Genomic DNA, 72,089 nt, shown 5'->3' on the forward strand with positions numbered 1-72,089 from the left:
CTGTGGCTTTGCAGGGTACAGTCCCCCTCCTGGCTGCTTTCATAGGCTGGCATTGAGTGTCTGTGACTTCTCCTGGTGCACAGTGTAAGCTGTTGGTGGGTATACCATTCTAGGGTCTGGAAGACAGTGACCCTTTTTTTCACAGCTCCAGTAGGCAGTGCCCCCAAGTAGGGCTCTGTGTGGGGGTTCACAACCCACATTTTTCTTCCACTCTTCCCTAGCAGAAGTTCTCCATGAGGGCTCTGCCCCTGCAGCACACATCTGCATGGACATTCAGGCATTTCCACACACCCTCTGATATCTAGGTGGAGGTTCCCAAACCTCAATTCTTGACTTGTGTGCACCCACAGACCCAACACCACCTGTAAGCTGCCAAGGCTTGGGGCTTGCACTCTGAAGCAAAGAACTGTGCTCTATGTTGGCCCCTGTTAGCCATGGCTAGGACGCAGGACACCAAGTCCTGAGACTGCACAAAGCAGCAAGGCCCTGGGCCTGGCCCAGGAAACCATTTTTTCCTCCTAGGCCTCCAGACTTGTGATGGGAGAGGCTGCCATGAAGACCTCTGATATGTCCCGGAGACGTTGTCCCCATTTTCTTGATGATTAACACTTAGTTCCTAGTTACTTATGCAAATTTCTGCAGCTGGCTTGAATTTTTCCTCAGAAAATTGGTTTCTCTTTTCTATTGCATTGTCAGGCTGAAAATTTTCTGAAAGTTTATTCTCTGCTTCCCTTTTAAAAATAAGTTCCAATTCCAAACCATATATATGTGAATACATAAAACTGAATGCCTTTAACTATACCCAAATCACCTCTTGAATGCTTTGCTGCTTAGAAATTTCTTCAGCCAGATGCGTTTAAACTATCTCTTTCAAGTCCAAAGTTCCACAAATCTTTAGGCAGGGGCAAAAAACCACCAGTCTCTTTGCTAAAACATAGCAAGTTACCTTTGCTCCAGTTCCCAACAAGTTCCTCATCTCCATCTGAGTTCACCTCAGCCCAGATTTTACTGTCCATATCACTATCAGCATTTTTGTCAAAGCTATTCAAGAAGTCTCTAGGAAGTTCCAAGCTTTCTCACATCTTCCTTTCTTCTTCTGAGCCCTCCAACCTGTTCCAACCTCTGCCTGTTACCCAGTTCCAAAGTCACATTTTCAGATATCATTTCAGCAGCACCCCACTACCTGGCACCAATTTACTGTATTAATTTCTTTTCATGCTGCTAATAGAGACATAATTGAAACTGGGTAATTTATAAAGGAAAGAAGTTTAATGGACTCACAGTTCTGCATGGCTGGGGAGGCCTCAAAATCATGGTGGAAGATAAAGGAGGAGCAAAGGCACGTTTTGCATGGCAACGGGCAAGTGGGCTTATACAGGAAAACTTCCCTTTTAAAAACCATCAGATATCTTGAGACTTATTCAATAGCATGAGAACAACATGGGAAAGACCAGCACTCATGATTCAATTACCTCCCACCTGGTCCCTCCCAGGACATGTGGGAATTATGGGGGTTACAATTCAAGATGAGATTTGGGTAGGAACACAGCCAAACCATATCAACCTCTTTTTATTTTAATTGAATAACTAAGCTCATTTTACTTTTGCAACTTGCTGTTTTTCTATTTGTCACTTATTTTATATTTGTGTGTGTTCCTCTGTGTGTGAGATAACAACAGGAAAAATGTGGCTGGTTTAATAGTATACTTCAGCTTCAAATAAAAGATTGAATCTAATACCAATTGTGCAGACAGAAAATATAGCTTTGACGGGGATTATATACCTTAGGGAAGAAACTAGACGAGATTTTTATGGACTAGCCAAAAACTAAAATGCTTTTAATGTCCTAGGCAAGTCACATAAATGTGAGAGAGACTGAGAAGGATAGTGGTGCTTATATTGAACTGGAGATTATATGCCCCCAGGTAAAGATATTCAAATTCTTAAAAAAGTAAAGGTTAAACAAATACCTTAGTACCAACAACAACATTGAAAATTCTACTGGCCAAATAGAATACTTCCAAAGCCAAATTCCAGTGAACAAATTCTAGCTTGCCTTTTCACTGCAGATAATAATCAACACCTCATTTTCAAAAGCTAGCTATTATATTAGAAATCCAAAGTAAGTAACAGACACTTTTTATGTATTTTGTACATAAAGTTTTCAAAGTAGAGAGAAACACCAATTTGTTAAGGGGAGAGTGAGGAATTCCCAGTATTCCAGGGAAGAGAGGTGCAAAAGCAGCTAATGTGCCCAGATGAATTCATGAGAAGAGACTGAGGTCTAGGAGAAGGCAGGAGAGCACAGTGGTTAAGACTATGCTCAGGTATTACACTACCTGGTGTCAAATCCCAGCTCCATTACCTCACAACTGAAATAAAATAATTTTTTTTTTTTAAAAGAAAACCTAGATGGAGTGCAATATGTAACTCAAATGAATGAATGAACTGATGGAATCAGGTAGGTCATCAGAGATGAGTTTATTGAGGAAAGATTTCTAGCCAAGAGTTTCAGGATGAGCTGTTGTTGTACCTAACTCCTGTCTACTCCAGTAAGGATGGCACCAGGTTCAAGAAGCCAAAGAAGAGACCAGAGTCAGCAAATGACACATTGGGTTTTATTGGGGACTTACATACAGGCCTAAAAATCTAGTATTAGTGGGCTGGACAGGAGAACCAACCACATAGCCCAGTGGTGGCGGGCTGGGCAGAAGACTGAAACCACTTGCAAAAAGAATGCAGTTTGTAGAGCATTTTCACGTAGCACCCTTTCCCTAACAATTTCCATCTTACAACGTTTATGCAACCCAAAACTCACTCCCCTGTATGTCCCATGTTCCATAGGAGAAGCCAGGGTCTCAGAAGTTCCTCATAGGCAAGAAACAAATCTCTGGATGGCTACTCCAAAATTCTCTAGCTCTAGATCGTAACACACATTCAGGTGCATGTGCCTTGCAGGATCATTCTCAGAATATGCTTAATTATTGCTATCAGGTGCATTTACCATACACCTGTGCCTCATCTCAGAGTGGTCAAATCCTACTCCTCCACCTCCCTGATATGGTTTGGCTCCGTGTCCCCACCCAAACCTCATCTTGAATTGTAATCCCCACGTGTTGAGGGGTGTACCTGGTAGGAGGTGATTGTCTTATGGGTATGATTTTCCCCATGCTGTTCTCTTGATAGTGAGTGAGTTCTCAGGAGATCTGGTTGTGTGATAAGCATCTGGTATTTTCTCTGCTTGCTTGCTTGCTCTCTTTCCCTGCCCCCTTGTGAAGAAGGTGCCTGCTTTTCCTTCACCTTCCACCAAGATTGTAAGTTTCCTGAGGTCTTGCCACTCATGTGAAACTGTGAGTCAATTAAACCTCTTTTATTTATAACTACCCAGTCTCATGTAGTATCTTTATAGCAGTGCGAAAATGGACTAATACACATCCCTACCTCCTTGGGTCATATGTTGGTAGGCAGATGAGCCTTCTTCTAAGAAAAGGAGGAGAAAGAGGTCTTTATTAAGCCCTTCTCAAGGACCAGATTCAGCTGAGATTTTATCATCTAATTTAATCCTCATAATACTATGATCCTATGACCTATCCTTGATAGAGGTATTGTTTGTCCTGGTGTTCACGCAATTGAGGAAACTGAGATTCGGCAACAGTCATAACTTGCGTAAGACGAAAGAACTAGTATGTGGCAGAGATGGGATCCAAACTCTGGTATGTTAGACAGGAAGCCCTGTGCTTTTCCTCTACACTACACCATCTCCCTCTGCCACTTCATTTTACCAAACGACACTGCTGCAACCCTGGCTCTTGGCTCTAACCGTGAGGTTATTTTCTATTCTGCTCAGAACCCTGGTAGAAGAACCTCCTGTAGGCTCTGGAAAGCTGCAGGGACACGGTGATCCTCTCCATTAACAGCATCAACTTTTTCTCCAAGGTATAGGGAACTTAATTCACCAGGTGCCACACAGGAAACAAATGGCCAAGGGGAAAAAGGTGGGTCATAAGTAAAAACTGGTAAGTATGCAGAGGGGTCACACAGGAACATGATTCAACTTGCTGTCCTCAAAAGACGGTGCTACCTTGGATAAAATTTTCCCTAACAAATATAAGAAAATAGTTTGGGGCCCATAAAGAGAAATTAAAACTTAGTTACTCAAGCTATTTGCTTGTACATTTATGTGATCAACCTGTTAAAAGAGCCTGGATATTTCTCTATTTCATTTCTCTTCACCTGACCTCTGGGACACTTGTTTCTATAGGTGAAAGGGATGGGAAAATGCCCTTACTAAGGTCCAGACAATGATTTCAGAAAATAACCTCCAAAGCAATGTGAGCAGGCAATGGTGGATGGGTTCCATGAGACAGAAAGGGCTACGAGATGCCCAGGAGCTGAAGCCTGAAGCCTGGAATCCTGCTCTCTGATTCTATGTAAAAATACAATTGATTAACAAATGAAAATTGTATACATTCAAGGGGTACAAAGTGATGATTTGATAATCATGCAGTGAGCATCAGCTGTGGTCATCATTACACAATAATCATGTAGCTAGTGTCAGTTGTGTAATAACTTGTGTAATGATTACCATAGCTGATGCTCACTGCATGCCTGCTTGCCTGCTCTTATTACAATGTCACAGCAACAGAATATCTCACTTTCCAGCATGCAGAAAGCCCCTGTATGAACAGCACTGTCCCTATAAACAGTGGAGCTGAATTTGACGCTGATTCTGAGGTATCAGCTCTAATTTTGTGAAGGTTACTTAACCCACTGAGCTTCAGTATTCTCACCTTTAAATAGGATAATATAAGACAGGAAATAAAATAAATTTTTGAATTAAATGCTAATACAACCTGGCACTTCAAAAGTTGTAATGTGGCAAGCCACAGTGACTCATACCTGTAATCCCTGCACTTTGAAGGCTGAGGAGAGAGAATCACTTGAGGCCAGGAGTTTGAGACCGGTCTGGGTAACATATCAAGATCTGTGTCACTACAAAAAATGTAAAAGTTAGCTGATCATGGTAATACACATCTGTAATCCCAGCTACATGGTTGGCTGAGGTGAAAAGATCACTTGAGCCCAGGAGTTCCAGGCTGCAATGAGCCATGACTGAGCCACTGCACGACAGCCTGGGTGACAGAGCGAGACCCTGTCTCAAAAAAACAAAGACAAAGAAGTTGAAGAGTGAGGATAAAAAAATGTTTCAAGTGAATTATATTGATATGCACATATTAGAAAATTTAAATCTTGAAATTAGGAGAAATATGTTCTGGTGTTCAGCACAGGAGGGTGACTGTGGTTATGAATATTTTACTGTATATTTTAAAATGGCTGGAAGAGAAAATTTAGAATGTTCTTAACACAATAAATGAGGTGATGGAAATCTCAATAACCCTTATTTGATCATTACACATTATATGCATATATCAAAATATCACATGTACTCCATACATATGTACAATTCTTATGTATTAACTTTTTTTTTTTTTGAGATGGAGTCTTGCTCTGTCACCCAAGCTGGAGCGCAGTGGCACGATCCTGGCTCACTGCAACCTCCGCCTCCTGGGTTCAAGCAATTTTCCTGCCTCAGCCTCCCAAGTAGCTGAGATTACAGGCACCCACCACCATGCCCGGCTAATTTTTGTATTTTTAGTAGAGATGGGTTTTCACCATGTTGGCCAGGTTACTCTCAAACTCCTGACCTCAGATGATCTGCCCGCCTTGGCCACCCAAAGTGTTGGGATTACAGGTGTGAGCCACTGCACCCGGTCGTATCAACTTTAAAAGCTGAAAATTAATGATCAAAGCTTCTATCTCTAGAAACTTGAAAACAACACAAAACAAGCCTCAATTAAGAAAAATATAAAGACGGAATTTAATGAAATCCTAGATGTAATATCAAAAAAGCCAAGTAAGTTTGGTATTTTTTAAGAGTAATAATATTGACAACTACCTGGCAAAACATTAAAAAATAGAGAACAATCATCAATATTAGGGATGAAAAAGTGGACATCACTAATATTTCCATAGAAAATATAAAGATAAAATAATAAAGAGTAAATTAAAATTTTGAAAGAAATGGAAAAATGATTCAAAAAGCACAAGTTGTCAAAACTGACAGAGAAATAGAAAATTACAATATTTTTGTATACATTAAAGAGCTGAAAGTATTATTAAGAACTTTTCCACAAAGAAAATCCCAGTCACTAATGGCTTCAACAAAGCTTAAAAGAGAAATATCATCAATCTTATTCACACATTTCATAGGCTAGGAGTAGAGCAAGCACTTTCCAATTCTCTTTATGAGACTCCCATAAATTGATATAAAATCTAACACAGGAAATATAAGAAAAAATATTATGTATTAGCCTCATGAATATAAATAAAAATATCTCAAAGATTTGTAAATTGAATGTAGGAATAGATAAACAGGATAATCCACAAAAACCAGGTGGGTTCATTTCAAAAATGCAATATTGATTTTATGTTATTTTACAAAAAATACTCATTCACCTCTATTAAAAATTATAAAAGAGAATTAAATAATCTCAATATGTGCATAAAGATACAATTCTAGCAACACATAATTAAAGAAAATTTTCTTAACAAATTGAAGAATTTCAATTTAAGAAATACAAAAAATAGAATTAGTAATAAAATATTAAAAGCTTTACTTCTGAGACTGAAAACAAAAGCCTAAGTGCTCAATTCACTATTTTTTAAGTATTTTATTAAATGTGCTAGGCAGCACAAGAAGAACTAAAAAAAAGTACAAAGTTTTAAAGGAAGAATTATAAACTGTCATTGATAACTGACATTATATTGTATGTAAAAAGACTTGATAGAATCTGTAGACTATTAAAATTAACAGGTGAAATTAATAAGGTCTTTGGATAAAAGGTTAAAGTAAAAATCAATTGCATTTCTACATACCAGCAACAAAAAATTATAAAATGGCCTTTAAAGAAAATATCATTTAAAATGATCAAGATAGGTCAAATATAGAGAACTGAATCTAACAAAAATATACGATTTCTACACTGAAACAACAAATTATTAGAGGTAAGCAAATAATTCCCAAATAAAAGCATAGTTTTTTGTAATCGTGTAATTACTTGACTAATTGATCAATAGATTAAATGCAATCCTAATACAGATCATAGCAGGTTTTTTTTTTAAAGGGAAATTGGTAAGGTTCTTCTAAAATGTATATGGAAAAGCAAAAGGCCAATACTTGACCAGGCATTCTTGAGGAAAAATGAAGTTGAGTTCTACTGTCAGTCATTCAGTTACATTGTTAAGCTATATTAATTAAAGCAATATGATGTTAGTGTAAACATTTATAAAAGATCAGTGGAATAAAATAGTCTAGATACAGACCCACATTTATAAGGACAACTGATGTATTACAAATGTGCCTGCAGTAAAGTGAGGAATAAACAGCCTTTTTAGTAAATTGTGCTAAGTCAACTGGATATCTCTAGGTGGGGAAAGCCACTGGAGTCCTACCATATAAATATTCATTCCAGATATATTTTAGATTTACATGTGAAAGGCAAACAAATCCTGTAGAAAAAAAGAGCATCTTTATTACCTCATTGCAAACAAATATTTCTTATGTGGGATACAAAATGCTTACTCTGCAGAAAAAATTATAAATTGAACAATATTAAGACTAATAATACCAAAAGACACTGTTAAGTGACTAAAAACTCAAGTCATAGAATAAGCAGATGAAATAGCAGATGTAATATCAAAAAAGCCAACAGCTTTGTGTTTCTTAAGAGTAATAAAATTGACGACCACCTGGCAAGACATATTAAAAAAGAGAGAGAGAATAATCATCATATTGAGGTTGAAATAGGGATATCACTAATATTTCTATAGACAATATGAAAATAAGAAAGGTTTTGAAAAGAGCAAAGATATAAAAAATCTTAAGGAAAGATAGATATATATATATATACCTACATAAAAATATGTACATATGTGTAAGCAAACATATGCACACTCATAAATATATATGCATATTCTTCAAATCAGTGAAAAAATAGGTCAACACATAAAAAAATAGACAAAAGATTTGAATGGGTACTTCACAAAAGAGGTATAACGAATAATCAATATGATGAATTAATGTGAAAACTTACTCAAAATTTATCAGCAGTGAAATGTCAATTATAACCAGAACATAATACACATTTACCAAGATGGTTAAAATGAAAATTACATAAAATAATAGGTGATGAGTATAAAATCTGGGACTGGAATGCTTTTGTACAGCTGGTGTAATTGTAAATCAATATAACCACGTTGGAAAAGTATATGGTGGTATATCTTAAATGTATGCACATCACATTATTTAGTAAATCAATACCTAGGCTACACTCAAGGAAAATGCACATAAAATATATATACCAAAAATGTAAATAATATGTTCACTGTAGTACTATTTGTAGTAAACCAAACTGAAAATTTTGAAATGCATATCAAAAGCAAATAAATATTGGTATAGTCTCACAATGGAATGCTATATAATAATAAAAATAAAAACTACAACAACATGCAATAACATGGATAAATCAGTAAAATACAATGTTGAGTGAAAAAAGTCACAAAGTCCACAGAGTCCATCTGTACCATTCCATTAATATAACTTTCAAAATAAAAGGCAAAAGTAATCCATGGTGTTAGAAATCAGACTTGTGGTTTCCACTGGGAGTAACATTGACTGGAAGGGTGAGGCTCCGGTATGCTGGTAATGTTCTATTTCTTAAACATTAACCAAATTAACCAGAGACATGAAATCTAGTAACTCAGATTTCATGGAAGGTTTCTCTGTATATCTATGATTTTTGGAGTTTTCTATCTGTATGTTATACTTAAAAAAAAGGTAAAACTTCAACGATCATGAAAAATTCAGATATTGCGATGAAATTTTGGTACCCCTAAAATATTCCTTGACCACTAGGCTGCTTTGAACAGACTTTATATCTATTTATTTTTATTGTATGTTACTATCCCTTTCTGGTTTGCTTCCCTTGCATTTTGGCTTTGTTGAAGAGGCCCAGTGTGGTTCAAGCTCAAGACCCCAAAATACAACAATAAGAACAACTCAGGCAAAACAATGGGAGAGTATATAGTTTTATCACATACTAATCTATTCAGAAACTTAGCTTTCAAAAAATGGAAGAAATAATTACCCAGGGAATAAGAAAAAATGTTCTCAATGAAACCCAATTTATACTCATTGTTTAAGCGAATGAATAGTTTACACACTAAGCAAACTGTACTGGGAAAGTTACCCATTTATTTTATTTTAAAACACACTGCATATTTGGCTAAAGGCCAGTTTTAAGTTATGTGATTCGCTTAACTTCCTCTTTCCCTTCAAATTATATTTAGCCACTGGCTTTAAGTTTTATGTTTTCATTATTTCATTTTTCTGCATTTCTAAATATGAATTTCATTCATACAAAAGGGCTACTTTGTAGCTGTTAAATCTGTCTATCTATTACTTGCAAAATGAGTAGTTCATCTTCATCACTTGGAAATTGCAATATATAATACAGCTATTGAGTCACCTCTGGTGTTTTATAAAATGTGTAAATTAGAGTCCCACTCCAGGCTTTCTTAATCAGAATCTCTAGAGAGATCTACAAGAATCTTTCTTTTACAAAAACTTCTAATATGCACAACAATGTTGATACTCTTGCCAATAGTTCTAGAGGAAGGGAGGGAGGGGGTATAGAGGATGCAAGTTGTGAGAAAATAGTTTGTTCCCTCTCCTTTTTTCCCATATTCAAAGTTACAGGAGAAGCTTTTTCATAAGATTTGTGACATCTTGTTCTCTTTCTCTCAATAGAAGAGAACAGGACAGGGTACATTTAGTGCCCTTCTTATGAATAGGCTGCATTATCTTATTAATCATTTGTTGGGACTCTATGCATTTTACCAGAGACATTCCTTTTTAATGAGTAAGTTTTAAAATCAACACTTGAAACTCAAATTAACCTAGATGAGTTTGAATTATGGTATTGCCGTCATTATTTAAGACTATAAACAAGCACCAATTATAATACAGTTTATAGAAAAAAAGCACTCATAAACCAAATTTTCATAATTTCTCAGGGAGTATCCTTGCCATATGAGGTCTCTAAGAGAGAATAGAACTTGTAAATTTAACATTGTCAGTTTAGGCACCATTACTTAATTATTTCCATGACATGTTTGAGAGGTAATCTAATATCTGAAGGTGATTATTTACATATAATTCTACAAAGTATCATGTAATGTTGAATGACATTTTGAAGACAAACAGACTTATATTTGAATCCCAGTTCTAAGTCTCAGTTTGCTTGCTTTAAAATGGAATATATTGATACTTCTACAGTATTGTCTCATATCTAATAAATTACCAATTAAAATGGTAATAAAATATAAAATATACTAATTATATATCATTCTACATATCATATTAATGTTGAATTGTTACCCAATTGCATATATCCAATTCTATTATCATATTCTATAATTATTAAGAAAATTATTTCTTCTTGTAGACTAATGAGAAAAGGCTGTGATCAGCCTTAGGTAAGATGATAAAGTAAGAGATAGAGCCCATTTGTGTTTAGCCATTTCCCAATTCCTGACCAATAAATTTATGATTATAATAGGGCCAAGAAAATTTGCATTTAAGATTTTCAAACACATTTGAAAGTCATTTTCTACGTGTCCGCTGGCATTTTCTAAAGATGCTGAGACACAGCATTTCCCAATTGCTACCAAAATGATTACAAAGCATTACTGAGAGAATATATATGTGAATTTACATGACACCCAAATGCTAAGTTTGACAATGTGGACTTTGTGGCTGGGCATGGTGGCTTATGCCTATAATCCCAGTGCTTTGGGAGGCCGAGACTGGAGGATCACTTTAGGCCTGAGTTTGAGAGCAGCCTGGGCGACATGGCAAGAACCTGCTCTACAAAAATACATAAATAAAAATTTAAAATTTAAAAAATAGGCTTCCCCATGTAATCAAATTCCCACTGAGAAATTTCAATCCACCTGTCACAGTATCTAACTTATCTTTTTTTTTCAATAGCTGGATTATTACAACCTATATATCATTTGCAGTGTTATTCCAATCTTTATAGCCCTGCTGTGTTTTTTGTTGAATGATGATCATTGACACACATTGAAAATATTAAGTACTTGAGAGTAATGCCTTAAGCAGGAGTACTTGACACACGTGAAAAATTTAACTTGGTAGCAAACAACAAAAGAACAATGGTAACAGTAATGAAGCCAGAAACCTCCTTGCCTCCCAGTAATTTGCAAAATATTTGTACATTTTGAAGCCAGCTAGCAGTGTGGAACAAGAAATCCGATGCCTCAATCCCATTTAGATAAATAAAATTTCAAGATTTTCACGATGATTACCTTCATGGCAGCTAATACTAAATGAGCATACTGAAGTATGCTAGGCACTGTTTTAATTGTTTTATATATTATTTCATCTTTGCAAGAAATACTCATTGTTTACATTGTACAGATAAGGAATTGAGCGCAGAAAAGTTGTAACTTGCTCAAGTTTTCATGGTTAGAAAGTGGCAAAGACCTAATTCTAAAAAGGCTTTATAATTACAGATTTTGTGCTCTTATCTTTTGTTCTATACTGCTTGGTCTTCAATGTTGCCTCAAATCCCCTCCTGATTTAGCCCCTGCTCCATGCACAAAAACAATATGCAGAGTTATTAACTAAGGAAGAAGCTGTTAATTTTTATGATTTTCCTACTACAAAGATACTCGTTTATATTTTGAGGGTGGAAAATTAAAATAGCCACAAAAAAACAGAAATGAGATTTCAAAATATAAGCCAGTTAAATGTCATAATGGCACGCAGTCATCAAATAGTCATCAATAGTTTATTATAGCAAAATACAATAAATTATATTTTATTCAATTCATTAAGTGGCAGTTAAAAAAGGATTACTTCACTGCTGAAAGTAATGTCTCGATAATGTGGAAATTTTACATATATATAAAAAACAGTTCTAATGATCATACATAAGAAGACATTTGTGAAGACAGCTTACATAATAAAAACAATTTATATATGGGTCATTGATAACCACCACTATCTCTCTTTTTCCCCTGGCCTTTCCCAGTTATCTGAAGATCGCTGCACAAAATAATTGTTTTCCCATATATCATTAACATCAAGCATTTTGAACAAATTATAGTATCTTTTTTTCTGTATATGAAAGGAATTACAAAATAATTTTTTTGTAGAGAAGAGTTGTATGTTGATTAATGGTGAAATGGGGCATAATACTTAACCTTCAAAAGCCTCCAATGACGCAATTTTTATCATAAAGAACATAGGGTCAATGGGAAAGGGAATGAAGAACGTAGATAGAAAACAATTTAGGAAGATAACACAATAGAATAGGGTGGAGTGAAAGGGAATACATGACACTTCCCTTTCAATGTATGAATCTGAGTGTCTATCCATGTCATGATGAAAAGTTCTTGTAAGCAATGCTTTGGCTTTTTAGAAAATAGCCCTTTAGTTTATTAAGGAGAATTTCCATGGATGAGGAAATAATCATATCATTGTCAGATATTTGTTATCACTGTCCTTACATCATGGTTCTGTTAGAAAAAGATAGTAATATGAGATTATTTTAAGTGTTTTCATTTGGAAATTGTACTGATGATTCAATACGAGAAATAATGATAAAAGCATTGTTTTAGAAAAATTAATTTTGCAGTATTCTGATTGATTTCAAAGGGTATCAAATGTATTTGAATCATAGAAGTGCCACTGTGTGGTGTTAAACATAAACTGAGGAATTAGGATAGTGACATTTGCATCATAGAATAAATATATAAGAGGCAACAACCTATTAAAAAAGTAAAGGAAAATCTAAATTCTATTTTTATCTCCACTCTTCATTCAGTGCACAGAAACATACCTGAGGCATAATTACAACTTACTAAGTTTTTGTTGAATACAGTCCAATTACAGAGAGTTATTTCTACAAAGTCAAAACTAGAAAAAGTGGAAATTATTTTATCTTGCTAGTGAAGAAAGTGTGGCTAATCTATTACACAGATTAGAGGATAGTTTAGTGGTGTTTTTTCCCTCAGTAATAGACCATAGTGTCAGAAATCCGTATATATTCAGGCCACATTAACTTATTATTTAATAAAGATAATAGAGGAAATAGATACATGATTTTAGTTTACTTCTTGCGGACAAGGGTATTGGAGAAAGCTGGAACTAGTTCACCATACCTTTAGATAGTCAAGATTAACTCCTATAAAATGTGTTTCTGTGGAACATAAACACAAATTATATACTCTAAAATACTTTATAAAACATATTGTAATAAATCTATAGAAGCAACTATCTCCAGAATAATAGGTGTACTACTTCTATGAGGTTTGTTGTTACCATTAGACCAATCCTTTGCTGGGGTTGGAAAAGAGAAATGTTACAGCTTAAGGAGCTATTTTAGCTATTCCTAGCTATTCCTGGCTGACAGCAGAGATTCACCTGTGAAGTCAAAATACCATAAGCCATAGCTACCTCAGTTGTGGCTGAGAAAGTCTAACAATATGTCCAAAACCACCACTCCCACCCCTTTCAGAACAAGTAAGGGCCCAGGGTACTGTACCTTCAGCTTGAGAACCATGGCTTGGCATGTAACTTGGCACATGTGATATGATCTCAGGAAAAGGACTTTGCTGCACATGGGGATATAAACAACTACTTCTAATGCAAAGCTGGTGTTAAGATCTGAGCAGAACTGAAGGAGATAAAGACACAAAAACCCCTTCAAAAAATCAGTGAATCCAGGAGCTGGTTTTTTGAAACGATCAACAAAATTGATAGACCACCAGCAAGACTAATAAAGAAGAAAAGAGAGAAGGATCAAATAGATGCAATAAAAAATGATAAAGGGGATATCACCACCTATCCCACAGAAATACAAACTACCATCAGAGAATACTAAAAACACCTCTATGCAAATAGACTAGAAAATCTAGAAGAAATGGATAAATTCCTCGACACATACACCCTCCCAAGAATAAACCAGGAAGAAGTTGAATCTCTGAATAGAAGAATAACATGCTCTGAAATAGAGGCAATAATTAATAGCTTACCAACCAAAAGAAGTCCAGGACCAGATAGATTCACAGCTGAATTCTACCAGAGGTACAAGGAGGAGCTGGTACCATTCCTTCTGAAACTATTCCAATCAATAGAAAAAGATGGAATCCTCCCTAACCCATTTTATGAGGCCAGCATCATCCTGACACCAAAGCCTGGCAGAGACACAACAAAAAAAGAGAATTTTAGACCAATAACCCTGATGAACATTGATGCAAAAATCCTCAATAAAATACTGGCAAACCGAATCCAGCAGCACATCGAAAAGCTTATCCACCATGATTAAGTGGGCTTCACCCCTGGGATTCAAGGCTGGTTCAACATATGCAAATCAATAAACGTAATCCAGCATATAAACAGAACCAAAGACAAAAAGCACATGATTATCTCAATAGATGCAGAAAAGGCCTTTGACAAAATTCAACAGCCTTCATGCTAAAAACTCTCAATAAATTAGGTATTGATGGAACATATCTCAAAATAAGAAGAGCCATCTATGACAGACCCACAGCCAATATCATACTGAATGGGCAAAACCTGGAAGCATTCTCTTTGAAAACTGGCACAAGACAGGGATGCCCTCTCTCACCACTCCTATTCAACATAGTGTTGGAAGTTCTGGCCAGGGCAATCAGGCAGGAGAAAGAAATAAAGGGTATTCAATTAGGAAAAGAGGAAGTCAAGTTCTCCCTGTTTGCAGATGACATGGTTGTAGATCTAGAAAACCCCACTGTCTCAGCCCAAAATCTCCTTAAGCTGACAAGCAACTTCAGCAAAGTCTCAGGATACAAAATCAATGTGCAAAAATCACAAGCATTCTTATACACCAATAACAGACAGAGAGCCAAATCATGAGTGAACTCCCATTCACAATTGCTTCAAAGAGAATAAAATACCTAGGAATCCAACTTACAAGGGATGTGAAGGACCTCTTCAAGGACAACTACAAACCACTGCTCAATGAAATAAAAGAGGATACAAACAAATAGAAGAACATTCCATGCTCATGGATAGGAAGAATCAATATCGTGAAAACGGCCATACTGCCCAAGGTCATTTATAGATTCAGTGCCATCCTCATTAAGCTACCAATGACTTTCTTCACAGAATTGGAAAAAACTACTTTAAAGTTCATAAGGAACCAAAAAAGAGCCCGCATTGCCAAGTCAATCCTAAGCCAAAAGAACAAAGCTGGAGGCATCACACTACCTGACTTCAAACTATACTACAAGGCTACAGTAACCAAAACAGCATGGTACTGGTACCAAAACAGAGATATAGACCAATGGAACAGAACAGAGTCCTCAGAAATAATAATACACATCTACAATTATCTGATCTTTGACAAACCTGACAAAAACAAGAAATGGGGAAAGGATTCCCTACTTAATAAATGGTGCTGGGAAAACTGGCTGGGCATATGTAGAAAGCTGAAACTGGATCCCTTCCTTACACCTTATACAAAAATTAATTCAAGACAGATTAAGGACTTAAACGTTAGACCTAAAACCATAAAAACCCTAGAAGAAAACCTAGGCAATACCATTCAGGACTTAGGCATGGGCAAGGACTTCATGTCTAAAACACCAAAAGCAATGGCAACAAAAGCCAAAATTGACAAATGGGATCTAACTAAACTCAAGAGCTACTGCACAGCAAAAGAAACTACCATCAGAGTGAACAGGCAACCTACAGAATGGGAGAAAATTTTTGCAATCTACTCATCTGACAAAGGGCTAATATCCAGAATCTACAAAGAACTCAAACTAATTTACAAGAAAAAAACAAACAACCCCATCAACAAGTGGGCAAAGAATATGAACAGATACTTCTCAAAAGAAGACATTTATGCAGCCAAAAGACACATGAAAAAAATTCTCATCGTCACTGACCATCAGGGAAATGCAAGTCAAAACCACAATGAGATACCATCTCACACCAGTTAGAACGGCGATCATTAAAAAGTCAGGAAACAACAGGTGCTGGAGAGGATGTGGAGAAATAGGAACACTTTTACACTTTTGGTGGGAGTGTAAACTAGTTCAACCATTGTGGAAGACAGTGTGGTGATTCCTCAGAGATCTAGAACTAGAAATACCATTTGACCTAGCTATCCCATTACTGGGTATATACCCAAAGGATTATAAATCGTGCTGCTATAAAGCCACATGCACACGTGTGTTTATTGTGGCACTATTCACAATAGCAAAGACTTGGAACCAACCCAAAAGTCCATCAATGATAGATTGGATTAAGAAAATGTGGCACATATACACCATAGAACGCTCTGCAGCCATAAAAAATGATGAGTTTGTGTCCTTTGTAGGGACATAGATGAAGCTGGAAACCATCATTCTCAGCAAACTATTGCAAGGATAAAAAAACCAAACACCTCATTTTCTCACTCATAGGTAGGAATTGAACAATGATAACATATGGACACAGGAAGGGGAATATCACACACCGGGACCTGTTGTGGGGTGGAGGGAGCGGGGAGGGATAGCATTAGGAGGCATACCTAATGTAAATGACGAGTTAATGGGTGCAGCACACCAACATGGCACATGTATACATATGTAACAAACCTGCATGTTGTGCACATGTACCCTAAAACTTAAAGTATAATAAATATATATATATGTAAATGTTCCAAGAAAACATAGATCAGAGACCACACAAATAGATATAAGCATGTAATAATAAGTAGAAGGAACATTGGGTCAGGAGGGCAGAGTGGAGATTCAGCCTAGAGAGTCTTCCTTGGGCACCAGATTGGGAAATATTTTGCAGCGGTTATGATCATGTCTAGGATATTAAAGGTGCTATTAAGGTATCAAAATCTATTCAAACATAAGATTAAGTAACTGAAGTTCCCAAGTGGTGACCAGAACACAGCAGTAGGTGTTTTCTCTGAAGTTCAAACAGGTCTGTTGGGAAAAAGAGGACTCCCCATAAGAAGTAGGTCACAGCCCTCAGGGTTGCTTTTCAGAACAGAGCTCCAGTTCCCAGGTAAGAATCCTACAGAGACTATTGTAGGCGTTTGCCTTTCGGAGACTTAGACATTAGGTATGATATAGAAAAAACATTTCCAAAATCTGAACTACATGATCGGGGACATGAACTATGTTATCCAAATAGAGGCACTGCAGGAAGATGAGCTATGACTCAGAGAACAACTTGAAACTCGGTAGACAGCAGTGGAACACAGTGTCCTGGGTCAAATTTTCAGCAAAGGGAAATTGGGGCAGAGTTAGGAAATACAGTCTCATTATGAAAACAGCATTTCTTGGACCATGGTACTAGGGAGGGGAACTTAATTCTAAATCATAATATATGGGAGATTAAGTAAAATAAATCCCTTCTTTCTTATCAGTACTAGTGTAGAAAAAGGCAGGAAGAGCCTGTGGTTACATTGTTCCTTTGTTGCAAAAAGTTAACAATGAACTTTAGCCTTAGAGAATTTGGAACCTCAGAATCAAAGGAACAAAACTGGGATCTGATTAATAACATTGAAAAGAATCAACATATTAAAAGCATATTATTCTCCTTTATAAATTCATTTGATTGCCCAAATCAATTTGTAACTACCCTCTTTTCAATCAACTGCAGACAATCTCTTATTTCTTCAGATTTGTGATTTAGACACTTTAAATCTCTGTGCGGAATTGAAGTACAGTTTTGGACATTTCTGTCTTATAAATAGCATCAAATTTCTCATTTTGGGCCACGGTGAAGTAATTCTTCCAGTCACCAGCCATCCCTAAAGATAAATAAAAAAACATAGGAAAGAATAAAATATTTCCATAAGAAGAAATCAGTATATACCAAAGGAAAAGGTTAGAAGGCCTAAAGAAAGACCTTCCTTTTATTTGAATGAATTCCAACAGCCTTTAAATTGTATTAACCTTTAAATTTTTAAGCCTTTTAAAAATTGAATAATTTTTTCCATCTGGAAAGGTGGTTTATAACTAAATAGAGTCTGACATTTGAAGAGGCATTCTGAGAAAGACTAGTTTTCTTGTTTAAATTCCTGGGCTTTACAATAGTTTCCCAAGAGTGATAATTTTACTGTTTCTAATGGTCGTGGGTCATGAGATTATCACTGAGCACTTGGATCAATAGTCAGGCATATTTTATTTCATAAAGTAACTTTTGGAAACTAGACAAAAAATTAGTCATCAGCACAGCAAAACTGTGAAATAAAAAGTTGATAAGTATCATTTCCTAGAATTTATAAACAAGGATGCTATGATATGGAGATGATAGTTGTTTTTCCTAAATTCACTAGGCTTGTTCTTTATTTGTAATTTAGGTGGGAATAATAACATTAATATCAAATATATAACATCCTGGAACCGTGTTCTTTAAAGTAAATCTTTGAGGATAAAAATTTAAATTTAATCTCTCATACTTGGGTATTTATAAATAAGTTTTTGGAAAATGAATAAACTTTTAATGTACTGCCAGTATTTTTAGAGAAAAACATCTCACTATTTTATGAAATAGTAATACATCATATTAAATTACAAGCTATATTAATCCACAGTGGTTTGATAAAACTTCCCAGTCTTTTAAAAGAAAAACATTCCTATAGATATGCTTGTTTCCCTAGTTGTTACATTTTGTTCTATGTTCACCAGACGTCAATAGCTCTGGAATTCAACATAGGGTTGAATAAGGGTTCAACATAAACATATTGGGGCTAATGCATCCGTAAGGATGTCAATAAAAACAGAGGAGAACACAGATTTAAGCAATTAAAAGTTATATATAAATCATTCCAGTGATCTGATCTGCATGTAAATTTTATAATATACACAAACACATTTACTTCACAAAAGAACTTTTGATAAATGCTGGCCAAAGGCCAGGTTTTTCTGTTTGTTATAATTTAGGACATATGAATAAACATTGGACATAATCTATCCCACCCTCATAATAATAACATTGATTTATCTAATAAGGCATCTTTTAAGATTCAGTGTGCCTGGCACATTTGTTCATACTTAACTTCTTTCAGCATTCATTCATGCACATGCCCCTTGCACTACATTGTGAGCTTCTTGAGTCAAAGATATGTATCATTTACCTTAGAATCTTTTAAAGAATATGTGCTGTATATAGTTATTCATGAAGAAGTTTTTCTATATGCAAATTAATGAATGAGTACTCTAAATGTTTACTGGATACATCAGGGAAGGAAGGAAGGAAGGAAGGTCAAACTATTTAGACTAATAATACCTTTTACTTCTGTATTGTGAGAAATATCCTAAATGCTTACATATCATTTACCATAATCCTCCCCAGAAACTTTTGCCACAGGTTTTATTATATTATCTATTTTGCCAGTGATGTAATCAGAGCTTTGGCAGGTTAATTCATGTATTCAGCGTAATAGGTTCAGGGAATAGCATAGCCTGGATAAACCTCAGATCAATCTGACCACAAAAGTATGTTCTTAACCGCCTAGAGAGGGGATGTAAAGACTGCCTTCAATATTAGAACAGCAAGTGCATTTTTTCTGTTGAGGTTGGAGAAGCCATAGAATCCAAATACTGAGCTTGTCTTCTTTATGTCTACATCATAATTAGATGTCATGAAATGCCATCAATTTCCATATGATTTGAGATAAAATTGCTGGGAAATTATATTCAGGTATCTATCACAGTGAGAATTCACCATGTTTCATAAAGATTTATTTTCTGATTCTTCTACCAGGAAAAAGAATATATATGTACATGTACACAATTGACCCTTGAACAATACATACTTGCGCTGGCCAGGTTCACTTCTATGCAGTTTTTTTTCAACTAAAAGCAATAAAAAATACAGTATTTGTATGAGAAACCCACCCACATATTTGGAGTGCCAATTTTCATATAGGCAGGTTCTAGTATATTCAGAGGCAGAGTTCCTGGAACCAATCCCCCACATGTAATAAGGGATGACTGTCCATACACATACATTTACATCTGTGTATAAGCATACAGATAAGATATATATAAATCAGTCTTCTTTGCTCAAACTTATAATGCATACAATTTTTGATGAAAAATATACTTGCTTTCTTACTCTAGAAGTTATTTTTAATAGGTTAAATATATTGTTTTTAGAAAAGAAAGAGCATAATTTGAAAACACAAGGACTATTTGCTACCTTAATAAGCTAACAAACAACTTTTCAAAAAATTAATCATATTACTCAAAATTGGTGGTTTTGTTTCATATGTTAATATGCACAATACATTCCTAAGGTTATGCTTACTTCCTAGCATATAAATTGAAATTCCACCCCTCTCCCTCCAATTCAATCAAAGATATTGAAAACAGACCGTGGCATTATTAAGTGGATATACTAAGTGGATAACTTCTCGAAGTTATTTAAGTTAGTAATTTGTTAAATGTATTGTTATTATTAACACATTTTTGACATATATTATGTGTAATAAGCCACAATAAACAGACTACTTAAATGGAAGTAACGTATTTTAACAGTAAATGCCATATTCTTCTAAGTTAAATTTAGATTCTATGTTACTAATAGTTTAGACAGTATTTGCAGAGGGCTAAAACGTCTTATAAGGTCAAATAACAGTTTCTCCGTTTGGTGAATTATTTTTAATGCAGTTACCATGGTTTTCTAAGTGATATGGGGACTTTAAAGACTATGGTACTGTACTAAGTGAAATTAGTATTTCACTGAGGAGCAGAAGGAAGGAAGCTTATCTATGCCATCTTAGACAAAGATTTAAGGGAGTAAGAATGAGAAATTTGGAATTGCTCACATCAGAATTGCCAAAACCACTCTCATTTAGCACAGTAGTAAACAGAAGAGTAAATATTTATCATATATTCAAGGTATTCCAGTAATGGCTTTACATGCATTGTTTCATTTAATAACTTTGAATCTCAGCAACTTTTGGTGGTAGGCATTTCCTATAAAGCTTAAACAGGCTAAGAAACTTAGTAGAGACCACAGAACTAATCCTTAGCTCATGATAATTCATAAGAAAGTACAAAAGGGAAATTAAATCCAGCAAAATATTTACCTTTACGCATAAAAGGGGATTTGCTATGATCCATCACTGTAGTTGGTAGATGTGTATAATTTACCAAAGGATTGTCCTTCATCACTTCAAATGAGGTGTGATGGATGATCCTATCCAAGATCTCATCATTCAGGTTCTTCTCTAGAAATCTAATGATCTTCTTGATTTCCTCCTTTGGATTCTATTAGTGGGTAAAACCCAAGACAATAAACAAGTAACTCACACAATGTGAATATTTATGAAACATTTATAATCTGTTTTTTTAAATGTTGACTCTGAATAGTATACGAAATCCATATTTGTTTGGGTTTATTTTTCTCAATTTTTAAATAAACTAATCATAAAACATTAAAAATCAAGAATATCTGTTATATTTTCTGTGTCAGTCCTCTCTGACAGAAGAATAAGATCAGAACTTAAGGTGTGTCAGTGGTTAGAATGAGTAAAAGAGCAGACATGATGATAGTAGAGAGAAGCCCAAAATTAAAGATAGTAGTTGTGCTAGGAAAACACATAGATGGACAGGCAAATAGAGAACATTTTCTTTTTGGGGTCAAAAATATTTGGAGAATAATTTGGCTAATCCTAAAATATTAATGATGACAGTAGTCCAGGGGTCCCCAACCCACTGGCCGCAGATCAGTACCAATCAGTGGCCTGTTAGGAACTGGGCCACACAGGAAGATATGAGTGGTGAAAGAGCAACCACTACTGCCTGAGCTCTGCCTCCTGTTAGATCAGTGGTGCCATTAGATTCTCATAGGAGAATGAACCTTATTGTGAATTGAGTATGTGAGGGATCTAAGTTGCACACTCCTTATGAGAATCTAACTAATGCCCAATGATCTAATGAAACAGTTTCATCTGGAAACCATCCATATACAGCCCCCTTGCACCCTATTCATAGAAAAATTGTCTTCCACAAATCCGGTCCCTGGTGCCAAAAAGGCTGGGAACCTCTGTGTTGCTCTATAGACCAGTAGAAGTTAAAGCAGAGTCCTGGCTCTGGCTGAATCTTCCCCTGATCTGTTATTCTTTTACCTCACTTATTAGGAATTTATGTAGATACTCATAAACATGATGTAAATTACTGGACTTTTTTTCAAATTTTATTATTGATGTGTATTCTATAATTTTCTTCCATTATTGTTGTTTCATTAAACTTCTCTATAATATTATCTACAAATGATTGTATGGTAGAAAAAAATATTGTCTGTTAATGCAATGTATGTTGCAAGTTTGAAGGAAATTGTAAATATATGGATATGCTTAAAAAGGTAACCGGTTAGACTATAAATCAAAATGAATAAGTTTATTTGAATAAAGCATTTTAGCTAAATAAAGACAGAAATGGTCTCAAATGTTATGTGGGAAACAGTGGAATGGTTGATTTGGAATTTGAATAACAGCCAAACAGAGAGAATGTATTTCTTAGTCTTATGGAGAAAAGGGACTATTGCCAGAAGCTAAAATTATTATTTTCATAAAGCTTTTAAGTGCTGCTCTGCTGTCCAAAACATGAAGAGAGATATTTGTTAGAGAGCTGGAATAATTTTCTCTCTTATGAAGAATTTATAACTTATCTCTGGCTAAACAAGCTCTCAAGAGACATATCACTTTGTTACAGTAGTTTCATAAACCATGCAAGGTTTTGCAGCTGTGTGGTATGAGCAAATTAACATTAATACTCTCAAACCCTGTGTAAAGGGACAATGATAAGACATAGATCACAGATTCTTTATGGGATGTGGACAACTGTGATGGAGAATGAAAACTTGGGCAGTGAATAAAATCTCAGAGGATTCTTTGTGCTAAGGTACGAGAAACCCCTGGGAGTTTCTCAAAACTACCTAAAGCAAGTAATATTTCACATGGGGCCAAATTTCTGTGTTATGTAAAGTAGGATTAATGCCATTAAAGTTTTGGATATTACCACTCACTCATTTATTTATTGAAACAATCAATGATCCATGCAAGTAACCTTGAGCCCCTGTTTATGTTGTATGCACTGTATTAAGTACTGGGATGTAGTTACAAAGAAGACAAACTTTGGAATTTTCATTGTAGATCTGAAAGTATTCTAATTTGTATGTTCGGGCTTTTATAAGTAAGGAACTAATTTCAACATGTTTTCCTGTTGTGTGTATGTCTGTGCGTATTTGGCCAATTGAAGTAGAAGAGTTCCATAATGTGGCATGAAAATTTGTAGTTGTATTTAATTAATACTACTTCATACTAGATAGATGATTACAAGTTTCCACACTAAGAGTGAGGTAGTAAGGAAGTAAAGGAGGGAATCCTTTGAAAGATACAATAGGTACACTATCTGAACCAATTGAATGTGCAAAATATAGGAAACAAAGACAGTAAGAATGACTTTTATTGTTGAGAGAGAACAAAATAGTAAAAGTATTACATGTTGGAGAGAAAGAAAATAAGTTTAGTTTTGAGCATGTTAAATTTAATACAAGCATGGGCTAGAAAACCGAGGTAGAAGTGAAAATGCAGGAACAGATAAGGGATGATTAGCACATAAATAGTTGTGAAAACAATAAGCGTGGAAGGGGTAACTCAAATATAGCAAACAATTTTTAAAAACAATGTTAAAATATTAATGAGTAGATATCTAAGGATAACCATAAGCATGTGATATCCTGGTAAATATAGGAAATAATTGCAGAAGAAAGAGTGGTCAGATATAATGCAGTGGCTAAGAAATAAGAGGAATAAAAATAAATAATTGTTTTCACAATTAGAAACTCATTAATTATAGCAAGATTTGGGTAAAAACACATGGTGGATGGGCAAAGCAATCATCATTTTGGACTCGATAGACTAAGTTGGAAAGCAAATATCAATCTGTTTACAGCATGATGCAGTGGGGAAATTATCCAGAATCCATAACTACCGTTTTACCTCTTTCATATCTTCATAGTACAAAAAAAGTATTGGGTGTTCTTCCTTTTTCTTCCACCAGTTTTTAACATGAGTAAACCAGGAACCATAGGCCACTAAAACCAGATAAAAGTCTATTTTCATAAACATTCATTAAATTAAATATTTCTGTCTGAATAGTAAATCAAATTGTGAAAACATTTTGTGGAATTTAGTAACCAAAGGAACTGAGAATATGAGGACAATCTTAAAAAGTAAAATTAGCTATTTATGGATATATAAACATCAGATATTTTTTAATGTCAAGTACAAAGAAAGCATTTCAGACAAAAATACCTCTAAAAAGTTATACTTAGTCTCATAAAGAAGAAAACTATTATCTTACAAAGTACTCATATCAACTATTTACCTAAGTACTATAAATATGACATATGCATTAACAGATCTAACTAATTGCTTAAGCAAGTTAAACAATGTCTGTTGCGAGGAGAGACTAAAATGGATTTCTAGCAACCGAGAACAGATTATAGAATACTTTTCTATGCCAATGATTAATACTAGTTTTATAAATTGAAGGTCATAGTAAAAATATTAGATGCATTAGATTTAGTTTTTTAGATAATATTTGAACATACTTTTCACTAGATTGGAAAAATAAGTATTTTGAAAGTCATAAAAGTTATTGTTAATAGTATTATTAAAATAAAAAATACTTATCAATTTTAAGATAAAGTCCACATACCTTTTCCAGTTAAGAATTTCTCCAGATATTCTTCCCAGGTACCAGGAAAAGGTTGTAAATTATTCATTAAGTCGAAATGGTAATATGAGACTGAAACATCCTTGGCATTACGAGCCAGATAAATCATCTGCAGTGGGGGGCGGGGGTAGGAGAAAAAAATAAGATAAAGACACTTTGTTTAGGAAAAAATTAACCTATATGCATGTAAGATAGCAGAGTACTTTTTCAAATAGAAATTGTGGGCCAAGGAGGCCCTTCTATTAACAGCTAAAATATAGAATCAATTTAAGTGATTTTCAATACAGCAATGCATTTTTGAGATTAGAACCATTGAGCTATAGAGGTTTTGAAACAAAGATTTCAGTTTCTGGTCACTTGACACTGTGAAGCACAAATAGACCACTGTGGCTTCTGGAAGATCTGCAAGGTCCTAGAACACACATTATCAAGAAAATGACACTGTGACTAAAGAGGATACCAGCAAATTGAAAATAACAAAATTGTGGGAAAAAAAATAAAAGGTTTTCACTTTTCACTTCTACCAGTGAAATACCTAGAAAAATATTAAGTGCTGATAAAAATATATAGAAAGGAAAAGAAGATAAAGATATTAAAAGGCATTAAAATAAGTTTGGGGGCATCCAGTTCAGAAACTAGAAGGTATAAACTCACTATTTTCTACTTCCCTACTCTTTTTTTTTTTTTTTTTTTTTTTTGAGATGGAGCTTTGCTCTGTCGCCCAGGCTGGAGTGCAGTGGTGCGATCTCAGCTCACTGCAAGCTCTGCCTCCCAGGTTCAGGCCATCCTCCTGCCTCAGCCTCTGGGGTAGCTGTGACTACAGGCGCCCGCCACCACGCCTGGCTAATTTTTTGTATTTTTAGTAGAGACGGGGTTTCACCATGTTAGCCAGGATGGTCTTCATCTCCTGAGCTCATGATCCGCCCTCCTCTGCCTCCCAAAGTGCTGGGATTACAGGCATGAGCCACCGTGCTCAGCCTTTTCTATTCTTAATGTCACTAAAGCCCTGGAAATTATTCAACATACAATGATACAAGAACTCTAAAAGCATACTGGATAAAGAGCTGAGTAATGCCAATGTGGTGAGTTCCTCCTAGGTGTCCTTTTTATCTCCTATGCACTCTTGGATTGGGCAGCAAAAAAGACTGTTACCTGGAACCATTTACAGGCATACACGAAACAAAAAAAATATCTAGAAAAACCTACTCTTCCTGGTCAAAGGATTAGGAAAGAGGAAGCCCAACAGAAACATAGTGGAGAATTCCAAACTCTGCTCCACACCCGGTTCTCTGTAGGTGAACTAACTCACTGCCAGTAATGGCAATGAAGTACTGGGCCATTCAAACTCCTGCGATATAAATGGGGCTTCATGGGCAGTCCCACCCATTCACAGTGATGACATCAGAGAAGCCCTGTTTCTCCCAGGCCCCAAGGCTTCTCTCCAGTTTTCAAAAAGTCAGCTAACAAGAGCAGGAAGTCCAGGAAAGTACCTTATACCCCTTTTATGTGGCATCAGCAGGGATGGTACAGTATGTCCAGCAGCCCCAGAAATCAAGCAAGAAAAACAAAACAGGTGAATCAAATGTTAAATTATCTGACAAAGATTTAAAGTAGCTATCATAAAACAGCATCAACATTCCATTAAAAGTTGTCTTGGAGGGTGGACCAATCATCCCCCACACCTCAAAAGGAATATCAAATTTGCCAACTACCTACACAGAGAAAGTACCTTCATAAGAACCAAAAATCAGGTGAGCACTCACAGTACCTAGTTTTAACTTCATATCACTAAAACAGCCACTGAAGATGATAGGAAAGACAGTCTTAGAATTGCTATTTCCATGCCTCCCCCATCCCTTGGTAGCAGCTGTGTGGCATGGTGAGAACCTGTGCACTTGGGAGAGGGAGAGCACAGCAATTATGAGACATTGCATTGAACTCAGTGCTGCCCTGTCACAGTGGAAAGCAAAACTAGACTGAACTCAGCTGACAGCCTTCCATGAAGGAAGCATATAGACCAGTCCTATCTAGAGGGGAATCACACATCCCAGTGGTAGAAATATGAGTTCCAGCAAGCCTCACCACCATAGGCTAAAGTGCTCTGCACCTGTAAATAAACTTGAAAGACAGTCTAGACCACATGCTTCTAGACATGTTCTAGTGCTGAGATGGCCTCAGAGCCAGTGGACTTGGAGGTTACAAGACACACTGAGACATACAAGACTAAGGGACTGCTTGTGCCACCCTTCCCCAAACTCCAGGCTGCACAGTTGGTGGATTCAAAAGAGATCCCTACTTTCCACTTGAGCAGAGGAGAGGGAAGAGCAAAGAGGACTTCGTCTTACATCTTGGATACCAGCTCAGCCACAGTGGGATAAGGTACCAGTATGAGTTATGAGGCTCCTATTCACACAAATATATATACATATGGTACACCCACAAAAGTTAAAAATTGAAAAAAAATTTAAAACAAATGAAAAAATAGAAAAGAAATTTGAGTTATATTTGTAAAGTTAAATATATGGAAATTATAGATCTGCAATGTATAATAACTGAAATAAATAAATAAATCACTAGATGGACCGAATAGTGTAATGGCAATGTTAGAGGACAGAATCAGCGAATATAAAGGTATATCAATAGAATTTACTTAATGTTAACAACACAGAGAAAATAGAATAAAGACAATAAAGAGAACCTTAGGAACCTGTGGGACAATAACAAAAGGCCTAACATTTGTATATTTAGAGTTACGCAATGATAGGTGGACGAGTAAGGAACTGAAACAGTATTTGGAGAATTGGTGACCCAAAACTTCCCATAAATGTTGAAATAAAAAAATCAATATATCTAAGAAGTTGTGTGAACTCAAAAAAAGGAAACAAAAAACTATGTCAAGAAACATCATAAAAATACTTCTAAAATTTAAAGATGAATAAAACTCTTAGAAAAAAAGCCAGATATACAGCACATTGCATAATAAAGATCACCAATTCAAATGACAAGTTTCTCATCTAAAACCATGAAGGCCAAAGGGAAATAGCACAGTAGTTTTTCAAGTGCAGAAAGTAATATATTGTCAATTCCAAATCCTGTATCCAGTAAAACTGTTCTCAGTCAAGAAGGGGAAAAAGACATTCTCAGAAAAAGGAAAACTAAGAGAATCAATTGCTAGCAGACCTATCTTATGAAATAGCTAAGGGAAGTTCTCCAAACAGAAAGAAAATGACAGTAGAAAGATGAAAACTTTAGAAAGGAAAAAGAAAAAGAGAATGGGTAAAAATAGAAGTAAACATAATAGCTAATCACTCACCCAATGCATTTCTTAAGTCATATTTTACAATTGAGGCAAAAGTTACATTATCTGATGTGGTGTTCAGTTTATGTACAGGATCACTTGGGACCATTGTGTTGAAAATACGGAGATAGTAAAGGGGCCTAAATGGAAGTAAGGTACTTACACTTCACTTAAAGTGAGAAAATGTTGACACCATTAGACTGTGATGAGTTATGTATATTTATGGCAACAGCTAAAGCAGTCACTAAGAAAACTATACAAAAATATATTCAAAAATATTATAAATAAACAAAAATGAACTCCAAAATGTTTAGGTACAACAAAGGAAAGGAAGAAAAAGAAAAGAAATGAGATACAAAAAGAATAAACAAATAACGTGGTACATATAAGTCCTAAAATGCCAATAATGTCTTTATTTATTTATTTATTTATTTATTTATTATTTTTAACTTTTAGGTCCAGTGGGTGCATGTACAGATTTGTTGCATATTTGTCTGTCACTGGGGTTTTGTGTACAAATGATTTCGTCACCCAGGTAGTGAGCATATTACCTGATAGGCAGTTTTTTGACTTGTACCCTCCTACCACCCTTCACGCTCAATTATACCCTGGTGTCTATTGCTCCCATCTTTGTGTCCACGTATACTCAAGGTTTACCTTCCATGCGTAAGTGAGAATATACGGTATTTGATTTTCTGCTCCTAAATTAATTTGCTTAGAATAATGGCCTCCAGCTGCATCATGTTGCTGCAGAAAACATGATTTCCTTTTCCTTATGGCTGTGTAGTATTCCGTGGTATATACACACCACATTTTCTTTATGTGCTCCACCATTAATGGGGATTGTATTAATAAGTTTTCACTCTGCTATAAAGAACTGTGTGAGACTAGATAATTTATAAAGGAAAGAGATTTAATTGACTCACAGTTCTGCATTGCTGGAGAAGCCTCAGGAAACTTACAATCATGGCAGAAGCAAAAGAGAAGCAGGCACCTTCTTCACAGGGTGACAGGATGGAGTCAGTCCAAGCAGGGGAAAAACCAGACACTTATAAAACCATCAGGTCTTCTGAGAACTCACTCACTATCGTGAGAACATCATGAGGGAAACTGCCCTCATGATCCAATTACCTCCACCTGTTCCCTCCCATGACACATGGGGATTATTACAATTCAAGATGAGATTTGGGTGGGAACACAGAGCCAAACCATATCATTCTGCCCTGGTGCCTCCCATATCTCATGTCCTCACATTTCAAAACACAATTATGTGCTTCCAACAGTCCCCCAAAGTCTTAAATTAATCCAGCATTAACCCAAAAGTCCAAGTCCAAAGTGTTATCTGAAATAAGGCAAGTCCCTTCTGCCTATGAGCATATAAAATTGAAAGTCAGTTATTACTTACTAGATACAATGGGGGTACAGGCATTGGGTATAGACACCCATTCCAAATGGGAAAAAAATGGTTGAAACAAAAGGGGCTAGAGGATCCATTCAAGACAAATCCAATGGGGCAGTCATTAAACCTTAAAGTTCCAAAATGATCTCCTTTGACTCCATGTCTCACATCCAGATTAGGCTGATGTAAGAGGTAGGCTCCCATGACCTTGGTCAGCTCCACCCCTATGGCTTTGCAAGGTACAGCCCCTCTCCTGGCTGCTTTCACAGATGGTGTTGAGTATGTACAGCTTTTCCAAGTGCACAGTGCAACTCTCAGTGGATCCACTATTCTAGGGTCTGGGGGATGGTTGCCCTCTTCTCACAGCTCCACTAGGTGATGCCCCAGTAGGGACTCTGTGTGGGGGCTACACTCCCACATTTCCCTTCTGCACTGCCCTACCAGAGGTTCTCCATGAGAGCTCCACCCATGAAGCACACCTCTGCCTGGACATCCAGGTGTTTCCACATATGGTTTGAAATCTAGGCAGAGGTTCCCAAACCTCAATTCTTGACTTCAGTGCACCCGCAAGCTCAACACCATGTGGAAGCCGCCAAAGCTTGGGGCTTGCACCCTCAGAATCCACATGGCCCAAGCTGTACATTGGCCCCTTTTAGCCACAGTTGGAAGGTCTGGGACACAGGTCACCAAGTCCCTAGGCTGCACATAGCAGGAGGGCCCTGGGTCTAGCCTGTGAAAACATTTTTTCTTCCTAGGCCTCTGGGCCTGTGATGGGAGGGGCTACTGCAAAGGTCTCTGACATGCCTTGGAGACCTTTACCACATTGTCCAGGTGATTAGCATTTGGCTTCTTGTTACTTATGCAAATTTCTGCGTCAACTGGCTTGAATTTCTCCCCAGAAAATAGGTTTTTCTTTTCTACTGCATCATCAGGCTGCAAATTTTTCAAACTTTTATGCTCTGCTTTCTGTTGAATGCTTTGCCACTTAGAAATTTCAAAGTTCCACTGATCTCTAGGGCAGAGGCAAAATGCTGCCAGTCTCTTTGATAAAGCATAGCAAGAGTGACCTTTACTCCAGTTCCCAACAAGTTCCTCTTCTCCATCTAAGACCACCTCAGCCTGGACTTCATTGTACATATCACTATCAGCATTTTGGTCAAAACCATTCACTAATTTTCTAGGAAGTTCCAAACTTTTCCACATCTTCCAGTGTTCTGAGCCCTCCAAGTCTCTAGGAAGTTCCAAACTTTCCCACATTTTCCTGTCATCTTCTGAGTCCTTCAAACTGTTCCAACCTCAGCCTATTACCCAGTTCCAAAGTCACTTCCAGATTTTCTGGTATGTTTAATAGTAGTGGCCCACTACCTCAGTACCAATTTACTGTAGTAGTTCATTCTCACACTGCTATAAAGAACTGCCTGAGAATGGATTATTTATAAAGGAAAGAAGTTTAGTTGACTCACAGTTTCCTATTGCTTGCGAGGCCCCAGGAAACTTACAATCATGGTGGAAAGCAAAGGAGAAGCAGGTATCTTCTTTATTGGGTGGCAGCACAGAGGGAGTTTTAGCAAGGGAAATGCCAGGCACTTATAAAACTATCAGATCTTGTGAGAACTCACTCACTATCATGATAACAGCACAGGGAAACCAACCCAATGATTCAATTACCTCCACCTGGTCCTGCCCTTGTCACATGAGGATTATTACAATTCAAGGTGAGATTTGGGTAGAGACACAGAACAAAACCATATTAGGCATCTAGGTTTATTCCTTTGCTATTGTGACTAGTGCTATGATGAACATACAAATACATGTGTCTTCTTGGTAGAACAATTTATATTCCTTCAGGTAACTACTCAGTAATGGGATTGCTGGGATTCATGGTAATTCTGTTTTAATTGCCTTATTTTTAAAAGTGCTGTTCATGTCTTTTGCCAGTTTTTAATTGGGTTGTTTTCTGCTCATTGATTTAAGTTCCTTATAATTCTGTATATTAGATCTTTGTCAGATTTATAGTTTGTAAATATTTTCTCGCATTTTCTATGCAGAAACTATTTAATTTAATTAGGTCCCTCTTCAACATTTTGGTTTTTGTTGCAATCGCCTTTAGAGACTTAATCATGAAACCTTTTTCAAAGCCTATATCGAGAATGATATTTTCTAAATTTTCTTCTGGGTTTTTATAGTTTTTGGTAATATATTCAAGTCTTTAATCAATCTTCAGTTAATTTTTTTGTATATGGTAATAAAGGCTCCAGTTTCAATTTTCTTCATACTACTAGTCATTTATCACAGCATCATTGATTGAATAGAGTTATTTCTTCATTGCTTATTATTGTCAACTTTGTTGAAGATCAGCAGGTTGTAGGTAGGTGTGCATCTTTATTTCTAGGCTCTCTAACATGTTCCATTGGTATATATGTCTGTTTTTGTACCAGTACCATGCTGTGTTGGTTACTGCAGCCTTGCAGTATAAAGTTGGATATTGTGATGCCACTGGCTTTGTTCTTTTTGCTTGTGGTTTCCTTAGCTATTTGGGTTCTTTTTTGTTCCATATGAATTTTAAAATAGCTTTTTTTCTAGTTATGTGAAGAATGTAATTAGTAATTTGATAGGAATAACATTGAATCTGTAAATTTCTTTGGGCAGTATGGTCATCTTAACAATATTGGTTCTTCCTGTACATGGGCATGAAATGTTCTTCCATTAATTTTTGTCATTTCTACTTTGTTTTAGCCATGTTTTGTAATTGTAGAGATCTTTTACCTCTTTGATTAGCTATATTCCTAGTATTTTATTTTTTTGTGACTATTGTGAATGAGATTACGTTTTGATTTGGCTCTCAGGTTGGACATTATTGGTGTATAGAAATGCTACTGATTTTTATACACTGATTTTGTATCCTGAAAGTTTGCTGAAGTTGCTTAATAGTTTTAGGAGCTTTTGGGCAGAAACTGTGGAGTTTTCTAGCTAAAGAATCATTGACTATGAAGAGAAATAATGTGACTTCCTCTCTTTCTATTTGCATGCCTTTTATTTCTTTCTTTTGTCTGATTGCTTCGGCTAGATCTTCCTGTACTATGTTGAGAAAGAGTGACGAAAGTGGGCATCCTTGTTTTGTTCCAGTTCTCATGGGGAATGCTTTTAACTTTTTCCTGTTCAGTGTGTTGGTTTGTCATAGACTGCTCTTATTATTTTGAGGTATGGTCCTTCAATACCTAGTTTACTGAAGGTTTTTAATATGAAAGGATGTTAAATTTTATCAAAAGCATTTTTTTAATTTGTTGAAATGATTTTGTGGTTTTTGTTTTTAGTACTTTCTGTATGAATCATACCTATTAATTTGCATGTATTGAGCTAACTTTGCCTTCTGAGAATAAAGCATACTTGATCATGATGGATTAGATTTTTGATGTACTCCTGGATTCAGTTCGCTAGTATTTTGTTGAGGATTTTAGCATCTATGTCGATGAGGAATATTGGCCTGAAGTTTTCTTTTTTGTTGTGCCTCTTCCAGGTTTTGGTATGAGAATGCTGATGTCCTCATAGAATGAGTTGTGAGGAGTCCTTCTTCCTTGACTTTTTGAAATAATTTTAGTAGGATTGGTATTCGTTCTTTTTTGTACATCTGATAGAATTCAGCTGTGAATCTGTCTGGCCCAGGGGTTTGATAGATTAGTAGGTTTGTTATTACTAATTCATTTTCAGGACTGGCTACTGTTCTGTTCATGATTTAAATTTATGGGGGTTTCAATCCTAGTGTTATGAGATCCTTGGGGTTTTGCTTCACCAGCCAGAAACCTCTGTGGCCAGTGGCGCCTTTGTCCAAGGTTTGCTCTGGCCCTCTGGGCTCGTTCCGATCACTCAGCCTTGCAGGCTGCACTTGGCTTATGCTACCAGCCTGGATCTCATGCCTGCCGAGGGCGAGCCAGGTGTGGAGCAGCAATGGGTGTGTGAGCAAGCCTGTAGTCTGGCCATTGCGCAGAGCCTGGCCTGCCAGCTGCGGTGGGGTGGGCAGCTCCAGGCACCAGCATGGCCCCAGCCTCATGGCCTCAGCTTTCTGCCAGGCTGCAGCTGGACCAGGCACACCATAAACAACTTCCACAGCTGATACCGGGGAACACAGTGGCACCCAGAAGCTTGGAGACACCAGGAACCACAGAGCCCTAAAGAGGGTGTCACAGCCCTGGCTCAGGGAGCTTCTAGGTCTGGGATCCTTGAAGGGCCACAGCTCTTCTCTCTTTCTCTCTTCTTTCTTGTCGCACACAAGGTAGTGAGCAAGGTGTGTGTTTGAGGCCTGTTTGTGTTATAGCTCTTTCAGTCCTGCCATGTGGCAGGTCTCAAGTTCTTGTCCTGCATCCAGGAAGACTGAGGTATACAAACAAATAGAGGGTGAGCAAGATGAAGAGGAGTTTTATTGAGCATGGTAGTCAGGGTTTCCGGATGAGTGTTCAGCCCTCAGCAAAGAGGGTACCCTGGGGTGAGTAGCTTCTCTCTGTAGCTGGTCCTCCCATCCTCTCTTCTGGTCTGAGTCTAGGACGTTTTATGGGCCTCAGAGGGGAAGAAGAGCAGTCGCACTGGTCCATGGGCAACCATAGGTGGGCCCAGAAAAAGCACCACAAGTTCCCATTCCAGTCCACAGGACCAGCAGCCCAGCTCCCAGGCTTCAGGCCCTCCCCAGTTTGAAGGTGGGCTTCACCCGGGACCCACCCCGTTCTGCCCAGGAGCCTGTCTACCACCTGCCACACTTCATAGCACCAAGGCTGTTACTGCCAAGGGTTGCCTGCAGGCCAGCTTCGACCTGCCCTCAGCAGTCCCTCGGCTTTCCTCGTGTGTCTTGGGTGCCCAAAGTCCAGAGGGGACCGAGGTGGCAGGGGGCTGGTGTGTCAGAGCTGTCCCAAGTGTGCACACATCCAACAGGGCTATGACAGCACCCGGGCTTGGTGTCAACCATGCTCCGAGACTGGAGTGTGTTCCGCGAGCAGGTAGTGGCCAGATAGTGGGAGCAGACACCTCTGAGCCTGTGGGAACAAGGTGGGGACCTTCCTTGGCCTCCTAGATTGCAGAAATGCCGGGGTCAACAGCTGCGCATGGGTGGCTGCAGATGCTCCCAGGAAGGCAGTGCTCCTGCCTGCTTGCTCCTGGCCCCCAAAAGCACAGGGAGCCCTGGGTCCACAGCCATTACTTGGGCTGCTGCAGCTGTGCCCAGGAGGGTGGGGGTCCTGCAGGCTTCGTGGAGCAGGGCACCACCCTGGGCCCAGCTCTGCCTTGGAACCCCTCTATGCCCTTCCCTCCATGTCTAACCACGCTGCTCTCCCATCGGCGGGTGACTTGGCGCGGCCTCATCGCGGCAGCAGGGTGATAACAGGGCAGCAGGGTCTCGGGGGAGTCCCGGGGTGGACTCTAGGGACTGACTGCCTCCTGTCTGTGTTTCCCCGCAGTGGAGGCGCAGCGGCCCTGGTCAACTTTGTACAAAGGAACCCGACACAGTGGAGGCTCTGGGCCTGGAAGTGGGTCCTGCCCGGCCATGCAAAGGTAAGGGTGGTGCAGTAGGCTGCTATGGGGTCATGGGGCACAGGGGTCCCACTGCCGCCTTTGCTATTCCTGTAGCCGCTCCTGCCACCACCACCCATGTCTCCTCACTGCAGCCGATGTGATGGCAGCAGCCACTCTGGACTCCCCGCCACTGCCATCATTAGGAGGTTGTATTTTTCCAAAAATGTATCCCTTTCCTTCTAGGTGTTCTAGATAGCATGCATAAATGTGTTCCTAGAAGTCTCTGCAGGTTCCTTGTATTTTTGTGGTGTTGGTGGTTATTCTTGCTTGTGTTTATTTGAATCTTCTCTCTTTTATTCTTTGTGAATCTAGCTGGTGGTACATGTTATTTATTCTTTCAAAAAACAAACTTTTGTTTTTGTTGATTTTTTTGTCTGGATTTTCACATCTCAATTTCAATCAGTTCTGCTCTGATTTTGGTTATTTCTTTTCTTCTGCTACTTTTGGTATTGGTTTGCTCTTATTTTCCTGGTTCCTCTAGGTGCAATGTTAGGTTGTTAATGTGAGACCTTTCTAACTTCTTGGTGTAGGTATTTAGCACTATAAACTTTCTTAGTGCTGCTTTAGCTGTGTCTCAAAGATTCTGATATGTTGTGTCTTTGTATCTCTGTTTTCATTTGTTTCAAAGACTTTTTAAAAACCTTCTGCCTTAATTTCATTATTTACACTGTTTCAGGGGCAGGTCATTTAACTTCCATGTAATTGTAGGGTTTTGATAGGGCTTTTTGGCATTAATTTATATTTCTATTATGCTGTGGCCCGAGAGTATGGTTGGTATGATTTTGGTTTTCTTGTATTTATTGAGAATTGCTTTATGGATGAGTAAAGCATGTGGTCAATCATACAATATGTGCCATCTGCAGATGAGAAGAATGTATATTCTGTTGTTGGGTAGATGTCTGTTAGGTACATTTAGTCAAGTGTCGAGTTTAAGTCCTGAGTGTCTTGCCTTGATGATCTGACACTGTCAGTGTGGTGTTGAAGTCTTTCACTAATATTATGTGGTTATGTAAGTATATTTGTAGGTCTATAAGGACTTGTTTTATGAATTTAGATGCTCTAAAGTTGGGTGCATATGTATTTAGAATAGTTACATCTTCTTGTTGAATTCAACCTTTTATCATTGTATAATATTATTCTTTGTCCTTTTGATTGTTGGTTTAAAGTCTCTTTTGTCTGAAAAAAATAGCAACTCCTGCTTTGTTGTTGTTGTTGTTCTCTATTTGCTTGATATATATTTTTCCATCCCTTTACTTTGAGACTATGGGTGTTGTTGCATGTGAGATGAGTCTCTTGAAGTTGAAGACAGCAGAGTTGGGTCTTGCTTCTTTATCCAACCTGCCAGTCTGTGCCTTTTAAGTAGCTCATTTAGCCCATTTGTATTCCAGATCAAAATTCATATGTGAAGATTTGATCCTGTAATTGTGCTGTTTGATGGTTATTATGTAGACTTGATTATGTAATTGATTTATAGTGTTAATGTTCTGTGTATTTAGGTATGTTTTTGTGGTAGCTGGCATGTCTTTTGATTCCATGTTTAGCACTCCCTTAAGGACCTCTAGGAAGGCAAATCTGATGAGAATGAATTCCTTTAGTATTTCCTTTTCTGGAAAGGATTTTATTTGTTCATCACTTATGAAGCAGTTTGACTGGATATGACATTCTTGGTTGGAATTTCCTTTCTTTAGGAATACAGAATATGGGCCCTCAATCTCTTCTGACTTCTAAGATTTCTGCTGAATAGTCCACTGCTAGCCTGGTGAGGTTTCCTTTGTACATGACCTGCCCCTTTTGCTAGCTGTCTTTAAGATTTCTTATTTCATATGGACCTTGGCGATCCTCTTTCACTCTATATTTTGGGAATTGTTGTCTTATGTAATATCTTCTTGGGGTTCTCTTAATTTTCTGAATTTGCATGTTGACTTCTCCATCAAGGTTGAGAAAATTTTTATTGACAATATCCTCAGATATGTTTTCCAAGTTGATTGCCTCTCTCTATCTCTTTTAGAAATTCCAGTGAGTCACAGGTTTGGTGTCTATATAATCCCATATTTCTTGGAGGTTTTGTTCATTTTTTATATCCTTTTTAAAATTTTTGTCTGCCTGTGTTGATTCAAAGGAACAGATTTCCGTCTCTGATATTCTTTTCTTAGCTTGGTCTATTCTATTATTAATGTTTCCCATTGTATTATGAAATTCCTTTAGTGCATTTTTTATTTCCAGAAGTTCAGTTTTGTTCTTTCTCAACGAGTCTATGTTTTCTTTCAGCTCTTTATCAGTTTTACTGTTTTCCTTGGATTGGGTTTCAAACTTTTTCTATATTTCATTGAGTTTCCTTGACATCTAGGTTGTGAATTATATGTCTGTCATTTCAACAATTTCAATCTGGTTAAGAACCATTGCTGGCAAGCTAGTTAGGTCATTTGAAGGCAAAAAGACACTCTGGCTTTTAGAGTTGCCAGAATTCTTGAGCTGTTTCTTTCTCATCTGTGACAGCTAATGTTTCTTTAATCTTTGAAATTCCTTTTCTTTGGATGGTGCTTTTTGCTTTTACATTCTTTGTTGCCCTTGAGGTTTTGACTGTAGTGGAAATTTCGGTTTATTAGATTGTTTTCCTTTTTGGATGCTTTTAGGGGACCAAGGCTTAATTCAGCACTCCAGGGCTATGTGCTCTGTCTCTAGGGGGCTAGAATGAGAACCTTTGCTTTGTTCTCTGGCCCCTTGAGGTCAAGCACCTGCTCTACCAGAGGTGCTGATGTGTTCCCAGTTTACTGGCAACAATATTCCAGTCAGAGATGCTGGCAAAAGTGCTTCAGTGGAGCATTGGAGATGACATGAGAGAGTGTAATCCAACAGGGAAGCAGGGAGCCAGAGGCACTTATGTAGTGATGGAGCAGTCACTGGCAAACACTTGATCACAGGGTAGCAGGGGTAGACTGCAGGTTACTGTGCACTGGTGGGAGAAGACTGAAAGTGAATCTGCACCAGCAGGGATCCATATGCAAAAGCAAAAAACTGGGTGAAAAACTGGAAGTTAGGGGCTGCTGGCTGAAGAACTATGACAGCGGCTGCTGGCAAGTGCTTCGGCAGGGCAGCTGAGGCTGTGCACTAAGCGAGTGTGGCTATGCAGGGGCCCTAGTAGAACCCAGCACAGACAGGAGTGGTCAGATCAGACTGGCCCCGGCCCATGTGCAAGACAGGCCTGCTTTCTCCAGACCTGGGAGCTAACAAAAGCTAAAGCCACCTAAAGAAATATGGAGAGCCTTGGGGGATGGGCACCTATGGCCATGTTCCACTGCAGCTATTCCTGCGCCAAACCCCTGGACTCCACACAGAGTAGAGTACTGTCTCTGCCAATTCTCTGGGAAGTTCTCCCTGCCAACTAAAATGTCTCTCTCTGGGCGTCATGGAGTCTCCTGCAGCTAGGATCCTGGAGGTCCATCGTAAGAGTGGGCTGTTCCATGTCTGTTTCACTCACTCCTTCTCTAGGAGCTGTGCAGGACCAGGAATGAGTCATGGTGCTCAGCAAACCTATGCGGGATTCTTAGCTTCCTCCCCTTTTAGCTCCAGGGTCTGCATTCTCCCTCTATTCACTCTTAATGCCTTTTATCCAAAGATCTTTTTGGAGTATGCCAGTCTGCTTGATATTCTGGTCTTTTTCAGTGGGAGAAGCTCTTCCAGAATTCGTCTAGTCAACCTTCTTGGCTCTATCCCATAACTACTTTAAATGTATATAATATACACACATGAATCTAAAGACAAAAACTGGCAGAGTGTATCAAAACAGAATTTAGCTGTATGTTGTTCAAAAGACACACTTCAAACAGAATGACAATGATACGTTGAGAGTAAAAGGGTAGCAAAAAAAATATGTAATGCAAACATTAATCAGTAAAAACTAGGAGTGGCTATATCAATACAAGATAGACTTCAGTGGAAAAAAATTACAAGGGACATTATATAATGATAAAAGGACTAATCTGTTAAGAAGATAAAGTAATTCTGAATTCCAAACAGCAAACAGCAGAACTTCAAAATGCATGAAATGAAAACCAGTAAAGCTGAAGTAAGAATAGACAAATCAGTAGTTATAGTTGAGCATGTTTACAATCCACTCTCAGGCAGTTGATAGAACTGCTAGACAGAAAACAAGAAAGGATATAAAAGAACTGAACAACATTATTGGTCAAGAGGATGTAATAAAAATATAGAGAATACATCCACCTACAAAGAAGAATACACAACCTGCTCAAGAGCTCAGAAAACATTTAACAAGATAGAACAAGATGAACCAAAAGAAATTTAAAAGAATTGCAATTATGTAGAGTAAGATCTTTGACTAAAATGGAATAAAATTAGAAATCAATAACAGAACAAAAACATAAAAATCCTCAAACACTTAGAAATTTAATCATACACTTCAAAATCTTGCAGTAAATGAGGAAATTTCAGATAAAATAAAAAATGTGCATAGCATTGAGTGCAATTGAAAGCATGACAATTTTGCATTTGAGTGCAATTGAAAGCATGACAAATTTTGATATGTCATGCAATTGAAAGCATGACATATCAAAATTTGTGGGATGCAACTAAAGCTTTACTGAGGAAAAATATTTACAACACTAAATGCTTATTTTAGAAAATAGGAAAAAAACAAATCAATAATCTCAGTTACTACTTAAAGAGATTAGAAAAAGGAGAGTAAAATAAACCCAAAGCAAGTAGATGGAGAGAAACAATAGAGAAAAAAAGCAGAAATCTATGATACTAAAAACAGACAAACAACAGAAATAATTTATAAAACAAAAAACTAGCTTTAACAATATGAATAAAATTAATATACTTAAGAGTGACAAAGAAAAGAAGGAGAAGGCACAAATAACTGAGATCAGGAACAAAACGGTATCAGAACAAATCCTGCAGCCATTAAAATTATAATATGAACAACTTTTCATTCGTAAAGTCAACAACTTAGAAAAGTTTCTCACACATCACAAATTGTCAAAAGTCAGATAAGAAAAAAACACATAATCTACATAGCACTGTAGCTATTAAACAAATAGAATTTGAAATATAAAATTTCCCCAAAAGCAGATAGGCAGGAACAAATGTTACACCAAAGAATTATACCAAATCTTCAAATAAGGACTGACGTCCTTAAGTTCATTTTTTGCAGAAGGCCTGAAGATCTAGGGAGAGTTGGGAAAAAAAGTAGCAATATTGTGCTGAGGTTTGGATTCTGTTGCTGCTCAAATTTGGAAAACTTGAGTATATAAACTCAGACTAAAACTTAATTTTTAACTGAAATATTTCAATGTAGCTCAGTTTTCATGGTCACAAGTAAATGACTTTGGAAGATTTACATACAATATGAGTGGGTATAATATAGATTGTTGCAAGTATATGGTTAAAGAAACAAAAAATATTTTAAAAAATAAACTATGTGAGTGGGTAAAGGGATAGGGCCATACTAAAAAACTGACTTGGAGTCTGGAGTATACCTTGCAATTGTTTTCCCAGAAAGACTTAGGAAGAAGATCAGTTGGTAGATGTGTTTTCACAATCCGGGGTGATGGATTCTTCTCTAATTGTTCTATACCTGAGAAATTTAGTTAAGTATAGGGAAATATTAGAGTCTCCAGAAAGGCTACGTTTCCTTATTTTGCCAACCAGTTTTTCAAGACATTTTTGAGCATTATGTAATGCAAATAAATTCTGAACCAATCACAGGCATTTTACCACATTACTAGAGTCAGTATTGTGTAACATTCAAGGATACACATTCCGAGGTTAGCCACCCTGAGTTCAAATGCTGACTTTATCACTTAAGCATGTGAGACACTTTGAAAGTATCTCAGAATCTCTGTACTTCACTTTCTCCATCTCCAAAATGAGAGATAATAATACCTTCTTTAATATTTTGGAGTTTTATTGTACCTGTGCATTGCTATAAATGACTATTTAAATGTTTTCTTCATGCCAAAGAGATATCAATAACTAGTAAGTCTAAAACTGGCTATTGTGTTGTATCAGGTACTGTAGCATAGATGATGTTAACTTTGTATATAATATCAGCTGTTGTATCTATATTTTCATTATATCCTATGTGTCATATGTCTCCCCATATATGTATGGACAGTAAAAATGTGTAATCTTTAGATATTAGCTTAACTCTCTAAAGTCATACAACAAATATGTGGTAGAACTTGGTTTCAAATTAAGGTCTTAAGATAGATGATACACAAACTTCTTATGCATTCTTTTTTGTTCCACAGTATTACTTATATACAGTCTAAACTCTAGAATACCTGATAATCTTAAATAATCTTGCCATCTCTGAATAGAAAGGCAAACCCACACAAAATTGCATCTGACTCACTCATTGAAAACGATACTTTGTTTTAAATGTTCACAGTAATTCACTGCATATGCTAAGAAGTCATTCAGCCTATTACATTTTTCTTTTAGTGTTCTATAAAACACATTTTGACTTCATAGTTTATTTACTTGTTTGTTTACTGTAGGTCCCCATGTCCCTTCCCCAACCTCACTCCTAAATTTACACTAAAATGGAGATTTCATAAGAACAGAGATGTAACTTGTTTTGTTCATAAACAAATGTCCATACAGAACAGTGACTAGCACATAGTTAATATGAATAAGGCTATTTAATGTCAGTAGACACAGGTTTGGCAGACAGGAAATTAAAAAATGTGAAAATCCAAGTTAAATTTGAATTATCAGATAAATACGTTGTTTTTAGCAAGAATATTTCCCTTACAACATTTGGAAAGTACTTATATACTTAATAGAATGGTTATTTATCTGAATTTGAAATTAATTAATTGTCCTGTATTTTATTTGCCAATATAAATGACTGTAAACATAAATTACTATACAACTCCACCAGGGATTTTACTATGCCTCTACTGATCTAGCAGCTACAGTCACTTTACCCAGCATATAAAAATGAGAAATTGTAATCTTCCACAACTCGTTATTACTTAATGCCCATTACATGAACTTATGTCTGTTTCTTTTAAGAAGTTTTTCTCACATCTGTTGTTCCTTGTTCCGCATTCAGCTTACCTGAAAGATTTCTCAATTTCCCCTATTTTGCAATCATTTTGCCAAGTGAGTCTTTTAATGAACCCTTTATATCCACAAGTATGAGTGTTAGCAATGTATAAAGACAACAAAATTATCCACATTCAGGCTCTAGAGTTTGTATGTTTATTTGTTTGTTTATTTGAGACGGAGTCTCGCTCTGTTGCCCAGACTGGAGTGCAGTGGCGCGATCTCAGCTCACTGCAAGCTCCGCCTCCCGGGTTCACCCCATTCTCCTGCCTCAGCCTCCCGAGTAGCTGAGACTACCGGCGCCCACCACCAAGCCCGGCTAATTTTTTGTATATTTTAGTAGAGTCGGGGTTTCACCGTGTTAGCCAGGACGGTCTTGATCTCCTGACCTCGTGATCCACCTGCCTCGGCCTCCCAAAGTGCTGGGATTACAGGCATGAGCCACTGCAACCAGCGTAGAGTAGATTTAAATGCTGCAGTTTACCTTCATGTACCTGATGAACTTCAGCCATTCACTGTCAGGCAATGCTGCATAGCCTCCCTCTCCATCCCCAATCCTGCCTTCCATCTGTTATCCCTGACTCCCATGTCTCTGATTACTTTGGTTCTGTCACTTTTTCATTTCATACTTTCTATGGTTCTGAAGTCTTGCCTCCCTCTTGAACTCATTTGGGTTCCTTGCCCCAGTATAATCCCTCAGTTCCAAGCTTTCCAAGGATAGGCATGTTTAAGAACATCAAGCCATAACATAGTCATGTTTAAGAACATCTTATCATAACCATTTGTTTTAAGAATCTTTGCAGTTTGCATTTTAAGTCCTTGAAAAATGTAAGATTAACAACTTTGTGAGAGTAACAGATTTGCTTTGTAATGCTAAGTAAAAAATGTTGAGTATTTATACTTGAATTTTGAGTTGAAATCTTGCTAAGTTTCTAATTTTCTTTTTAAAATTTGTTTAGAGACAGAGTCTTGCTCTGTCACCCAGGCTGGAGTACAGTGGTGGAATCATTGCTAAGTTTCTATGTAGTTTTGGAACATTTAAAATGGCTAAGATTTGCTGTATTTATGAGCTTAATTTATTGGACTATAAGTAGTTGGGAAGGTTTGTCTTGGTCAGATAATTTAAGTACTCAAGGAAATGAAATATATTAATATATAAATGCCACTTAAGTGCTTAAAGGAGCTTAATTAAATAAAACTTGGATTGAATATTAAACTCCTTTTGTTATATAAGTAAAATAATAATATTTATAAGCTGAACTTAATGGCTTAGGAAACAACTGGGAGTTTATATTTGTAACTTTGAAAAATTGAATATATTTTTTAAACAAAACAAAACAAAAATTGGCATTTGCTCTCTGAATTCTGGCAATGACATAGAAGGACTGACATCCTGCCAGTTGATCCGTCTCTGCCTATGGAAGTAACTAGTTCAGTCAGCCTGCTGAAGGGCACCTCCATTATAGAAGAGGATTTGGATATTTCTCTTCACATTGGCATATAGGTCTATCACCATCCTACTACTTATTTGTTTCCCAGGATTCCAGCAGCATTTGTGAGTCAAGCTTCACTTCTTGAATATCCCTCTCACTTACTTACAGAACACCATACTCTTGCATTCCCTCTTAGCTCATTTTTTTTCAGTTTCGTTTGCTAGCCTCTCTTTCTCTACCTAACTTCTGCATGTTGATGTTTCTCACAGCTCAGCGCTTCTCTTCTCATATTGCTCCAAAGGCTTTCCCTGGGCAATCATATTGATTCCAATGTCCAATTATGCTGACCATTGCCTAATGAATATATTTTTACAAGCTCCAAATACCGTCATTTTAATTCATTATAATTTTAACTGATTTCAATATCCAATGTCATCTCAAAGCTAACATTTCACAACTGAATTATTAATAACCCTACACCCAAAATGTGTTCCTCTCCAAGTACTTTTCCTTGCAAGCAAATGGTTCCATAGTCCACTTGCTTGATGAAAAATAAAACTCATTTTTCTTTCATTTTCTTCATATTTCTTTTACAGTCCATCAACAAGTCAAAAATATGTCTTATCTAGTATCCTCAATTCCACCTCTACCAAGCAACCTGTGGAATCTTTGTATTTAAAACAACAACAAAAAACAAAAACTCTATAATTTTTCTTTGCATAAAACCCTTCAATATCTTCCTCAATGTTCTTGGAATAAAATGAGAAAATATTATAAGAATTATAAGTCCTACATGATCTATCCTAGCCTAATTTCCAATTGTTTTGCATCCCACTTTTTCCTTCTTTCATAGATCATTTTAGTCCCCGGACTATATTAAGATCTTCCTGGAATATGCTTTCCAGGACTGTATCCTGGGATATTCTTTCCCCAAGTATGTACAACTTTTTAATCTCAATTTGGAGTAGATACCCCTTGTTAAATTAAGTTTAGACTAAAGCTGTCATCTTACACATTTTAAGTTGGGCTTAAAGGTTTCTCTATACATAGTGAATTGTAACCTATCTGGATGTGTAAACATATTACATTCTACTCTTGTGCTAATCACCAAGTTTTGGCCAATCAAAGGTGGCCAACTCTTCAGACTGTGTTCAAATAAACACTAAACTTTAACTAAGCCAGCTGTTTCTATATCTCAATTCTGTTTTCTGTATGTCACATTCCTTCCTGCCATAAACCATGTAGCTGTTCTGGAATCTCTGAGGCTATTTTGGCTCAAGAGGCTGCCTGATTTGTGAATCGTCCTTTGCTCAATTAAACTCATTTAATTTAATTTGTCTAAGTTTTTTTCCTTGATTACCTACTTAAAATAAGCTTTCCTATTGTTCACTTCCACAGAACCCTATTATTTGGCTATGTAAGACTACTAACATTGACATATTGTTATTTACTTTTTAACGTCACAATATTGCTGTAAGCTCCCTGTGATACAATATACAATTTCTAATCATTATATATCTGTACCATAGCACAGTGAATAATTCTTTACAAGCATTCCATAAATATTTTGTGGAAGAAAAATTAATAGTATTAGTGAATTCTATGTTTTAAGAAAAGTTGCTTCTTATTTATTAATTACAACAATGTCCTAAATTAGGAACTTACTGATCTAATCAGACAAATTCTACCAAATAGAAGTCAATAAGACATAAAAATATTGTTTATTTTATCAATCAAATTTGTAATTGTTTTGTACAGTAAGATCTTTCATCTTTGATATCATACCTGGATATACAACAGACAAAAATAAAGTTTCTTCATATTCTTCAGTTTTATATTGTTTGCCAGCTTCCATTTTATGTCACCAAATGTACTCCAGTTTCAGTGAAAGTCACACATACAATAATGCATATGCTGTCTAAATAATATTACAAAATAATAATTCCAAGTGGGTTAAATTTACCTGATGTTCTTAATCCAGGGAGAGTCATTTCCAACATTGGAACTTTTTCAGTAATAAAACCTCGCTTACATTTTTCAATATCTCCATCATTTAGAATCATGTCTATAATTTCACTAACCCAAGTAGTACCTGTGACAAAAGGCAACATTTTCAAAATAATTACCCAAATTGCACGGGAGAGGGAGAAGAATTTATTGGAAACACTACCATCTTAACACATTCTATTACAAACTTAATTCCCCTTTCTATGCCCCAAATGCCAATTTTAATATATTAAAATAGATGGCTGCACAAAATGTATATTAACTTTATTTAGAATGATAATGATTTTATGGACAAGTTGATTTCCAGGAAACAAAAATTGAGGTCGGACTTGAATTTGTCAGGCCACAGAACTCACCTGATTTAGGATAAGTGGCTATCACAATATCATCTGGTCTGCTATGGAATTGTTCAATTTTTTCCCAGTTGCTCACAAAAGCACAGGTCATGGGATAACCATGGACCAACTTCAGATCTTTTCGCAGAATATCTTTTGGGGAAAGCATTTTAATACCAGATTGTACAAATATATAATAGATTGACAGTCGTTCTGGAGAAATACAGAGAATAAAATTCAGAATCTGAGTAACTAATGTTGGTCTTAAGACACTGCAATTTGTCACGAAGTAAAATTGGCCTTTAACATTCTGGGCACATGGAGATCTAAGTACAAAGGGCATATTTTGTGGGCATTAGGTGCAGTAGATTGCAAGAGCAATAACTGGCTCTGTGACAAGCAGGACAAAGGTCTCTAGTGGAAGTTTTGGAAAGAAATGAAACTGCATAACTCTCTTTGAATTAAAAAGCATGTTTCACAGAAATATGGCAAAAACAATCTGAACCATCTGACTTAAGGCAAAATAAATCCACTGCTCATTATTAAGACTTCAGCTTTACCTGATTTTTCCTTACAGAAAATTTGCTGTCATTCTGACCTTTGATTTTCAGTTTGTAATTCATCTTATTTCTTTATGTGTTTCTAAGATTTCTTTCTTTGTCACTCATTTGGAGCAAGTGGATTATAATGTTCCTAGGTGTGGTTATTTTCGTGTGTGTGTGTGTGTGTGTGTGCACGCATGTATACATTTTAGCTTTATTGAGCTTCTTGAAATTGTGAGTTTATGGTTTCTATCAAATTTGGATAATTTTCAGCCATTACTTCTTCAAATATTTTTTCTATCTCTCTCTCCTTCTGAGACTACAATTACATGCATATTAGGCCATATGAAGTTGCCCACAGCTGAGAGATTATCCATTTAGTTTTTTAAAAAGCTTTTCTCTGTGTGTGTTTCATTTGGGATATTCTCTATTGCTATGTCTTTGTAATTATTAACCTTTTCTTCTGCAATGTTTAATCTGTCTTTACTCCTATCCAATGTATTTTTATCTTGGGCTTTGGAGTTTTAATCTCTGGCTGTTCAATTTCAATATGCATATATTTTTTGTTCTCAACTTTTTAAGCATACTAAATACGGTTATAATGATTTTTTTATTTGTTAACAGTAACATCTGTATAATTCTATGTTGTTTTCAGTTGATTGATTTTTTTCTCATTATGGTAGGCTTTTTCTCCTTGTTTACATGTCTGATAATTTTTTATTGGATGCTTGGTGTTCCTATTACTTCTTCTTGATTAGAAGCTGTCATTGATAATTTTTGTGTCAACCTGACTCTGCCAAGTGGTCCCCAGACATTTGGCCAAACACTATTCAGACTGTTTCTGTATTGGTGTTTTAGGACTAGATTAATATTTAAATTGGTAGACTGAGTGATTGTCCTACCTAAGTGAGTGATCTTCATCCAATTAGTTGAAGTCTGAGTAGAACAAAAAGGGTGATGCTCCTAGGAGTATTCCTTCTACCTAATTGCCTTTGAGCTTTAATCAAAACATCGTTGTTTTCTGTTCGTTTCTTTATTTCTGCCTGCAGACTCAAACGGAAGCATTGCTCTTCCTGGATCTCCAGCCTGCCAACCTTTTGACTAGAGCTAAACCATCAGCTCTACTGGGTCTCCAGTTTGCCAGGTCACCCTACATATCCTGGAATATGCCTGCATACCTGCCTCTAAAATAATGTCATATATGTATGTGTTCAAAGACAGTCAGACAGGAAGAATTCCTCTTTACTGCCAGGAGAGTCACCCTTTTGGTTCTATTCAGGCCTTCAACTGATTGCATGAGTCCCATCCACATTAGGGAAAGCAATCTGCTGTACTCAATCTCCCAATTTAAATTTTAATCTCATCTGAAAACACCCTCACAGACACACACACACAGACACACACACACACACAGACACACACACACACACAAAGTAATGTTTCATCAGACATCTGGGTTTCCTGTGGCCCCATTAATTGGACACATAAAATTGGTATCACAAAGAGCTACTTATTATTTATTTTTTCCACTTCATTTCCACTGAACTTTGTAAGTAAAACCATAGCCTTGCTTTTAATAATGTTTTTTCATTTTACGCCAATTTTATTTTATTTTACAATTTATAGATTCCTTCATAATCGATGTTCCCTTTATTTCTTAAGATCTGTTAATTTAATAACATAGAACATGTTTACTATTGTATAGATAGAGAGAATTTGAACTAATTGCAGCATAAATTGCATAATATCTTAGATGAAATTGTATTGTTTCTAGTCAAATAACTTTAAAGATTGCCAGTCAAAGGTTCTTAATTGATTAAGTATAATAGTTTCTGGTAAATATTTTGTAAGTAATTTGTGGACCCACAAACAAAAATCAATAGTTTAACAGCTAGCTGGAGCTTAAACTAGTTTACCTAATGTTAATTTGTATAGAAAGAGGTGTGCTTTTGACTAGGAAAAACATGTTAGTATAACAGCCTTGTATTTCAAAGCCAACTCCTCCACCATCACTACCCCCATCTACACACACACACACACAAAAATCTAGGCGGGAGAAATTTGGGCAAACATTTTTTCATTTTATATTGTAAGACATGTATTACATAACATATTTTTATATGTTATCTTTCATGTGTTTTACAGAAAAATGCTGTGTCTCTTTGTTTTTCCAGTAAAAGTCATTATTCAGCAATATGTTTGTCCTGAAACATGTAGCATCTTATGCTAAAAATAGAGTGAAAATTAATAAAATAACTTGAATTTTGCATTTTCATACTGTTTATTGAGTAATGGAGTTGCAGGCCTCAGAAACCTGGAATAGAGGATATTAATGGGGGAGCAGTCTCAAAATACATTAGACACAATCAAGTTTAGAGCATGTGAGACCTTGGGGCAAGGATGCCAATGACAGCTGAGTGAATGGAGCATTTTAGGAAAATTATATTCAATATTTATCTTCTATATGCTTCTCAGTTATCCTCCATTTCCAGTAAAATGTCAGGTAGTCTTTGCAACACTTTGTTAGTGGAGATAGTCTCGTAGAAAAGATTCTCCAGCATGAAATACTGTGGAACATGTTAGCGGCTCAAGAAAGGAACAATTAATGTGGATGGTCAAGAAGTCAGCAGAAGGAGGAAGTGGAAAGAAAAGAAAGTAAGTCTGTAAGTAGTGTACTTGGGATGAAGTTGGTATTGAATAAATTGAATGAAGAAGTGAGTGAATCATGAGATTTCCACTTCTCACCCAGAATCTTTTGATATCTTGAGAATAGTGCCCCATCTCAGTTTGGATATAAAGGAATCAGTGCCCACAGAAGTCAACATAGTACATTCAGATGTTAGACTTGATTTCCACATGATAAATGAAATAACTCTTTCTGAAACATTTTATTTTATTAACTTCTTAGCAAGTTGTTTCTTCCCAAATTATCTAAAGGTAAGTATCAATGGCACACCTCATTTCAAAAATTGTCTATTCTGAATTAATTGAGAAAAATAAATCAGTCTCTATTCATTGGCTCCAGAATGTAATGTTTAGTAGCAGTATAACTTTACTTACCAACTCCTATAATGTATACATATTATGCAAAAGTGAATGAATATTGAGGGAGCCGATACCCTTTTCATACTGTCTGCTGAAATTATATAGACAAATTGATTCCCCATGTAGCAAGTAGCTTATATTACATATTTATAGCATCATTTCTGGTTCCATTTCATGTCTTGGTTCATCCTTTGCCTTTTCTTTATTTATTCATCTTAATTTAATTTGTACTATTCTTTTATATGCATAAAATTGATTTACAATTTCTATTCAAATTACAGTCCATGTACAAGCCCCATGTGTTATTGGCCTTAACGGAGAGCTTGTTGGAAATGTGGAATCTCAGGCTTCAACCCAGAATCAGAATCTACATTTTGGTAGGATCCTCAACTAATTTGTTTGCACTTAAAACTTGAGAAAATGACTTTAAACTACCTTTAATTATCTAATGATATAGGGTGTAAGTAAATGATTTTATCAAAATGAATTCAGGGTCTTTTAAAACAAATTGTACTGATTGTGCTTCTTGTATATGATCTCTAATCATTACCTACCCTGAAATGATAAGTCTTACTTTCATTTGGTGGATAAGATTAGGAAACAGATCTTCAGAGCGTCTGCTCAAGGAAACACAGAAAAGGAGTGGCAACCCAGGAATGGACTTTAGTTTGCCCAGCTCTGTTCATGTGATCATACTGAAAATTTACCGTACGCCCAACCCAGAGTCAAAAATGTCTGTGATTTATCTCATTCAAAGAAGAGTATTTACAAATTGGAAGGGATTTTTGCTTTGACAATGAAAATCCCCTGTGACAAAAAGGTCAGGCACTTCATGCTGTAAGATTGTTGCCGGACAAGGATGGAATGAGTAGGAAGATGAAAATAAGGCAGTTGATTGTGAATATATGCTAGTCACCTCTGGGAAGTGGGTGTGTCCAATTCAGGAAGCTACAGGGTATTAGGCATGAAATAGCATTACCTCGTCATGACCAGTGGATAAATGATGAGTTCTGAATTATATGGGGAGAAGAGTATGGAGGGGAGGACTGGAAGATGTCAAATAATTAATATAATTAAACTAGATATGCTGAAAGATGATTTATGAATGACATTTACTTTAAAATCTAAAAATTAGTTCATAAAATATTTTAAACTCTATTGGAAAGGAACAGCTATTTAAAGTAGTTGTAAATTATACATGGGATCTCAAGACTTCCTATTTAAGATGAGCCATAGGCTGAAAATTAAAATGTCTAAAATTGACTTTAAGGAATATTAATAGAACAAAAGAGAAAAATAAAAAACAATGCCTGTTTTAGAAGAAACTGAGTCATTTAACATTAAAACTATATTTTTTTGTCAATTAGAAAAAACAATTTCTTTCATTTGTCATACTCTGACAAAGTTTAGCTCTATCTGATACACATCAAATCAAGCTACTTAAATAAATGTGGTAAACGACATATTTTATATTCTGGAATGCACCTTAAAGGTGTGTGTATGTGCATATGTGTGCATGCATGTTTGTGAGTGGGACTGGATGAAAGATGGGAGCAGAGAAACGAAAACTTGAAAAAGATTTCTTTTTCCTTAAGTGGCTTACAGTTTCTTGAGAAGACCTCCATTCCTTGCATGCTTCAGTTCCATTAAATGTAGAAAAGTAAAATTGAACATTGAAAGCTTGAGAGATTTTAGACAGCATAAACAACAAAAGTTTCCTATAAGAAAACTGAAATTATGCAAAAGACTTTCTAATTATAAAATATGTTCAAAACAGAAATTGTTCTGAGGCACACAATATTCTGCGGGGGTAGGACAAAACTTCAAGGAAAGAAATTGAAAAGCAAATTTTACCTGACAATTTAATCCCTTTGTTCAGTTTTCATTTTCAGCCAGTGAAGCTTCTGTAGAGTAACCATGGGAAACAGTGGTGGTTCTGGCATGGAATGGGGAACCCAGGAAGGCTCCTGGCACCAGAAAAAAACAAGTTCAAGGGTTGATCTGAATGTAGCAATCACTGAGTTTACAGGCAGCTAAGATATAAAAAGGTTAAACTACCCATACCCACAATCACACACACACACACATACACACACATGAGGCAAGTTCCACTGTTTCAACAGCTAGCAAAGCCAGGAAGCCAGGAAGTGGTTCAGGGTGGTGGCCATAAGTCAGCACAGGCACAGGTTGTTTAGATTTTAAGCTCTCTGCAAGCTTCAAAGGGTCTGAGAAATGCAGAAGGAAAGAACATGAAGGGTTAGTGGATCAAAATTGTTGCTTCTCTGTATCTTATAAGAATGTCTTCTAACAATTTTGGCCATAACAGAAATAAAAATTGGTTTTGTGTGTGTTTGTGCATGTGTCAGTATATGTTTCCATCTGGAATAAACGTGAGTTTCTAATATCATTAAATATCAAACATATTAAAGATGAAATGATTAATTACTTTGGCATCAGAAACACAAATACTCTAATCATTTCCACAACTCTTGGTTTTTTCTTCTTTTGGAATGCAAAATCACATAGACAAGAAATGAGTGGAAATCAATCCATTTGTTAAGAGCACTCATCTCAAACTTACACACAACTACAACCACCAAGCTCTTGCCCCTGAGTTATATCTATGAAGGCCTGGGAAAGTCAGGAAGACCAGAGGGAAACTAGCACATTCCTTTAGACCATCAGTTTAACTTATAAATTTATTAAAGAAATGTAAAGCATATTTTCTTCTTAAAAGATGCTGCCAACAGATTCCTAATCTTTGCCAGTCAGGGTTGTTTTATTTTCATTTTGTAAAGAGGGTGGAAGAATATTAAAGAGAGAATACAGACAAAAGGGGTTTATGTGCACCTATTGTAGTTGTATTTTGTTGCCCTTATGGGGAAGCATGAAGCCTCCAAATGAATCAGGAACAGGCACATAGAGGGCATTGAGACTGTCATATGTCAATCTGTCTCTCTTTGATTGAGAACCTGAAATGTTTGAATTTTCTGAGATTCCCTAGCTTAGAAAGTTAGCTTTCTAGGCTAACTTGTTTATTTTCTAAATATGATTTTGTGATTTTTACAAACTAGGATTTTCTTTTCTCCTTTTGATGACACATAAAGCCATTGGCTCCCACAGACCACCTCCCCTTCCTACCAACCTTCATGCAGTCAGCTGACACTTTCCATAGACATAGTCTGTATAGGTCAACTTTCTGCAGTAGTGAACCACCGAAAACAAAAGCTGAACAAATTATATTTTCAATTGAGTATATAAATCTGCTATTGAAAATTATTTTATAGTGTAAATTTAAAACCAATTCAATAGGCAAGATAATATAATAGATTCAGACAGCCTGAAATCTGACACATTTTGAAAACCTGTGGAATTGTACCTCAGGCTTCCTTAAGTAAAGTTATCAGTGAAAAAGGTGATTATTCTAACCTAGCCACAACTTGTGAAGCTAGGAAAACACACTGAAGGCAGTGAGAGAGGTCTAGTCAGCAAGAGGGTAGGCTATAGCACAAGTCCTGGGCTTTAAATCCCAAACACAATCATTAATCAGCCTTGTGAGAGGGACAGGAAATTTAGCCTCTCTGTGCCTCCATTGCTGCACTGGAAATAATAGCATCTTCTTTATACAGTTGTTTCAGTTTTCTCCTTTTTTTGAGTGTGGGAAAATACATATAACATAAAATTTACCATCTTAATGAGTTTTAAGTGTACTTCAGTGGTATTAAGTATATTCACACTGTAGTGCAATCAATCTCCAGAACTTTTTCATCTTGCAAAACTGAAACTCCATACCCATTAAAGAACAACTTATCCTCCCTCTGATCCTTGGTAACCACCATTGTACTTCTGTTTCTATAAATTTGATTCCTCAAAATACCTCATAAAGGTGTAACCAGACTGTATTTGTTCTTTTGTAACTGGCTTATTTCATGTAACATAATGTTCTTAAGGTACATTCGTGTCGTAGCTTGTGTAAGATTGCTTTTTTCTTTTTAAGGCTAAATATTTTACAGATACTATAATTTTTTCAAAGTAATAAAAATAAAATGGATACTTGGGTAGCTTCTACCTTTTAGTTATTGTGAATAATGCTGCTGTGAACAAGAGTATGCAAATTTTTTGTGAGATCTTGCTTTCATTTCCTTTGGATGTGTGCCAAGAAGTGGGATTGCTGGTAATTACGTTTTTAACTTTTTAAAGAAACCACCATACTGTTTTACTTGTCTATATCATTTTACATTCCCACCAGCAATGCACAACAGTTCCCATTTGTCTACATACTTGTTTTAATTATTAAATGAGTTAATATAAATATTGTGCTTAGAACATATCTTATCCATCACATTCTTTCAAAGAAATTTAGTCATTATAATTCAAATGTTTGTTTAAAATGTAGTGTTTATTGTTACAGAGATACAAATGAGCTGAAACCTTAGCATCTGTCTTGTGAGAAAGCCCTATATATGATTATTCTAGCAGCAGCATATGAGATACAATCTACAAAGCTTAAAGGAAACAGCAGAAGTTTTAAAAAGTATATTTAATTTTCATGGGTCTATACTAGATTATACATTAATATTTATAGAGTATCTATGATGTTTTAATACATGCATACAATGTGTAATAATCTTTTGCAACCCAGAAGAGAGAATCAAGTTTAGAATGAATTTAAGGAAAAGCAAATTCTAACAAAAATATATTTAAATTACTTAATTCTTACTTGGTGTGAAATTTAAAATCATCTTGGAAGATGAATTGTTACATCATAGAATCTTAGGGAAGAAAATGGTGAGGCTTCATGCTACAGATATCGACCATGCTGTCTGGGCAGAAAAGGAAGATATGTCGTTATGCAAGGACACTAGTAATTAGGTCAACTGCATATCTCAACTATATAGAGCAAAAATAAAGCCCTAATGAATAAATTTCTCATACAATAATTAGGCTTTTGTTATTCTTGTTTACTTATTTGTTTTCATTTAAAATGTAAAAGTAACTGTGTGTGTGTGTACATGTGTACACATGTTAAAATCAAGCAATACATTATAAAAAGGAATATAAATCCTGATTGTTGTTGTTTTCTTTTTAATGAGAATAACATTGAACACTTACTGTACTACACTGATGTTAGCTTAATAAGTTTTCTTTATTTGTGTGGAATTGTCGCATTTATTCATGAAGAAAAATAATCTTCCATCAGAGACTCTCGGAAACAAATTAATTTCTCTTTAGAAAATATACATATTGAGCTTTCATTAAAAAAATAAAATTTCAATCAACCACTGCAATGCAAACCTACATGGTTTTATTTATATAAGAAAATAACCTCAGAACAAATTAAGAGATTTGAAAGAAGAGAGTTGATTGTGGAAACTATAAGAAGCTCAATATTAGATTTACAGTGTCACTTAAACAATGTTATTATCAACAATGTTCCCACCCTGGAAAAATATTATAAATATATCTAAAAAAATTAACAAACTGATTTATGTACAACCTTTCAGCAACATCAGGAAACTACCCAAAAGGCCTCCACCTGGTAGCTATGCATAGTCTTTGACAAAATTGTCAAAATTGTGAACATTTATATTTAGGGCTTCTTATGACAAATAAACCAGTGAAAACAATATTGAATTTTTAATCCATATACTCATAAAAGCCAGAGTTCTCAAGATATTGTGCTGACAAAGAAAGGAAGTAAAATTAATTGGGAGTTTAATCTGATGTTTATTATTCTTCAATTCATGCCAAATTCCTAAAATATACTTAGTGCAAAAGCATTTCCTTAACTGATTGAAACAGTTTAAAGACATATTTCCCTTTTTGTTTCTCATTTTAAAGGTGGTCTTTTAATTTTAGAGTAAATATAATAATACAGAAGGAAATATTACATAGATTTAAAGAAAAGATATAATATTTCAAAAAAAATTCTTCTTGAATAGATCATTTGAGCTATGCCCCTTAACTTTTCTTCTTTCCTTTCCTCGTGCCTACGGGCATATTTACTTTCATCTCTAATTAGAGAGAGTATCTTCAATATTAACTTTGAACAGGGCTGACATTAAGTCTGGAGTTGCAAAAACACATGCCTATGAATAGGGTGACCCATCAGTTATCATCCAAACCAAGATATTTTGGGGAATAAAAGAGAGGCTATGAATAATTATGTGGTGACAAAAGACGTAAACTGGGCCTCAGACAAACCTGGAGGGTGGGTTACCCAAACATCCATAGAACATTCATGAAACAGTCTGAGATTAAGAAAAGTAACAGCTCAAGCAAAATAATAAACTGATAAAGAATAATACGGTGATAACACTGGAGAGGCTAAGGTCCAGCATATTCTTGTTATGAAGAACAACAAGGCAACATTTTAAAGATTTAGATTCTTCATGAGACGTGTGCATACAATAAGTGTTTAAGTATTGATAACCAAACACATGCACCAGACAAACACTTTTGTATGGCACATGACGAGATGCAATTTGCAAACTTTGATGTAAGGTATTAGTTACATAAAAATTCTACTTAAATATACATAAGTTACCTGGAAACCACGTTATTAATTAACTAATTAAACTCCAAATCAGTATTGAAAAACAACCTAGAGAAGAGATTCTTAAATTTTAGAATGCTTCAGAATGACCTTGAAGAGCTTGATAAAATACAAATTCTGCTTCCCCCTGACACTCAGTGTTTTTGATTCAGTTGTTCTAGGGAGGAGTCTGAAAATCTGTAATTCAAGCATGATCCTAAATGATGGTGAGCTACCAGTTTGAGGACCATACTTAGAAACACAAATAAAAAATCACTCTTGCTTTAAAGATTTCTATGGTTAATTCATTCATGAATCATTCTTTCATGTATTTGTTCATTCAGTTACCAAATTTACCAGCTCCAAGATACTACACTAGGAAAAAAAAGCATTGGGTTTGTCCCTCAACTCATAAATAATAATTTATTGACGGCATTCTCAATCTGTTACTAGCTCAAATTTTACCTGTGAGGAAACATATTCAGAGATTCTAAGTGATTTGGTTAAGCTCTTATAAGTATTAGGTAAAAAGTCAGGCTCAGAAAACTACTTGCGACTTCTAAGTCATGTAGCCTTAACAAATAAAATAATAGAGATAGAAGAGAGATTTTTTAAAGACTTAAAGACTCATAGGGAATGCACTTTTTTCCTCTACAGTTGGTCCTGAATGCATATCATCCAAGCTACACAGAAGTATTTAAGAAGTTTGGATTCTTTCAACATCACTAAATTTCCAAGAATTTTAAAAAAATCTATTTAGAGTTAGCTAAAAATGAGAAAGTATATTTTTCCTAGTTTACTTTATAATTTGAGGACATTTGTTTTACTTTTCTCATCTAGAGATATGCATTTTAATATTAGAATGTGTAAATTTTCCAAATTTATTGGTTCATTTACCAGCAAATTCTACATGCATTCTTTTCAGTTACCCTTCTTTTGAAAGTGTGAGTTCAAAGAAGCAGCCAATTTTTTTTGCAGTTATTTGCACCCATATAAATTCCTGTGCACAGGGTTATCATTTTTCTCTTGTGATAGAAACAATGGTAAGATTCACATCCTTGACCTCCCTTGTTTCATCATAGCTTATCCACTTGAGAAGTCAGGGATTAGAATGAAGATGAATCTACTTTTCTCTCTGAAGGTGTGTTTCACTGACAGGTGTCGCTAGAATGGTTTTTCTCACTTCCTTTTGCACAATTGAAGTCTCTCATCTGAATATTGATCTCCCTGTATGCCTGACTTATCTTTAATGAGGAAGAAGGATGGTAACAGTAAAGGGACATTATTAGATAATGTAATATCCAGAATAAACAAAATTTTGACATTAGAAAATAAGTGAAATATTCAAAAGTAGGCTCACAGAATTTGGATCTTCCTTCTTTAGATACGATCAGAAGAAAAGGAATCTATTTGCTCAACACTAGCTCAGTGTCCTTTCATGGCAACACCCCTTTTTCCTCTTCATAAACTCACTGTATTCAAGATCCCACTTAGGGATACCATGTTGTGTGCTGTGATATGAAATTTACTTCCTGGAACTGTGAAGTGCACAATATGCACAATCATAAGTGCTGGTGTCAGAGGCTTGTGAACCGGAACTACTCCATCTTAAATAGGAGCTAGGTAAAATAAGGCTGAGATCTACTGGGCTGCATTCCCAGACAGTTAAGGCATTCTAACTTACAGGATAAGACAGGAGGTCGGCACAAGATACAGGTCATAAAGACCTTGCTGACAAAACAGGTTGAAGTAAAGAAGCTGACTAAAATCCACTGAAACCAAGATGGTGACGAGAGTGACTTCTGGTCATCCTCACTGCTATGCTCCCACCAGCACCATGACAGTTTACAAATGCTGTAGCAATGTCAGGAAGTTACCCTATATGGTCTAAAAAGGGGAGGCATGAATAATCCACCCCTTGTTTAGCATATCATCAAGAAATAACCGTAACAATGAGCAACCAGCAGCCGTGGGGGCTGCTCTGCCTATGGAGTAGCTATTCTTTTATTCCTTTACTTTCCTAATAAACTTCTTTTCACTTTACTCTATGGACTTGCCCTGAATTCTTTCTTACATGAGATCTAAGGACCCTTTCTCAGGGTCTGGATTGGGACCCCTATCCTGTAACATCTTTGGAAAGGACGATGCTAAAGAAACCCCTGACCCAAAGGCTAACTTTGAGTACGTGGTGGGGTCCAGTAACATCTTTCTGGCAAGCCTTGAAGGGACAATACCTGAGGAGACCCCAACCCAAAGGAAATAAGAAAGGAGGTTGGCACAAAATACAGGTCATAAAGACCTTGCTGACAAAACAGGTTGAAGTAAAGAAGCTGACTAAAACCCACCGACTGCAGAACTGATTAAACGACTTTGGATAAGTGGGGTGCATCTACCCGGGTAAAGGATGGGATTGGGTTAAAGGCCCAACTTAAGGGAGTTAGAGTGTCTCCTAAGACAGAGTGGGTTAAAGGCTCCTTTCAATAAAAGGCAAGGAAGCTTGACCAACCTTGGGTTAGAGGCCCCTCTCGGTAAACGCCCTCTCTGTAAAGTCTCTTTCAGCTAAGAATGGGTTTGGCACTCTGGGATGTTAACTGCTGTTCTCTCTGGATTGATCTGCCTTGCACTCTTTGCTGGTGGCTATGAGTAACAGGATTAGGCATGTACAGGATCGTGGGACATAGGGAATTTTTGCCTCCCTAAAAGGGAAAACTTGAGAGCTGATGGGAATGCTGGAAAAGATCCCTCTGTGACCAAGAAGCAGCCGGCTGCAACTGAAGTGTCACTGCAATGACTAGGTCTTTCTGTGGGATCCCTGAGTGCTTCGCCTACCCCACCCTGCCACAGGCAAAGCTTTACTCTCTCTCCTTTCCCTTTCTTTTCTTTTCTACTACTCGGGGTAACCTTCTTTCCCAGAGATCACATGTTGAAGCTCCTGGTCCGGGGTTGGATTAATAATGATGGGGCCCAACTAGGGGCAAATTTGAGCCTTGCCAGCTTGATATTGGGTGCTAAGAAGAGTGGCTAATGTATATGTTTTGTCACAGGTATCTTACTCCAGCCAGAAAGGAAAGAAATAATTTTCCTTTGTGTTGCGGCTCGGCCCCCAGGGCTGTGGTGCAGTCAGAAGGGTCAGTAGGGTCAGTAAGACCCCAGAAGGGTCAGAGAAGGGGAACACTGAAGCCTGGCATGCTGGCCAAAGGGTAGGAATTTCTTACCAGACAGACTTCTGGTGTGTGTGTGTGTGCGTGTGTGTGTGTGCAAACTGGATGTGGTTTCCCTCCGGTTCAGGGTTCAATTCCCAGTTTAGGGGAGGATCCTTTGCTTCTGTCTATGTATTTATATGTATTATGTGTGTGATGTTTATATATGAACAAGCTTTAATTGGTTTAATAATAATAAAAGCTTAAATCAAATATTTTGTCAGAAAAGTAAAAAGTGTAATGCCTTTTATTTAGTTCATGTGCCTTAATTAATATTTGGGAAATAATGATACCTTTAAAGATTATTGGTAAACTAGAAGTATCTTCAAAAATATAAACTTTTGATTTAAATTAGGCAGTTCAGACATTAAGTTTGCTAAATGCTTTAAAGTCATAAACTGCTTCTTTGACTCTTGAAAATTGTTCAGTTGATTTCAGACCATTATATTCTAGGTAAGGCTTGGGGACATATGGAATTAGCCATGCCTCCTAGTTATGTAAAGAAGTTTGTAAAGTAAAGAGATTTTATATAAGAAAGGATCTTCTATGGCACATTCTTGTCTTAAAGTAACTGTTTGTTTAAAACAAGGGAATTTATGGAAGAAATGTTGTACAATTTAAAGGTGATTAAGCCTCCTAAATGTTTAATTAAATGCCACTATGACTCTTAATTGTACAACCTGCCTGCTTTACAGCTAGGTAAGGCCTGGGACACATGGAGTTAAACGCTACAAAAAGTAGGCCTTATCTGTACTTCTCTATGCTGTCCTGGGCTCCATACCTACTACATAATTAAAATCCTGGACTTAACAACTTTTCACTAAAAGTAAAAGTCCCTAAGAGTTAACAGTGTAACATGTAATTAAGACTACTGAAGAAACAGTTTTGCATGCAAGGCATGTAAGGAAAGTGAAGTGTGTTTTTGGTAAAAGATTATAAGAAGGCATGAGAATATGGATTTCCTGCCTAAATTCAAGGGTTAAAGGATGGTTTTAGGTTAAATAGAATAAAGCTAAAGGTTTGCACAAGTTGTGGAAGGTTTATGAAAAAAATAATTGTAAAAGAAACTCTGCGAACATACTGGCTAAAGTTAAAGGGATATTATTCAATTTTTCTGTAAACTGAACATTGAAACAAAAGCATAACAGGTTTTTCTGAGAGCAAAAACCTGCTTATGATCTGCTCTTTAACAAAATTGTAAAGGGTTGTAAAAAGTTTACAAGAATCTTACCTTATGGTTCAGCTGATTAAGATTGGACAGATTTATCTATAAAATTTTATTAAGAATTGAGTTTGACATAAATAATGTACTAACAGAAGAGTGAAATTTGGCTTATTTGGTGTAAAAATCATATAAGAAGCATTGTCAAATATGAAATGATGTTTGGCTTTCTTTGGGCTATATTTGTATAAGTATGAGTTATTGGTATATGTTCCATAATATTGGGAAACTCCTATAATTCTAATATGACTTAGGGTACATTATTAATAGTTATAATTGTTATGTAAAATTGTTATATGCCACAGAAGTAACCAAATTTCCTTATCAGTTGTGACTTTAATAGTGGCTGTCCTAAGATATTTTGTCATCTACAAACAATTGTTGTTTTAACCCTCTTTAGAAGCTGGGATTATAATCAGCTATAGAACTCTAGCAGGTGTTCTTGAATGCAGATTTCTGATAACTTTGGTGATTATGACATTAGAATAGAGGGGAAAACTTTCAATACTCAAGAAAAGCTGAAATGTTTATGAATATCAAGCAGAATAAGAGTAAACTGAATCAACTGAACCAATAGAAAACTGAAGTAAACTTTTTAACTCTTTTTGCTTAAAATATTGCTGATCCTTTGTTTTGTTTCTTCAGAGTCAAGGAAACGTTTGCGCTATTTACAGCTTGTAGAAATTGAGTACAGTGTACTTCTGTAAACAAAATTTGTGTATATTTGTTTCTCTCTACCTGATTTCTCCAGAATTTGGAAACTATTTGTGAGTATCTTAATTTATGGCACTATAATTATTTGCATAAGCACAATAAGAATCTTTTTTTTTTTCAACAAGACACAGAGAAATTATTTTATCAAGGCTTTGACTGGAATGGTGTGCTTTCCTTTAAGGAATCAAACTTGAGTTGTAAAGTCAATAAAAGCCCTTTGGGGAACTGGACTCCCTACACAGTCCCTGTACAGGGTTTTCTACCTGTGGTAATTAAAGGATGTCACTTTTTTTTTTTTTTGAGATGCATTTTCACTCTTGTCGCCCAGGCTGGAGTGCAGTGGTACAATGTTGGCTCACTGCAACCTCTGCCTTCCAGATTCAAGCAATTCTCCTGCCTCCTGAGTAGCTGGGATTATAAGCATACACCACCATGCCCAGCTAATTTTTTTGTATTTTTAGTAGAGACGGGGTTTCGCCATGTTGGGCAGGCTGGTCTCGAACTCCTGACCTCAGGTGATCTGCCCACTTTGGCCTCTGAAAATGCTGGGATTACAGGCATAAGCCACCATGCCTGACCAAGAATCTCACTTTTGAACAGGTCCAGGAGCCACAAGTTATCTTGAGGCCCCAAGGGGAGAGGAATTTACCCAACTCTTAGGTATTTGAGGGTGCAAATAGCAGGGACCAACTTCAAAATTGTCTTATCTGAGATTCTTTCTATAGAACAGGGTTTCATCAAAACCAATTTTGAGAAGCCTATGTGAAAAATAATTATTCTTGCTGTACTTTATACAAATAATCAGGCAAAATATAATAAGGCAAATCAGTCTCACCGCGATTTGTCTTTAGTAAAAATAGGAAACCGGAGAGAGAAATATTATGTTTCAAGAACTATGGTACATTTGCTCTTAGATTCTAGTCTCCTCAGTTGTTTTTAAATATGTTTATGCAATTTATGGTAATCCTGCATATTCTTGTGAACAAAACAGTGATCTCTAACTGCTGCTAAGAAAAAAAAGAGGAATCAGTTATGTAAAAATCTGGATCAGTATTCTTATACTGGGCATATACTGGAGTCACCTAGCAACCCCATATCAGGTTGGTTCCAACAGTTGCCCAGTTCATGGAAAGCCTGCTAATTAATTTACTTGGGGTAATTTTACTTGTTTTGCTTTACTGTTGTGGAATATATTGCTGATTAGTCTTTGCATAGGTATTCAGGACAATGTTGAATGTTGTATTATATTGAAAACTTATTAATCTTCCAGTAATCACCTTTTGTCAGAACTCGGAGTTATATATGGCAATAGCCATACCAACACTTTCTGACTGAGCTCCTCTCTATTCTAAACACAAGAGACCCTCATGGTTAAGCAGGAATATCATCACCTTAATTCAGCAGAAAAAGTTACAGAAGATAGATCTTCATCCCTCTGCTCTCTTAGGATAAAGGGTTCTCCTATAAAAGGGAGGGGGTAAATGTCAGAGGCATGTGAACTGGAGCAACTCCATCTTAAATAAGAGCTAGGTAAAATGAGACTGATACCTACCAGGCTGCATTCCCAGACAGTTAAGGCATTCTAACTTACAGGATGAGATAGGAAGTTGGCACAAGATACAGTTCATAAAGACCTTGCTGATAAACAGGTTGCAGTAAAGAAGCCGGCTAAAACTCACCAAAGCCAAGATGGTGACGAGAGTGACGTCTGGTTATCCTCACTGCTATGCTCCTACCAGTGCCATGACAGTTTACAAATGCCGTGGCAATGTCAGGATGTTACCCTATATGGTCTGAAAATGTGAGGCATGAATAATCCACCCGTTATTTAGCATATCATCAAGAAATAACTATAAAAATGAAAAATGGGCAACCAGCAGCCCCCAGGGCTGCTCTGGCTGTGGAGTAGCCACTCTTTTATTCCTTCACTTTCTTTTTTTAAAAAAACTTTTCTTTTGTTTTTTTGTCATCCAGGCTGGAGTGTAGTGGTATGATCTCAGCTCACGGCAAACTCTGCCTCTTGGGTTCAAGCGATTCTCCTGCCTCAACCTCCCAAGTAACAGGGATTACAAGCAAGCACTACCACACTCGGATAATTTTTTGTGTTTCTAGTAGAGATGGGATTTCACCATGTTGGCCAGGCTGGTCTCAAACTCCTGACCTCAAGTGAGCCACCCTCCTCGGCCTCTCAAAGTGCTGGGATTAGAGGTGTGAGCCACCAAAGCCCGGCCCTCTTTACTTTATTAATAAACTTGCTTTTGCTTTGTTCTGTGGACTAGCCCTGAATTCTTTCTTGTGTGAGAGCCAAGAACCCTCTCTTGGGATCTGGATTGGGACCCCTTTTCTGTAACATTGGTACTATAGACTAAGACTGATCCTAGCCTTTAGAATGTACTCAGTAAAGGTATTTCTGAATGAAAGGCTGTTAGGAATATGTTAATAATCATAGAGTTATGTGACATATAATAGGAATTTTTAGTCCTAGGTATAGAAAACAGATTAATTTTATTGAGCCAATTGTACCTGGTAAATACAATCATGTAATTGTTGTCACAATTGTTTTATCTCTAATTATTTATTTCACCCCAAACCAACTAATCAACCTTCAATGGAAACATAGTACAGTGGTGAGATCATGAACTCCAGTATCAGAAAGATAGACTTGAGTTCAGATCAAGATTCTCCAACCTACTTGTTGCTTGTTGTGTAAACACAATTGAAACCAAAATGAGCACAAAAGTAAATTCTCATACACAACTGCCACCAACCAATATATTCACTTCTTTCTCAAGAAAGGGAGATGTATCTGGTTAGGCCAGACAAGGTTCTTGGGGCTAAGCAGATGGGTATGTATTTTTTTCTTTCTTTCTCATTGTTAATAAAAATGAGTCTATAGAACACTAGACAATGAATGTCTCAGTACCAAAATTGTAGTAATCTTGGGAATTACATGAGTGCTTACTTTCTTAGCTGCCAAAGAAAGAAGACCTGTTTGAGAGCTATAATTTTTCTATTTAATTCTGGCCTGTTTCTTGCCCCTGGAGAAGGAAATAACAAAGCTCATTACCTTATGCCCATTTATACATATGTTCTTTTTCCCCACTTATACACACTCAGTTCTACCTACAGCACACATACACTCACAATCCTTTTCTCGGCAGAAGAAAAGAGGATAAGAGAGTTACTACTTCCTTGAATCAGACCAACACGCACACTCTAACTCACAAAAATACAGGGAGGCTCACCTGCTTCTTGTTTACCATAAAAGGGATTGAGTTGCAGGACTACCTCTCCTTTTTGTGCCAAGGTTGGGAAGAAGCAAGGGGAGACACAGATGGCCCTTTTATTTTTTTCATAGCCTTAGGAAAGGTGAACAGCTGCCTCTATTGCCCATATAATCTGCCTGTGGTTTCCGTTTCATGAAAAAGAAACAACAAAAGCTCTCTTAAAAGAGTGTGGTTTTACCCTGAGATCTCTTAGGTGGCTTCAGTAAAACATAAAAATTATATTTTTATTAACATGTAATTTGCACTTGAATATCTCCAACCTTTACCCCATTACTCCTCCCTCTGTTAACTCTTCACCTTTGGAGATACTGGCCACATCTCTGATCTTCATCCATTATCAGCTTGATAAAGTTATTCCAATCTTTGCCTGTTACCCAGTTCCAAAGTCACTTCAACATTTTTGGGCATGAGAGAAACCACCCCCATGACATGATCACTTCCCACCAGGTCCCTCCCACAATACATGGGGATTATGGGAACTACAGTTCAAGATGAGACTGTGGGGAAACAGCCAAACTATATCAAAGTGTGCAGCTGGGCAAGTGTCCCTATCGAATACATTGCTTCATGTAATTTTTAACAAATGAAGAATGTTTTATGTATTAGATTGAATGTAGTTCTTTGTACATACATCAAATGAATCAAAATACCACCAAATCAATTTTTAAAAATATATTTAGAAATTAATATTTTACAGCTGAATAAGTCTTTAGAAGAGATTCCTGCTGCCTTTTATCCATCTGCTTTCTAGGTTTTCCTCAAATTGCCTTTGCAGATGATTAGCATCATTTACTTATTTAGAAGTTGTGCACAGCAGGGCGGGGTAGGACCCCAGCCCCTCCCAAAATAGCCTCTCCTTCTCCCTTAGACCCCCTTTCTCCTCCCTTTCCCCAAGGTAGGAACGTTTGTATTTTGTATTCCCCACATAGCATGTTTGTATTTTATGGCCAAACTATTTTGAATTTTGTTGTCCAGCCCTCAGTCCTGCCCTCTCCCTTACCAGGACCACAGCTCTGTTCCTTCAGCCCCTGGTCCTCTCTGGTCCCCTCCTGGGTTTCTTACGTAGTTTATTTTTCCTCTTTAGTCTCTCCCGACCTGCGCCCAGCCCCGTGGCCCCTACCCTTCACCTACTCTCTCTGGCAGTTTCATATTTGCTAAGATTAATTTGCTCATTAAACATTTTGTTGCATTTTACTAAGAAAAAAAAAAGAAGTTGTATTAAATCTTTTGAGAATTTTGACTTTCCTAGCTAGATAAGGTAAACTTATCAAAGAGTGACTAGTCTAAAATGGTTGTTTTATGATTGTTAAAAAACAAAATAAATGATTACTTTTGTTTACCCACGGGAAATAAAATGTATCTTTTTTATTTTGAAAGGTATAATAATGATTTATTTCAGTTTTAGTAAAATTAAGGTGATATTGTGTATTACAGCTGTTGAGCTTTCCAAGTTTACATTAAATAACAAGACACATGAGACCTTTTAGGTTTTTGTATATTTTTAAAGAAATAAAGAAGTGGGTCTAGAGTTAATTTTGTGTCACCTGGCTGTACAATGTTTAACTGACATAGGTGGTTTAATATATACCCTGTACCTATCATAGTGTACTCATAAATTAATAAACTTTAACCAGTAAGTAAACACAGAATAGTGATTCAGACTTCTAGCATAGCTGGCCCATTTTTAATCTTTCCTGAAGAGCTGTAACTTCATAGACAGGTTGAATATACTGAAAATCCATAAGGGGTAAAGTAGAGAAAGCATAAAATGCTGTATTGCAACTCACCCACTACCTGATGCACAATGTTTTTGTGTCTTTCTTTCCAGGATATGCCTATGTTTTATTTTGTCACGACTTTATTTTTAAATATCCTTAACTTTCTGGTTTATACCACCTTTTTGTCAATTACATTAGTGGTTTAGGGTTGAAAGTCAGAATTCAAGATACTTTCTAACCTGGTCTCTGCTACTTTATTATCAGTATAGCCCATGAAATACCTTTTAACAACTCTAGTGTCAATTTTCTAATTTGTAAAGTAGCGATTTGGGGTCCGGATAAGGTAGGATTTTTATAGCAAAATAGAAATGTCTAGTTTCAAATCCCAGTTCTTTCAGACATTGAGGAAGTTACCTAATATCTCTTTCAATTTTATTATATATTAATGGGGATAATACCGTACCTAATACACAGAGACGGTGTGCACATTTTCAAAGATAATGCTTGTGAAGCACTTAGTACTATCACTGATGGTCAGCATTATGCAAGTATAGGATTTTGTAATTATTATTTTTGCATTCACTTTCTCATTAAGTAACAGGAGAAGCTAGAACAATGAAGATGGCTTCTGAGCAGTGGGTTATGGGGCAAAATAGGCTATTTAGTAGAACTTTTAATGATCCAGATATAGTCATGCTCACAAAGAACATTGTTCATGACAGTAGGGACTGTATCTCTATGGGAATGTCACTGTGACTGGCTTCCTCCTCAACTATGCTACAGCTACTCTTCTTTAGAGGTCGGTTCTTAGAACACATTTGGTTTTTTCATTGCATTGTGCTAGAAAACTCCGTTCATGCTACTAGTATATACCTACATGTACAGATAAAATTTCAGTGTATGTGCACTTCCTTCACTTTCTCTGGATTTCTTACTATTCTTCCACTTTTCTCATAACACCTCAACTCAAAAACTCACATACCATAAACATCCACAGCCTCTGTTATTCCCTACACTGTCCATATTCGTTTTTACTAAATTTACTCTCGGGAATTTTGAAGCCATCAGAGTGCCTCAGATGTAGAAGCTCTTACTGTGGACCCTGTATATCCTCTAGAAATTGTGGCCTATATTTTATTAAAAATGTATTTGCTTTTCAAAGAAAACTATACCATGAATTTCTGAGTTAAGCTATGGTTTTGATTTGTTAGGCTTCATGTTATAATCTTTAGCGGTTATCTAACAAGGGGATGTGAACAGGGCACAGATATCATGCAAACTGATTGTCAGAAACATGCAGGAACAGATGTTATCCTTCTCTGACACTGTCTGAAAATAAGGAGTGTTTATGAGTTGAGGGTGAAGTCAAACATATCGCTTCATGATTACTAGAACTTCCTTAATATGAAGCTGTATCTTTTCTTTTCCCAATATTGCTCTGGCTGAACACTAATGGAATCTGGTCTCATGGGTACACTTTTGGGAGTGTTGCTTGCAATAGAAATCATCACAAATATTCAGACCATAGCAGTCATTCAGAACATAGTGCTGTCTATTGAACAATAGAGGCCAGAGGGTAATAGAGTAACGTATTTCTAGGACTGTGAGAAAATATCTGTGAAATTCTAATTGTGTGCACCAAAATGTTAATTGAAGGGATATGTAGCCTGTTAAGACAAATTCTAATTTTATTCTATTATTCAGAAGCAAAATTTAAAGAGTTTGATTATTTTTATTTATTTGTTTATTTTTCTTCAACTTGTACTTTAAGTTCCGGGGTACATGCGCAGGATGTGCAGGTTTGTTACATAGGTAAACGTGTGCCATTATTATTTTTTAACTTTGTTAATTGTACATGGATAATTTTGAGAGAAGCCACTGAAACAAAAAAAAAATTAGAGTAAGAAACCATATAACTTCCAAACAAGTAGAGGTAGAAACAAGAGTAGAGAAAAAATAATTCAAAAGAATTAAGAAATAAAAAAGAAATAAAGGAGAAAGAGGAGGATGGAGACAAGTTGAATAAAACAAGAAAAATAGAAAGTATAAAATAAAATGGTAGAAATAAATTCAAATGTATATGCATTTGAAAAATATTTAAAAGGATTTAATTTTACCACCTAAAATACAGAATATTACATCAAAAAATACAATAAAAGTATTTTAGAGTAAAATACCTGTAACATAAAAACAGACTAAAGTTAAAGAATGTTATTATACTTGCAAAATACTAATCAAAGAAAAATTATGTTAGCCATATTAACATCAGGTAAAATAAGAACACCCACAATTTTGATGGAAAAGCAGGTCATTGAATAGTGATATATATATGTATATTTCAACTCACTAGAAAGCTATGATCATTCTAAAATTGTAGGTTACCAGACACAGACATTACTACACCTTTCACCAAACTTAACAAAAATGAATCACAGATCTAAATGTAAAAGGTAAAACTATAAAACTCCTAGAAGATAACATAGGAGAAAATCTAAATGACCTTGAGTATGGTGACATTTTTTGGATATGACATCAAAGTCATGATCCCTGAAAGAAATAATTAATAAGCTAGACTTCTTTAGAATTAAAAGTTTCTGTCCTATTAAAAATACTGTCAAGAGATGAAAAGACAAACTATGGAATGGGAAAAATATATTTTCAAAAAATATATAGCTGATAAAGGACTATTATACAAAATATACAAAGAATTCCTGAAGCTCAAGAATAAGAAAACAAATAACTTGATGAAAAATGGGCCAAAGACCTTAACATACACCTCACCAAATAGGATGTACAGATGGGAAACAGGCATAGGAAAAGATATTAGTCAACATGGAAATGCATATACCACTACACAGCTATTAGAATGGCAACACCTAATGCTTAAGAGGATGAAAAGCAATAAGAACTTGAGTTCATTGCTGGTGGAAATGCAAAATTGTACAGATATTTTGGAAGACAATTCCTTATAAAACTAGAAACATGCTTACCACGTGATCCAGAAATCTAGCTCTTTATTTACCCAAAGTAGTTGAAAATATGTCCTCTCAAAAACCTGTACCCAGTTATTTATTGCGACTTTATTCATAGTTGCCAAAATTTGCAGGCAAACAACATGTCCTTCAGTAGGTGAATTAATAAATTATGGTACATCCAGACAATGGAATATTATTCAATGCTTAAAAGAAATCAGCTAACAAGCCATTAAAAATATAGAAAACTTAAATGTATATTAATAAGTAAAAGAAGCCAATCTGAAAAGGCTATATAATCTGTGATTCCAACTATATAATATTCTGGAAAAGGCAAAACTATGGAGATGGTAAAAAGGTCAGTGATTGCCAAGGGCTAAGGGGAAGGGAGGGGTGAAGGGGCAGAACACAGAGGATTTTTAGGGCAATAAAACCATGCCATATGATACTATAGTTGTAGATACATCATTATAAATTTGCTCAATCCAATACAATGTGTAATACCAAGAGTGAACTCTAATGTAAACTATGGTCTTTGGATGATAATGATGTGTCCATGTAAGTTTATCAGTTTTAACCAATGTATCAGTATGGTGGGGTATGTTGATAATGGGGGATGCTATGTATGTGTAGGGGAAGAGCATATATGTGAAACCTCTGTACCTTCCTTTCAATTTTGCTGTAAACCTAAAACAGCTCTAAAAACTAGCTCTAGTAAAAATTGTAAGCTATTAAAAATTTTTCTTAAAATGTTAAGAAACACTAACCATACAAGAGAAATTTCATAAACCATCATATCTGTGGAGGATGCAACATACATTTCTGAGTTTTTAAGAGACTAAGAAGAACAAAATATATAAGGCTATGGAAGACTTAGATGGAATAACACAGAACCCTAAATCCAAGCAATCAAGATCACATATTCTCTTAGGTTTGCATAAAGCCATTACCTATTTTAAAAAGTTGAAATCACATAGGTCTTATTTTCTGACTGCAGTGCAATAATGTTTCAAACAAAAAGTTAACGTAAAATATCAGCATTTGAAATATAAAAATCCCATTTTTATGTCATGTGTGATACAAAAAAGAAACAGTGGAGGTAAAAATGCAATTATTACTGAAAAATAGTGAAAGTAACTACATATCAAATTTGTAGAAATCAGCTAAAGCAGTACTAAGTAGCACATGAAGCAAAATGTGTGGCCTTATATATTTACATTAGAAATAAAATGCGGCACTATTCACAATAGCAAAGACTTGGAACCAACCCAAATGTCCAACAATGATAGACTGGATTAAGAAAATGTGGCACATATACACCATGGAATACTATGCATCCATAAAAAATGATGAGTTCATGTCCTTTGTAGGAACATGGATGAAGCTGGAAACCATCATTCTCAGCAAACTATCGCAAGGACAAAAAACCAAACACCGCATGTTCTCACTCATAGGTGGGAATTGAACAATGAGAACACCTGGACACAGGAAGGGGAACACCACACACCGGGGCCTGTTGTGGGGTGGGGGGAGGGGGGAGTGATAGCATTAGGAGATATACCTAATGTTAAATGACGAGTTAATGGGTGCAGCACACCAACATGGCACATGTATACATATGTAACAAACCTGCACATTGGGCACATGTACCCTAAAACTTAAAGTATAAAAAATAAATAAATAAATATATTCAAAAGATGATGAGTGAAGCCCCAATAAAACCAACAAGAAATAACCAAAACCAAGTAGAAAAAAAAGGAGTTACTAAATAGATGAGAATTAAATAAAACAAACAAGAAGTATTCACTAGATAGGATCAGAGAAATAAAAGTTTTTACTTGGAGCAGTTTAATAGATTATAAATATCTCTGGAAAGCTTGGTTGTAAAACAAATAGAAGAGAAAAACAATATTAGGAATAGAAGAGACTGCCACAAATTACAGAAGTTTAAACACAGATGAGAGAAATTTATAGACAATTTCATGCCAATAAATGTAAAAAATAATAGAAATGAATAAATCAAAAGAAAAATTATGCCTAATAACTGATTCAAGAAGAAATAGAAAAATGTACTTTAATCATTAAGAGAATTACATTTGAGATGAAAATTCATCCCAAAAAGAAATCGCCAATCCTATGTGGTTTAAGGCAAAAATTATAATTAAAAAAATTTTTTTTAAATGTTTTTGTTGCTGTTCAAAAGTTTGACAACTTTTCAAAATATTTCCATTTTTTATAAACTCTTTCAGAGAAGAAGGAAACAGAGAGTACATCCAAGTTTATTCTGTGGAGCTGATACAACCTTAATATCAAAACCAGATAATGACAATCTGAGAAAAAATACATACAGGCCAATCTCAATAAATACAAATGCAAAAAAAAATAAAATACTGTCAAACAGAATTTATAAAATGTAAATGATGATATTAAATGTAAATGATATTAAAACTAAGTTACTTTATTTCTGGAATGGAAGTTTTGTTTAAAAGCAAAAAAAAAAAAACCTTATTAATGTAGTTTTTTCCATTAATATCTTCATGGAATAAAACCATATAACTACCATGACAGCTGAAAAAAGTCAATAAAATCTGACAGTATTTTATAAAAATATCTAACAAATTAGGAACAGACAGGAATATTTTAATGTAATTTAAACTTATTAAGGTTATCTATCAGAATCTATAATGAACCTAATGATAATCCTTTAGATGAATCCTCTATAAAGTCAGGATAAAGATATATACTAACTGCTGCCTATATTTAAAATAGTGAAAGGTCTCTGCTGCCAAAATAAGGGAAGAAAACAAATCATAATGCATATAAATTGGAATAAAAAAATAAAATTTTATCATTGGAAG

General features: G+C 36.0%; 1 protein-coding gene across 1 annotated transcript; it reads right to left on the bottom strand.

Moving 5' to 3' along the window:
- Window positions 1–17,835: 17,835 nt before the first annotated feature.
- On the bottom strand, window positions 17,836–46,165 carry SULT1B1 (sulfotransferase family 1B member 1). Its single transcript, XM_002814819.4, has 7 exons — window positions 46,018–46,165; window positions 45,618–45,746; window positions 40,646–40,743; window positions 24,874–25,000; window positions 24,153–24,247; window positions 21,237–21,417; window positions 17,836–17,948 (listed from the first exon to the last, which is right to left on the bottom strand). The coding sequence occupies exons 1-7, from the start codon at window positions 46,163–46,165 to the stop codon at window positions 17,836–17,838; spliced, it is 891 nt and encodes a 296-aa protein (XP_002814865.2).
- Window positions 46,166–72,089: the final 25,924 nt, after the last annotated feature.

Source organism: Pongo abelii, chromosome 3 (genome assembly GCF_028885655.2).
Source record: "Pongo abelii isolate AG06213 chromosome 3, NHGRI_mPonAbe1-v2.0_pri, whole genome shotgun sequence".
Taxonomy (NCBI): Eukaryota; Metazoa; Chordata; class Mammalia; order Primates; family Hominidae; genus Pongo; species Pongo abelii.

What these genes read in the sequence shown, in the direction of transcription:
- SULT1B1 (XM_002814819.4), bottom strand. Translation starts at nt 46,165, where the DNA reads ATGCTTTCCCCAAAAGATATTCTGCGAAAAGATCTGAAGTTGGTCCAT. An exon ending in CCCTGGATTAAGAACATCAG is followed by an intron (nt 40,744 to 45,617) that starts GTAAATTTAACC and finishes TAAATTTCTCAG; the next exon opens with GTATAGAACAATTAGAGAAG. An exon ending in ATCCCCTTTTATGCGTAAAG is followed by an intron (nt 17,949 to 21,236) that starts GTAAATATTTTG and finishes ATTTATCTTTAG; the next exon opens with GGATGGCTGGTGACTGGAAG.